Genomic DNA, 72,089 nt, shown 5'->3' on the forward strand with positions numbered 1-72,089 from the left:
CTTTGCATGAATCCCCAAGGTATGTCGACAGTAACAATTGAATGTGCTGGCCAAATTTATTTTGTGCAACTGAAAATCTAGTAGCAGATTTTGAAATCTTTTCTTGCTTGTTTTGACAAGGACGGACTCAGAGTGAAGGACACATTGATGCAAAGAAACAATATTAACAAGAAATGCCCCTTTTTGGGAAGGATAGAAAGAAGGGTTTTTTATCCTTTCTTTTTTTCTTTAATAACTAGCCTTAATGATCATGACATGCATTTTTGACTTAACGGTTGATCTATCAAACTAATCCAATATTCCCTTTTATCATTTTTATGACCTTTAAAGTTGGGCTTGTTTATGCCAATTCTTTGCATCAGCTTTACGAATCACTTTTGACTAGTAGTGCCTCGAAGGGTTTTCACTAGCAAGTCTATCTCATTTATTTATCTTTACTTACCGTCACCCTATAGTGCCCGTGAAGGTTTGCACTAGTAAGACTCTCTCATTTTTCTTTTGTTTTTCTTTTCTTTTTCCTTCTTCTGTGAGAAACTTGACATTGTTCTATGTCACGTGAAAACCGTTGCTCATTGCATGCTTCTTTTAGCATTCTTGAAAGCATATCGGGAGGTTTTTATTTGAAAGGTTTTTGGATAGGATTGGAAAGAAAGGATGCCATGAAAGCTCAAAGTAGACTCAAAATAAGGGGTTGTAGACTTACAACTCTTAGAATCGACTCTTTCAAAAGTGAAATAAAATTTTTGCCCTAGTTTCAGATACTAGGATTTTTTGAATTTTTTTTCTTTTTCGTCTGAATTCTTATTTGGTTGGACCAAACCGTGTAAGGCTTTTTACATATCCTTTTTTTAAAAAGAATCAGGTCGAACGTAGTTCAAATAGACCTAACTAATTTTTTTTTTCATCTTTCTTTCTTTTTCTTTTTTTTTCTTTTTTTTTTCAAAATAAGTTGCCCCAACTTTTATTTTCTGGGGGCATGGACTTTTGACTGTTCTTTTCTTTCACTTGAACTTTCTAAGAGTTGTCCTAGTTTGTACTCTTGGGGAATGAACTTTTCTTTTCACCTCTGTTTTTTACTCTTAACTCTAAACTTGATTCTAAAAAGAGGGTGGTTAAAAAAATAACACAGGCTCAAAAGGGGTAACAAAGGGTATAAAGCGTTTGGGTAGCAAAAAAAGGTCGTCCTAGCCTTGAGAATGTCAATCATGTTATCCCTTCACAAATACGACATTGATGGACATGTTGCTTTCTGGGTCTTTGCAGTGTAAAGCTGTATGAGCAATACTTTCCTCGTAGTGAATGACCCTTGTCAATTTGGGTGACTTTTTTGGAATTTTGTCTTGATGTAGGAAAATGCATTTTGCCAATAAACCGATCCATTTCAAGTTGACTGGGATACACCTTCTTTTGAAAAACACTTTCTGTCTCTTAGTGCTAAATAGACTTTTACGCGTCTGATCATCCTTAAGCATGATCTTCTCAATGATTCAAAAGGTAGAGATACTTAACTTCCATGAGCATAACTGCTTTGGTTCCATATAAACTTGGCTCGTGCTTATTTTTCAAATGTTTCAAGTCTCTATTCATCTTCAAAAGTGTCTCTTTCTCACTTATCCAATTCATGACTAAATCAGTTTTTTAAGATCTGGCCGAAAATTCCGCATGTATGTCATGTCACTAGAACTAGAGTGAAAAGAACTATGCATAAAATGGATACAAAATGACTGGCTGTTTTTTTTATTGAATAAAGGAAAGCAGGGTCTGATAACATAAAAAAATAAAGAAGAAAAGACGACAAAATAATCTACCATGACTAAAAGAGAAGTGACTTTCCAGCTACTAAGCGACATCTTAGCCACAAATTTGGACATCAGCACTGCTACAACATTCAACCATTTTATTCTTTCTAATTCAGCACTCAAATTTTGATTTTTTGATCGAAACATTCTCAATATTGGCTGTCGGATTTTAGGACTGACGATGTGGGAAATTTCAAAGCAACTAATTTACTAAAGGACTTAGAAGAATTCTCATGTCTCCCCCATCATCAAATCATCCTGAGCAGGCCATGTCCTATTGCTCAAATCTGGTAAAGTCAACCCCACATTTACCTCCATTTTTTATTTTTTACTATCAACTTGCCTACTTGCCTTTTCGTGACTTTGGGTCAACAATAGTGGTGCTTGTCCATTGGTTCAGAAGATTCTTTTATTTCCGAGGGTTCTTGGATTGTTTTTGTGACTCACCATTGCAAACCAACAAACCGACCACCTTTGACTAGCTTTTATTTCAAAACAACAAGCATGTTAGAATAAACACTCTCTTTCTTTCTTTCTTTTTCTCTTTTCTCTTTTTTTTGGTTTCTTTCCTTTCTCCTTTTTTTCTTTTCTTTTTTAAATCATTCAATCGAATCTAATGCGGGTTGCCTACATATCATGTGGGAACATGAATCAAATCTTGCGTAGTTTGGGAAGATCAAAAATAAAGTAAATAAATTAACTCTTTTTGTATTTGATTTTTTTAATTTCCGAAAGAAAGACTTATAAAGAAGAAAGAAAATATTTTTGAAATTTGATTTATTTTTTTAAAAAAAAAAAATCGAAAGAAGGACTTCTACATAAGAAAGAAACATATTTTTTGGCTTTTGGTTTTGTTTTGTTTTTTTTCGATTTTTGGGAGAAAGACTTCCAAAAAAGAAAAAAAAACATTTTTTTGAATTTTGGTTGATTTCTTATTTATTTATTTTTTAATGAAAGACTTCTATAAATGAAGAAAATATTTTTTATTTTAAATTTTTTTTATATTTGGAATTTTCTAAGGAAAGACTTCTAAAGAAGAAGATAAAAAAAGATTTTTGGATTTTTAAAAATTGGGGTCGAGACCGATGAGGTTTGCCTACATATCCCACATCCAGTGAGAATCAAACCTGCGTAGTTTGGTCGTTTTGACGGAATAGAGGAAACATGACTTTTTAAAAATATTGGCTTATTTTCTTTCTCTCTTTTTTTCAAAATTTTGATAGAGTTTTGAAATATTTTTAATACCAACCTCTCACTCTTATTTTTTTTAATTTTATTTTTCCTTTTTTTCTTTTAATTTTATTTCCTTATTTTAGAAGCCAGTCAACATGCAAGCGAAAACAAACAGATACACAAGTAGCACGCAAGATGCCTCAGGATGATCTTTTTATTCGAGTACACCTATACTAGACGGACCCAACCCCTGTGTTGAGTCTCGAAAGTCAAATGCACGTGATGCAAACAAACGTTCCTACTAGGGATCCGACATGAGGCTCTATTATTCTAGGTTTAAATCCTAGGGTGTGTTGTTCTAGACTTACCCGAGGGGACAACTCGAGCCGAGAGGGGGCAACATACTGGGAACCAAAAGGCCATCCAACTTTGTAACTGATCAGATCCTCGTTCTAAAATTAGGATATTACTCTAGCAGAAAAGAAGTCACGCCAGCGTGCGCTTCCCAAAAGATTTAGAAGACTCAGAGAGAAGAAGGGTTTCGTAACAGTTTTATATATAGTTCAAGCAATATCAAATCGGTAAAAAGCAGCATTTAGCACATTAGGCTCAAACATGGAAAAATATCAGATAATAAACAAAAGTCAAGTATAATAGTTATTCTGAGCTCGAATTTTGAACTCTGAACCAGAGATTCTGGGATTGATCTCCAGTAGAGTCGTCAGAGCTGTCACACCTCCTTTTCCCAAGGGGATAGGGTATTTTTTTCAATTAAAGTGACATTAATCGAAATGGGGTTATTTATTTATTTCAGAGTCGTCACTTAGAATGTTTATGGTGTCCCAAGTCACCGGTTTATTTTAAAATCCAAAATCGAGGAAATTTCACTTTGTTTTAAAGTCTGTGAAAATAAGAAGACAGGGTAAGGAATTCTGTTAATCCGGAAGAAGGTGTGAGATACTTCCGCATTCCGTGATTTTGGCACGAATGCTCAACTATTAATAATTGGCCTAATTATCTGATAATTATATATTTAAGACCTATAGCGAATTTTTTACTTTCTAACCGCTTTTAATAGAATGTTAATTGTTTTCACAATTTATGGAATTTATTTGAATAAGTCGCGATGTCGTGCACTTATTTTTTTTGTACATATTGTGAATCGCGTCATGTGAAACGCACCCGCAATCTAAAACATGTTGATTTTTATTATTATTCAAAGTTGTGATCAAGTCGTGTGGAACGCACACTCGAATTGGGAATCATGACTATGTCACGGGAACCGTACCTATAGTCACGATGATTTATTATTAATCGCGCCTAAAGCAAGCTACGATATTCATAATTTGCTTATTTTTAGTGTTTAACCCCTACGAACCAATCAGGTCACAAGATGCCAACTTCTGCTTTCTTTTAATTCATGAACTAGTGTCCAAATCCACACTAGAGCTCTTTAATACAAATTTCATCCCAAGCTTAACACTACTGCAATCCTATATATTTACCAAATCTAAGGACTATTATATGAATAAAATTTAAATATAGAAAAAAAATTAAAAAGGTGTTATTTACTTAGGTCGAGAGATGCCAAACTTTTAGACTTATGATGAAGCTTAATCCAAATATCCAATTGATTAACCCCGAGTCGACAAATAACAGAGATTATCCCAAAATCCCCACGCCAGTCAAGATTTTAAGGTCATAGCAAATAGATCATGAACAACAAAATCCCAAAATGGGAATAAAAGTCGTCAATTAAACAGCAAGATCTCAAAACAATATCAAGTAAAGCAAATAAGGGATTCATAAGTTAGAGAGATAAGAAAGAACCTCACCTCTTTGAATCTGAAAATATTTCAAGACCAGAAACCTTGGACGGCAACAACCTCGATGGAACCTCGTCATCGACCTCAAACGACTTCAACACTCCAATTTTGATACAAATCGGTAGAATTGCCTTACTGGCGAAACACTTGGAGGTGTAATACATCGGTTTTTTTTTAAATGCACTAATCAGTTGCTAAATTCTTCACATTTGGGAAACGACATAAGCTTTTTGGAAAATGACGGGTGGCTACTTATTCTTTTTGGGGATTCGGTGTGAAGTTGTCGTTTTTTTTTTTTTTTGAAAAAATGAGAGATTTATGGCGGTAGTCAAGAGAATCCTGGTCGTTTCTCCCTTTCTTCTTTGCATGTGTGTGTGTCTTTTTTAATTTGGGGGCAAGAACTTAGTTAAAACCTAAAGCGGGTTTTTTCATGGAGATAGTTGCCGTCCTATTTTTTATTTTATTTTGGTCTCTTAGGAGATTAAAAAGTAGGTTAGAGTTTGTTATAATTAGATTTAAATATGGGTGTAAGAATTGACATGAGCCTTTAGATTGGAGGGGAATAGATGGCTAAGATTAAATCTTTCATTTAAGTGGAGAATGGGCTAATGGATTGGGAAGAATGTGCCTTTATTTTGCTGGGCCACTAAAATTCGAAAATGAGCTCCCAATTGGCTCAAATTCAATTCTTTCTTATTGAAAAAAAATAAAAATAAAAATACTACCAAAATATACTAGTTAATCTTAGTTAATAAGAATAAACTATTTAAGTGAACTATATATGAAAATATTTTTGGTATTTTTTAAATTTTATAAATATTATAAAATACTAATAAGTGTGTGTGTGTGTGTATATAATAAGAAAAGAAACATTATAAAATTATTTTTGTCTTTTTAAACTTATGTTTTAAAATTAAAATTAAAAGTTGAAGATAGATACGCCCCTAAGACGTAAAACTACACATGGTTACCTATAAGTAAGGGTGGCAAATGGGCGAGTTGGGTTAAATTTGGGCGAGTCAAAATGGGTTAGGTCAATAAATGGGTTATTGCCCAACCCAGCCCAAAGTGTACTTGTAAAAATGGATTATCCGGCGGATAATATGGATATCCATATTATCCATGGCTTCTTAAATATGATCACTTATGAGAGAATTCCTTGTCTTCCATACTTGATGAACTCCAATTTGAGGCTTTACAAATATAAAAGTTAAATACATTGGTTATCCATTTAGTTAACCATTTTCTAAGTGGATAATATAGTTCTTTATCCATATTCGACCCGTTTTTAAATGATTCATTATCCAACCCATTTTTTATGAATAATATGGGTGGATAACTATTTTCTTTTAACCATTTTGCTACCTCTAATTCAAAGAATAGACTGATATCTCCTTATATAATCTTGGATAACTTTTACTCTACGAGTTAGTTTTTTAGATTGAATTAAATCTGATGTTCAATTTTTGTTAACAGGTAGAAAAGTCCTTAAAGTTCCAACGGATTTGATTTCTTAAAGTATCTGACCTTGCTTAGACATATATATAAGCGCAACTTTCCTTGGAAAATCTTTAACCCTCCATGTATCTATTTATTCAAATTAAGTGAAGTAGGGGACTGTGGACATATTAAGTGAAGCCTCCGGTTGAAGGTTGTATGATACATGCGTTAGAGATTGAAGTGATGTTTCAGTTGCTCTTAACAATAATGTAATTTTTGCTCTTAACAATAATGTAATTTCTGTTGGATATCCTGTGTTTATATTGAAGTCCGATTAACTCCAAATTCGAGTCAGAAAGTTCCATATTTGAGGGTAACATACTTCATAACAAATGTGATTCCATACTCATGGTCCGAACCTAACTTATGATTAAAGACGAAGGAATACTTATCACTCCACCAGAATCTTTATTGATGAAAAAATTGGAAACTCTTTGCTAAGCAATGACGCCTGCTTATTCTTGATCATCAGCAGATAAAAAATGAGTTTAGTACAAAATAATTCAATAGAGTTTTCGAGGACAATTGTAATTCAATGTAGGGGCGAATTTTTACTTTCATTATTGCATTAAGAAAGTAAAACAGATATATAGTTGACTAGTGCTCTTTCTTTCTTTCTTTATGCGTGTGTTTCTGTTTCCCCTTTTCTTTTTCTGATTATGAGATTAGGCAATAGTTTTGAGGTAGAGAATCACTAACCCTTCTTTCCCCAATCCTCTTTTTATCTATAATAACCGGCCATGTGAGATTTCTTTACATCATTGCAAACAAGAATCATAACATAAAATTCCAGAGCACTTCAACACGTGGCATGCCATCCAATATATATTTCTAGGATCCCTTCGTGAGCATAGAAAAGAAAGATTTTAGAGGACCTAAAAAAGATAAAATATTTTTTCCACTTTTCTTTGTCATAATATAATTTGATATTATCAAATATACTAATCTTGACTATTAAAAGAAAATATGTTCCTTATTGAGGTGTTTTTTTTAAAAAAAAAATCGAGAGCTCGACTCAAAATTTTCTGATTAAGGAGGAGAAATTTCATCCATTCTTATTACATTTCAAGATGCTAACACGTACGTTTAACTGTTACAATAAAAGGAAGTGACACAATTGGAGAATATATTTAACCCAAAGGATAAAATTTGCAAAAAGACAAAGGAACATTGATTAAAGTGGAATGAAAGTGGGCTAGGGAACATGATAAGAAAAAATTTGATTACTCCTAATCTCATAGGTTTTGGAAAAATTTTATAAAAAGTTTATCTTGGTGTGTCATACCAAACCATATATATACCTTTAAATCTTGCCATGGGGCTATGAATAGGAAAAACTTTTTGTGTTGACGGCCCTAACGTGGCTATTGAAGAAAACACGGCCGGCTTAGTGGTGGATTGCCTACTAGTTGCGCTATCATTCGTCTATTTCTCGATATTCGAATTCACCAATAGGAAGCTCATCATCACGCTGCTGATATGGCAAACCTTCTCTACGCGTCATTTCTCATATTTGCCTGTCACAAAGTTTCTCTACATGTCATACCAATTTGGTTCGTTGATTAGATCACCTTTTACAAAAAGGATATTTTTAAGGCGTTATTTGGTTTGAGGTATACGAATATTTAATTACGTGGATTACATAATATGGGACCAATAATAGGAAACGGTTTCGTTTGATACGATGGATAAACAAAAATAATTCTGGGATAAGTTATTTCAGAAATAAAAATAGTACCGGGATAACTTATACCTATCAAAGGATAAAATAGTAATCACAGGGTAAAGCAGTAATTTGACAGATTAATACTACATACCAAACAGTCAATAAGAAATAATAATAATAGGATAGTTAATCCCAACATAACTAATTCCAGTATATCGTATTTTCAAACTAAACAACCCCTAAAAGACAAACTCACAAATTGAGTATCGTTTGTAAGCACATAATTTTTAACCCGTGCAACTTTTAAATGTAGTATTTTAAAAATATTTACTTATTTTCATTTTAATAGGATTTCAGTCAACTTTTAATTTTAATTTTAAAACATAAGTTTAAAAACACAAAAATAGTTTTATAATGTTTATATTCTTATATATATATATATTAGTACTTTATAATATTTATAACATTTAAAACATACCAAAATATTTTCATTTTAATATATTATAGTATTTATAACATTTAAAAATACCAAAAATATTTTCATATATAGTTCACTTTAATAGTTTATTCTTTTTAATTAAGATTAACTGGTATATTTTGGTAGTATTTTTATTTTTATTTTTGTTGAATGAGAGAATTGAACTTTGGGCCTATTGGGAGCTCATTTTTGGATTTTATTGGCCCCACAAGACAAAGGTTCATTATTCCTAATCCATTAGCCCACTCTCCACTTAAGTGCAAGATTTAATCTTAGTAATCTATTCCCCTCCAATTTAATGGCTCATGTCAATTCTTACACCCATATTTAAACCCAATTATAACCAAACCCGAACCAACCTAAAATCTCCTAAGAGACCAAAATAAAAATAAAAAAGGACGGCAGCCATCTCCCTAGAAAACCACCCTTTAGATTTAACTATGTTCTTGCCCCCAAATTTAAAATGACACACGCATATACAAAGAAGAAAGGGAGAAACGGCCAGAATTTCCTTGACTGCCGCCACAAACCTCTCATTTTTCTAAAAAAAAAATGGCAGTTTCACACCTAATCCCAAAAAGGAAAACGAAGCCACCCCTCCCCCTCCCCCTCCCCAATTTTCCAAAAAGCTTTAGTCGTATCCCAAATGTGAAGAATTCAGCAACTGATTAGTGCATTTGGAAAAAAAGATGTATTACACCTCCAAGTTGTTTCGCCAGTAATGCAATTCTGCCGATTTGTATCAAAATTGGGGTGTTGAAGTTGTTTGAGGTCGCCGGCGAGGTTCCATCGAGGTTGTTGTCGTCCAAGGTTTCCGGTCTTGAAACATTTTCAGATTCAAAGAGCTGAGGTTCTTTCTTATCTCTCTGACTTATGAATCCCTTATTTGCTTTACTTGATATTGTTTTGAAATCTTGCTGTTTAATTGACGAATTTTATTTCCATTTTGAGATTTTGTTGTTCATGATCTATTTGCTATGACGTTAATTGACTGGCATGGAGTTTTTGGGATAATCTCTGTTAATAGTCGACTCGGGGTTAATCAATTAGATATTTGAATTAAGCTTCATCATAAGACTAAAAGTTTGACATCTCTCGACCTAAGTGAATAACTCCTTTATAAATTTTTTTTCTAGATTTAAATTTTATTCATATAATAGTCCTAGATTTGGTAAATATATGGGATTGCAATAGTGTTAAGCTTGGGATGAAATTTGTATTAAAGAGCTCTAGTGTGGATTTGAACACCAATTCATTAATTAAAAGAAGGCAGAAGTTGGCATCTTGTGACCTGATTGGTTCGTAGGGGTTAAACACTAAAAATAAGCAAATTATGAATATCGTAGCTTGCTTTAGGCGCGATTAATAATAAATCATCGTGACTATAGGTACGGTTCCCGTGACATAGTCATGATACCTAATCCCAATTCGAGTGCGCGTTTCACGCGATTCGACCACAACTTCGAATAATAATAAAAATCAACATGTTGTAGATCACAGGTGCATTTCACGTGACGCGATTCGTAATATGTACAAAAAAAATAAGTGTGCGACATCGCGACTTATTCAAATAAATTCCATAAATCGTAAAAGCAATTAACATTCTATTAAAAACGGTTAAAAAGTCAAAAATGCACAATATGTCTCAAATATATAATTAATCAGATAATTAAGCCAATTATTAATAGTTGAACGACCGTGCTAAAATTATGGAACTCAGGAGTGATTCACCCCTTCTCCGGGGTTAATGTAATTCCTTACCCAATTTTCTAGTTTTCGCAGACTTTAAAACAGAGTGAAATTTCCTCGATTTGGGATTTTAAAATAAACCGGTGACTTAGGACACCATAAATATTCCAAGTGGCGACTCTGAAATAAATAAATAATCACAATTCGATTAATGTCACTTTAATTAAAAAAACTCCCTATCCCTCGGGAAAAGGAGGTGTGACAGCTCTGGCGACTCTACTGGAGATCGAACCCAAAATGTCCGGTTCAAGATTCACAATTCGAGCCTAGAATAACTGTTATACGTGGCTTTTATTTATTATCTAATTTTTTTTATGTATTTGAGCCTAATGTGCTAAATGCCGCTTTTTACCGCTTTGATATTGTTTGAACCGTATATAAGTTGTTACGAAACCTTTCTTCTCTCTAAGTTTTCTAAATCTTCCGGGAAGTGCACGCTGGTGTGACTTCTTTTCTGTTAGTGTCAACACCCTAATTTAGAATGAGGATCGGATCAGTTACAAAGCCGGATGGCCTTTTGTTTACCGGTACGTCCCCCTCCCCCCCTCCCGGGCTCGAATTGTCCGCTCGGGTAAGCCAGCCAGGTCTAGAACAATACACTCAGGTTTTTAAACATAGAATGACATAACCTCATGCCGAATCCCTAGTAGGTACGTTTGTTTGCATCACGTGAATTTGATTTTGGGAACTCAATATAGGGGTTGGGTCTATCTAGGACAGGTGTACCCAATTTTAAAAAGACCATCCTGATGCATTTTACGTGTTACTTATGCATATATTTTCTTCGGCTTGTGTCACGACCCTAAACCCAAACCCAGTCATGATGATGCCTCTCGTGAAGATAAGGCTAGCCGACAGAAACTCCCAATTAAATTAACAGAAAATAATTCATAATTAAGTCATTAAAAATGATAATTCCCATAATAGAGTGAAATATATCAATTGCGGAAAACTAAACACAGCCCGACATCGGGGTGTCACTAGTCATGAGCATTTGTCAGAAGTCTACAAGTTTGAAAGAGTTTACACAATCTATTACATAACTAGGACAAGGGAAATAAAATAGGAGGGAGAATATCCTGCTGAGCAATCGACCCTCACTGGCGGGACCTGAAGCTCCGAAATATACACATAGGGTGCAGGGAGTAAAGTGAGTACTCCAACTCAGTGAGTAATAATAATAAATGTAGACTGAGCGATAAGAAATCACGTAAAAATACAACAACATGCTATAAGAAAGCAGAGTAAAACCAAATAAACGCAATAAAACAGTGAAATCTTATAAAACACCTTGGTTCAGAATAAACTTCTTTAAAATACCTTTTTCAACAGTTAAACAAGTAAATGAAAAGCAGCTAGAAAAGATAAACACATAAAATCCGCCCCTGGCACAACGTCAACAGAATCAGCCCCTCGGGCAATAATATGGATCAACACCAGTCCCTCGGGCTATATCTTATATCACAATGGGTACTCGCGCTCACTGGGGGTGTATAGACTCCGAGAGGGGCCCTTTACGGCCCAAGCGCAATATCAAGCCATCTCATGGCATAATCAATAGGCTCTCGGCCTCATGTCAAGCCACCTTGTGGCGTACAACTCAGGACCCCGGCCTTATAATCATAATCAGTACAACAATGTTGCGGCGTGCAGCCCGATCCCATAATAATCCTTACAACACAAGCCCTCGGCCTTACTCAATCAGAAATCTCTAAAAGCCACTCGGGCATAGTAAAATATGATGCTCAGCCCAAAATATCATTTAAAGTGTTAAAAATAGAGTAAGCATGGCTGAGTTATGAAAACAGTATAATATAACATGACTGAGTACAAATATAAAATCAAAACAGTGAAGAAATAGTAGTAAAAATCTCTTAAGGATCCAAATAGTTGGAACAAGGCCCGAATATGGCATTCAGCCCAAAATATGATGATAGCAAACAGTTTTAAATTAAATACACGGTAAAACAGTCATTCGGGATGGAGTAAGTCACAATCCCAACGGTGCACGAATCCACGCTCGTCATCTAGCGTGTGTGTCACCTCAATATAGCCTAACGATGTGAAATCCGGGGTTTCATACCCTCATGACAACATTTACAATCATTAATCACCTCTATCCTGTCCAAACTCTAGTCTGTGATGCCTTTACCTCTCGAATTGGCCTCCGGATGCTCCAAATCTAACCAAAATCAGTGCAAAACCATCAAAATATGCTAAGTGAACAAAGCCCACTCGAAAGAAATTAAATTACAACACAAATCCCGAAATTGGCCAAACCCGACCCCCGTGCCCACGTCTCGGATTCCTATAAAATTACATCAATAGACTCCTTATCACTCCCCGAGTTCATTCATATCAAAATTACTAAAATCCAACTACAAATGGTCCTTCAAATCCCTAATTTCAGGTCTCCAATTACAAGCCCCACTTCTTCAATATTAGGCTTAAATTCCATGATTAATTAGGTAGAAATCACATTAGGATTGAGTATTAAATCCATAAACCTTAACTCCAAGTGTTTCCCTTTGATTCCCTCTTCAATTCTTTTCAAAAAGCTCCAAAATCGCTCAAAAATGGTGAAAGTTAGACCTAAAATGGCGGACAATGGCTATTTAAACATTCTGCCCAGGCAGTCAAATCCTTCTTCGCGAACGCGATCAAAGCCTCGCGTTTGCGAAGCACAACCTGACGTTGACCACAAATTCCTCTTACGCGAATGCAACCACCCCCTCGTGAATGCAATGACTCCACAACTCAAACCATCGCGAACGCGTCTGCTCTCCCGCGAACGCGAAGCTTCCTGACTCTAACCCCTCATGAATGCGGGGCCTCCCTCGCGAATGCGAAGGCCAAACCTTCAGCCTCACACTCTAGCCCTTCGCGAACGCGAAGCACTGCTGTCTGCAACACTACAGCAGATGTTTCTGCAACTTTTCACAACTTGAAATGGTCCGTTTAACCATCTGAAACTCACCTAAGGCCCCCGGGACCTCAAACAGACATGCCAACATATCCCATAACATCATTCAAACTTGTTGCAACCTTCGGAATTCTCAAAACAATATCAAAACACCAAATTCGTATCGGATTCAAGCCTAAGAATTCCAAAATCTTCTAAATTCCACTTTCGATCAAAAAGTCTATCAAACCACGTCCAAATGACCTAAAATGTTGTACACACATCCCAAATGACATAACGGACCTACTGCAACTTCCAAAATTCCATTCTTACCCCTATATCAAAATCTCACCTATCAACCAGAAAACGCCAAAATTCCAATTTTGCCAATTCAAGCCTAAATCTACTCTGAACCTCTAAAACACATTCCGATCACGCTCCTAAGTCCCAAATCACCTCCTGAAGCTATCTGAACCATCGGAACTCACATCTGAGTACTTTAACACATAAGTCAACATCCAGTTGACTTTTCCAACTTAAGTTTCCTCAAAAGAGACTGTCTCAAACCTTACCAAAATTTCTCCGAACCCGAGCCAACCAACCCGGTAACCCAAAATACAGCTGAACAAGGCAATAAGAAGAATAAATGGGGGAAACAGAGTGATAACTCATGAAACAACCGGTCGGGTCGTTACATCCTCCCCTCTTAAACAAATGTTTTATCCTCGAACGAGTCAAGATACATACTTGAAGCCTCAAACAGGTGAGGATATCTGCTCCGGATCTCCCGCTCGGTCTCCCAGGTATCCTCCTCTACGGGCCAACCTCTCTACTGCACTTTTACTGAAGTTATATCATTTGACCTCAACTTTCGAACCTGACGCTCCAAAATAGCTACTGGCTCCACATCATAAGTCAAATCATCATCTAACTGAACCGTGCTGAAATCCAGCACATGAGATGGATCCCCAATATACTTCCGGAGCATAGAAACATAAAATACCGGATGCACGCTTGACAAGATGGATGGCAAAGCAAGCTCATAAGCCACATCCCCAATCCTCTGAAGCACCTCAAAAGGCCCAGTGAACCAAGGACTCAATTTACCCTTCTTCCTAAATCTCATAACACCCTTCATGGGTGAAACCTTCAACAGAACTTTTTCACCAACCATGTAGGACACATCCCGAACCTTCCTGTCAGCATAACTCTTTTATCTCGACTGCGTTGTACGAAGCCTCTCCTGAATTACCTTCACCTTTTCTAAATCATCTTGCACCAAGTCTGTCCCCAATAGCCTAGCCTCACCCGGCTCAAACCAACCAACTAGAGATCTACACCGCCTCCCAAACAAAGCCTCATATGGAGCCATCTGAATACTCGACTGGTAGTTATTGTTATAAGCAAACTCCGTGAGCGCTAAAAACTGATCCCATGACCCTCTGAAATCAATGACACAAGCATGCAACATGTCCTCCAATATATGAATAGTGCGCTCGGACTGCCTGTCCGTCTGAGGGTGAAAAGCTGTGCTCAACTCAACCTGCATACCCAACTCTCGCTGCACAGACCTCCATAACTGTGAAGTAAATTGAGTGCCCCTATCCGAAATGATAGAAACTGGGACACCATGCAAACAAATAATCTTCTAGATATAGATCTCTGCTAACCGCTCTGAAGAATAGGTAGTACACATAGGAATGAAGTGTGGGGACTTGGTCAATCGATCCACAATCACCCAAATAGCATCGAACTTCTTCAAAGTCCGTGGGAGCCCAACTACAAAGTCCATGGTGATCCTCTCCCACTTCCACTCTGGAATATCCATCTACTGAATCAAGCCAACCGGTCTCTGATGCTCATATTTCACCTACTGATAATTGAGACACCGAGCTACAAATCCCACAATGTCCTTCTTCATTCTTCTCCACCAATAATGTTGTCTCAGATCTTGATACATCTTCACGGCACCCGGATGAATGGAATACCGCGAGCTATGGGCCTCCTCCAGAATCAACTCCCGAAGCCCATCTACATTGGGCACACATATTCGGCCATGCATCATCAACACCCCATCATCACCAATAGTCACATCTCTAGCATCATCGTGCTGAACTTTGTCCTTAAGGACAAGTAAATGAGGATCATCATACTGGCGCTCTTTGATGTGATCATATAAGGAAGACCAAGAAATCAACGAGCCAATACCCGACTGGGCTCCAAAATATCTAACCTTACGAACCGATTGGCCAAGGCCTGAACATCAACTGCAAGGGGTCTCTCCCCAACTGGAATATATGCCAAACTCCCCATACTCACCGCCTTACGACTCAAGGAATCGGCCACCACATTGGCCTTCCCCGGATGGTACAATATAGTAATATCATAATCTTTTAGCAACTCCAACCATCTCTGCGCCTCAAATTGAGATCCTTCTGCTTGAATAAGTGCTGGAGACTATGATGATTAGTAAATACCTCACAAGACACACCATACAAATAATGCCTCCAAATCTTCAACGCGTGAACAATGGCAACCAACTCCAATCGTGAACAGGGTAGTTCTTCTGATGGGGCTTCAACTGGCGAGAAGCATAAGTAATAACTCTACCCTCCTACATCAACACACACCCAATACCAACTTTCGAAGCATCACAATACATGGTATATGAACCTAAAACTGATGGAAAAACTAACACCGGAGCTGTGGTCAAGACAGTCTTGAGCTTCTAAAAGCTCTCCTCACACTCATCCGACCACCTGAATAGAGCACCCTTTTGAGTTAACTTGTTCAAGGGCGATGCGATTGATAAGAATCCCTGAACAAACCGGCGGTAATAACCCGCCAAACCAAGAAAATTGTGAACCTCGATGGCTGAGGACGGTCTGGGCCAACTCTGAATTGCCTTTATCTTCTTCGGATCAACCTGAATACCCTCGTTGGACACCACGTGCCCTAAGAAAGCCAATGAACTGAGTCAAAACTCACACTTGGAGAACTTTTCTTAAAGCTTCTCCTCCCTCAATCTCTGCAACACAACTCTCAATGCTCCGCGTGCTCCTCCTGACTATGTGAATATACCAGAATATCATCAATGAAAACTATGACAAACAAGTCGAGATAAGGCCGAAACACATTGTTCATCAAATGCATGAACACTGCTGGGGCATTGGTTAACCTAAAAGATATCACCAAGAACTCATAATGACCATATCGGGTCCTGAAAGCTGTCTTAAGAATATCCGAGTCCCTGATCTTCAACTAGTGATAACCTGAATGGAGATCAATCTTGAAGAACACCCCCGCTCCCTGAAGCTGGTCGAATAAATCATCAACGCGAGGCAAAGGATACTTGTTCTTAACTGTTACTTTGTTCAACTGCCTATAATCAATGCACATCCTCATAATGTCATCCTTTTTCTTCACAAATAGAACTGGTGTACCCCAAGGTGACACACTAGGCTGAATGAACCCCTTATCAAGGAGTTCCTGAAGCTGCTCTTTTAACTCCTTCAACTCTACTGGTGCCATACGATACTGCAGAATAGAAATGGGCTGAGTGCTCGGCACCAAATCAATACCAAAATCAATATCCTTATCCGGCGGCATGCCCGATAGGTCTGCAGGAAACACATCGGGAAAATTCCTCACAACTGGAACAGAATCAATATTGGGAGTCTCTGCACCGACATCCCTCACAAAGGCTAGATACGAAAGACAACCCTTTCCAACCATACGCTGGGCCTTCAAGAATGAAATTACCCTACTAGGAACATAATCAGTCGAATCTCGCCACTCAATCTGTGGCACACCCGGCATAGCCAATGTCACTGTCTTAGCATGACAGTCCAAAATAGCACGACACGGATAGTCAATCCATGCCCAATGTAACATCAAAATCCATCACACATAACAACAAAAGATCCACTCGGGTCTCCAGACCCTCAATAGTCACCACACATGACCGGTACACATGGTCTACAACAATAGTATCGCCCACTAGAGTAGATAGATGAGCAGGTGAAACAAGAGACTCACGGGGCGTATCCAAATAACAAGCAAAGTATGATGACACATAAGAATAAGTGGAACTGGGATTAAATAATATAGAGTCGTCTCTGTGGCAGACTGAGACAATACCTATGATCACGGAGTCTGAAGCAACATCATTGGATCTAGCGGGAAGTGCATAGAAATGGGCCTGATCGCCACCTGATCGACCTCCCCCTCTAGGGCGACCCCTAGCTGACTGACCTCTACCCCTAGCTGGCTGGGTGGGTGGTGGTAAAGTAATTGGAGTTGAAGCTGATGGTTGACTCATCTGCTGAGACAAACTTGCAAGATGATAAGGATACTGCCTCCAGATATGACCCATCTCTCCACACTCATAGCAACTCACGGGCACTAGATACGGGGACTGAAGGGAACCCCTTGCACCGGAATGACTAGTAGATGCACCTGGCATAGAAGATCCCTGAACTGATGGAGCACGGGATGAGCTCTGAGCTGGAAGGGCACTAAGTGATGACTGGCCCTAATGAGAACTATGAGAACAATAACCCGATGATGCCCCACGATAACCTAGGTGAGCTAGCTGAGCATGCCTGAATGGACGACCTCTGTCGTGCTGAAAGTGACCTCTCGAAGGAGCACCACCATAACTACCAGATCCTCGAGGCCTTTTAGCCTCCTTCTCATATCGCTCCTGGCGATGAACTGACTCAATCTTACGAGCAATGTCTACAACCTCCTCAAAAGTAGCACCAGACACCCCCTTCCTGGTCATGAGAATAAGAAGCTGATATGTAAGGCCATCAACAAACCTCTTAATCCTCTCTCTATCTGTCAGAACCAACCAAATAGCATGACGAGCTAACTCTGAGAACCTCATCTCATACTGCATCACAGTTATCTCTCCCTGATGCAACCACTGGAACTGCTTGCGCACCACCTCTCTGCGAGACTGTGGCACATGCTTCTCCAAAAAGAGAATGGAAAACTGCTGTCATGTAAGGGGTGTTGCACCAACAGGCCTACGCCTCTCATAAGCCTCCTACCAAGTGAAAGCAGCTCCAGAAAACTGAAAAGTAGTGAGAGCGACCTCGCTGGTCTCCAGAATACCCATTGTGCGAAGAATCCTCTGACATTTGTCCAAGAAACCCTAGGCATCCTCACCCTCTACACCACTAAAAGTCGGAGGCTGAAGTCTACCAAACCTCTCCAACCTGTGTTGCTCATCCTCTAGCATGGTAGGAGCTACATAGTCCTGCGCAGCTGCAACCGACTAGGCTGGATGTGCCCCCGGTGTCTGAAGTCCCTGCACGACCTGCTCAGGTGTGCGAGCGGCGGGAGTCTGAGTGCCTCCCCCGGCCTGAGAAGTAGTTACGGCTGTAGTAACTGAGACCGCTTAAGCTAGGCCACTACATACTGATAGAATCTGAGCCAAGGCGTCCTGAAGACCCGGAATCATAATGGGCACAGCTGGTGCTACTGCAGTGTCCACAACTGGGACCTGATCCTGAACTAGGGCGGTTGGTGGATCTGCAGGTGCTGCCCTAGCTGTTGTGCGGGCCACACCCCTGCCCCTACCGCGACCACGACTGCGTCATCGGCCTCTAGTGGCCACAGCTGGTGGTCGTCTATCCTGACTGGTAGCGCATGTCTTCACCATCTATGAGAGAATAGGATAACAGAAGTTTAGTACTCGGATCAACAAATTCGCACGACAAGAATTTCAAGAATATGAAGTTTTTCCTAAAGGTTCTGCAGCCTCTCGAGGATAAATATAGACGTCTCTGTACCGATCTGCGAGACTCTACTAAACTTGCTCGTGACTTGTGAGACCTATGTAACCTAGGCTCTGATATCAACTTGTCACGACCCTAAACCCAAACCCGATCGTGATGGCGCCTCTCATGAAGACAAGGCCAGCCGACACAAACTCCCAATTAAATTAATAGAAAATAATTCATAACTAAGTCATTAATAATGATAATTCCCATAATAGAGTGAAATATATCAACTGCGGAAAACCAAACACAGCTCGACATCGGGGTGTAACAAATGATGAACATCTATCATAAGTCTACGAGTGTGAAAGAGTTTACATAATCTATTACATAACTAGGACAAGGGAAATAAACTAGGAGGGAGAAACACTGGGCTGCGAACGCCGAGCAGCTACCTAGTGGACTCTAAATAGCCTATTGAGTAATCAACCCTCACTGGCGGGACCTGAATCTCCTAAATCTGCACACAGGGTGCAAGGAGTAAAGTTAGTACTCCAACTCAATGAGTAATAACAATAAATGAAGACTGAGCAATAAGAAATCACGTAAAAATGCAACAACATGCTATAAGGAAGAAGAGTAAAACCAAATAAACGCAATAAAACAGTGAATTTTTATAAAACACCTTGGTTCAGAATAAGCTTCTTCAAAACACCTTTTTCAACAGTTAAACAAGTAAATGAAAAGCAGATAGAAAAGATAAACACATAAAATCCGTCCCTCGGGCACAACGTCAACAAAATCAGCCCCTAGGGCAATAACATGGAACAACACCAGCCCCTCGGGCTATATCTCATATCACAATGGGTACTCGCGCTCACTGGGGGTGTACAGACACCGGGAGGGCCCCCTTACGGCCTAAGCGCAATATCAAGTCATCTCGTGGCATAATCAACAGGCTCTCGGCCTCATATCAAGCCATTTGTGGCGTAAAACTCAGGACCTCAGCCTCATAATCATAATTAGTACAACACTACCGCGACGTGCAGCCCGATCCCATAATAATCCTCACAACACAGGCCCTTGGCGTTACTCAGTCAGAAATCTCTAAAAGCCACTCGGGCACAATAAAATATGATGCTCAGCCCAAAATATCATTTAAAGTGTTAAAAACAGAGTAAACGTGGCCGAGTTATGAAAATAGTATAATGTAACATGACTGAGTACAGATATAAAATCAAAATAGTGGGGAATAGCAGTAAAAATCCCCTAAGGGTCCAAATAGTTTGCACGAGGCCCCAATATGGCATTCATCCCAAAATATAATGATAGCAAATAGTTTTCAATCAAATGCGCGATAAAACAGTCATTCGTGATGGAGTAAGTCACAATCCCCAATGGTGCACGACTCCACGCTCGTCATCTAGCATGTGTTTCACCTCAGTATAGCACAACGATGTGAAATCCGGGGTTTCATACCCTCAGGACAACATTCACAATCATTACTCACCTCTATCCGGTCCAAACTCTAGTCCGCGATGCCTTTTCCTCTCGACTCAACCTCCGGATGCTCCAAATCTAACCAAAATCAGTGCAAAACCATTAAAATATGCTAAGTGAACAAAGCCCACTCGAAAAAAATCAAATTACAACACAAATCCCGGAATTGGCCAAACCCGACCCTCGGGCTAACGTCTCGGATTCCGATAAAAATTACATCAATAGACTCCTTATTACTCCCCGAGTTCATTCATATCAAAATCACCAAAATCCAACCACAAATGGTCCCTCAAATCACTAATTTTAGGTCTCCAATTACAAGCCCTAGTTCTTTAATATTAGGCTTAAATTGCATGATTAATTAGGTAGAAATCACATTAGGATTGAGTAATAAGTCCACAAACCTTACCTCCAAGTGTTTCCCTTTGATTCCCTCTTCAATTCTTCTCAAAAAGCTCCAAAATCGCTCAAAAATGGTGAAAGCTAGACCCAAAATCGCGGATAATGGCTATTTAAACATTCTGCCCAGGCATTCAAATCCTTCTTTGCGAACGCGGTCAAAGCCTCGCGTTCACGAAGCACAACCTGACGTTGACCACAAAGTCCTCTTACACGAATGCGACCACCCTCTCGCGAACACGATGACTCACAGCTCAAACCATCGCGAACGCGTCTGCTTTCCCGCGAACGCGAAGCTTCCTGACTCTAACCCCTCGCGAACGCGGGGCCTCCCTCACAAACATGAATGCCAAACCTTCAGCCTCACACTCTAGCCCTTCGCAAACACGAGGGCTCACTCACGAACGCGAAGCACTACTGTCTGCAACACTACAGCAGATTTTTCTGCAACTTTTCACAACTTGAAATGGTCCGTTTAACAACCCGAAACTCACCCGAGGCCCCCCGGGACCTAAACCAAACATGCCAACATATCCCATAACATCATTCAAACTTGTTGCAACCTTCGGAACGCTCAAAACAACATCAAAACATCAAATTCGCATCGGATTCAAGCCTAAGAATTCCAAAATCTTCTAAATTCCGCTTTCGATCAAAAAGTCTACCAAACCACGTTCGAATGACCTGAAATTTTGCACACACATCCCAAATGACATAACAGACCTACTGCAACTTTTGGAATTTCATTCCGACCCCTATATCAAAATCTGACCTATCAACCGGAAAACACCAAAATTCTAATTTCGCCAATTCAAGCCTAAATCTTTTCCGGACCTCCAAAACACATTCCGATCATGCCCCTAAGTCGTAAATCACCTCCCAAAGCTATCCGAACCATCAGAACTCAGATCCGAGCCCTTTAACACATAAGCCAACATCCAGTTGACTTTTTCAACTTAAGTTTCCTCAAAAGAGACTACGTATCTCAAACCTTACCAAAATCTCTTCGAACCCGAGCCAACCAACCCGGTAACTCAAAATACAACTGAACAAGGCAATAAGAAGTATAAATGGGGAAAACGGAGCGGTAACTCATGAAATGACCGACCGGGTCATTACAGCTTGCATGTTGATCAGCTTCTAGAATATGGAAAGAAAATCGCAAAAAATCAAGAGTGAGGTTGGAGAGAGAATCACCCGATTCTAAAAATTTCGTTATTCAAAATATCTCGAAACTCTGCCAAAATTTAAAAAATAAGGAAAAGTCTTTTTAAAATAATTCATCTTTTTATGTTACGTCAAAACTTACCGAACTACGAGGGTTTGATTCTCACAGGATGTGAGATACGTAGGCAACCCTCATCGGGTCCAGCCCCGCCTTTGCAAAAATAACCAAAAATATGAAAATGTCGTCATTTCGTCATAAATAAAGTTAAGTGATGCCATTTTTGTCCAAATAGCCGAAAATGTCCCGATGGGACGCCGGAATGTCGTTTTTGCAAGAACAGCCACCTATGATCCTTTTATCAATTTTGGTCACTTAGCAAAGACAACCCTAAAATCTTCCCTTCTGAAGTGTTAAAGGGTCGTATTTGCAACAGTAGTCATGATTTGTTTTCAGTTGGATTTTGCAAAAAATAATCTTTTCATGGCTAGTTTTTAAACAAAATTCACATGTTTTAAATTATATTTAAAAATGTGCAGAATGAGCACTGTTCAGAATTTACCGGTAAAGGCTATGGATCAGATTCCACTAGCGCTCCACATGTGGTGGGAGGACTTAGGAAAACAAGGACAAGACAGGGTTAACCAATATTTGGGGGCGCTCACTGGACTATTGAAAATTCAACCTAGAAGTGATCTGATAGAGGCATTAGTGTCTTTCTAGGACCCTGCTCACAATGTCTTGCACTTCTCAAATTTTGAGCTTACACCTACTTTGAAAGAAATCGTGTGTAATGCCGGGAGTACGGAGGGATTAAGACACAAGTACCTAGTATCTCCAAGGACTATTACTCCCCACGAATTTCTAGACTTACTGAAAATAAACAGACAAGTCAAGGCTGAAAGCCTAGCAAATGGAACTTCCATTTTTCACTTTCTACACAAGCAATACGGGCACTTAAGGGGATTTCAAAATCCAGAAATGGACTCTACAGTAAAGAAAACCGGTCAAAGTGGGAAACGCATAGATACATTGCCTCCATGGTGGCATTCTTAGGCCTTTTGGTGTTTCCATGGGAGGACGGGTGCATTGATTTGCATATAGCCAGAGCTGCCCACGTTTTGACTATTCAGGCTAAGAGTACCCTCGCACCCATGATCGTATCAGATATATTCCGAGCCCTCATATCCTATAAGGCTGGGTCAGGTTTTTCGAAAGGTGCAATCTGTTATTGCAAATGTGGATGATTGAGCACCTTTGTCACCGACCCTGATACATGAATTACAGTTCTACGGGGAAAAACTGAATCGAGGAGTTTGGTACATGAGTGACCGAATTTGAAATGCTAGAATGGGTCAAAGGTTGATCACCCGCCTTCGTTCCATAACCACAGATCAGATAGAATGGACATTGGGTTGGCTTCCTGTTGATAGATTGTTTATATGCCTACCACTAGTCCCTACTTCCTTCTAATGGGCCTCTGAAGCATCCAGCCCTATGCCTCATACCGGGTTTTGAGACAACTTGGAAGATGCCAGACAATTCATAGAGATGAAGATCTTAGTAATCACGTAGTTGAAATCTGCTCTGATGCCCAATTTCCTGAAGAGGTGGTTCGCCAAACTTGGAGCGAATGGCAGTATTTGGGAGCAAATACCTGAGTACGTGATTTGTCCAGGGGCGAGGTCTTACCTGATTATGTTGCTTGGTAAGGAAAGAGAGTCGCAACAACTAATGAATCTGAAAGGCCTACTAAAGGGCTCCATATCCAAAAATTTATCGATGCATCGCAAGAACAGTAGCCTTGGTTAGCTAAAGAGAACCAACACCGGACCACCATAAGCAAACTAGAGGATCAAATCAGGAACATCAAGTTTGATAGTGGTTTGTAGGCAGTCGTGGTTGAAGGAGAAAAGAAGAGGTTGGCTCGGGAAAATAAAGCCCTCTGAGCTCAGATACGCCAAATGAAAATAGTCGTTGAGACCTCGATAAGTAGCAAAAAAGATGAAAGACTCATAAGCAATCTGAGGCAAAAACTGTTGATTTTGGGGTTGATTTGACAAAGGCCGAGGGAGACTTGGCGAAGGCTCGAGCACAATTGGAAAAAGGTGCGGAAGAACGGACAAGGTTTGTTTAGCAGTTGAAGCAAAAGTACGATAGAGGAGTCACGATCTTAAAGGAAAAGCTGACTACCCTCGAAAATGAAATGGTTCCAAGAAACAAAAGACTTCAAAACTGAGAGAGAACACTGCTATGCTTTGATTTATCAATTAGAAGAGAGCGTACAGAAGTTGCAAGACCAAAATGGCACAGCCACGCAGGTACTGGAAGCCCGTGCACAAAAAATCGTACGCTTGCTTATGGAAAAGGGTGTCATTCGAGTGAGGATCAAAGAAATAGCTGATTATGTTGCAAAAAAGTTCCATGAATGTGAAGATATGACCAGATCCATGTTCTTTGCTTCTGTGATGACATTTGTCCACCAGGTCATGGCCGATTTAGAGCACCTCCAAGAAGAGATCGCACGCAGGTTCGCGGCGAGACCGACTGATGTCTCGCGGGCCGTCGGAGTAGCATTAGAGGCTCTTATGTATTCATTATTTTCGATTTTTTGAGTCTGTACTTTACTTTTTCTTTTCGAGTATGTTTTGTCCTTTCGAGTTTATTTGTGGTTTTGTTTCGATTCTGTATGTTTCTTTTTAGCCATCAGTGTTTCCGAGTCTTTGTAATAGGAAAACCCAAAAAGATGTCTTCAATTAATGAAATATTGAAAAACCCAAAAAATTTCTTTTCTTTCATTTCACGTTTATCTTCCTAAATTATGTAATGATCTGATTCATGTAGCGTTATGATACGTAGGCAATCCCCATAGGATTCGATCATATCTATAAAATTTCAAAAAAAACATTAAAAAAGAGAGGAAAATAAAAACTGAGTGAAAAGAAAGAAAGGAGTGAAAGAAAGAAAAAGAGAGTGCCGAAAATAAATAGTGATACAAACGAAATGAGAAAATCAAGAGTGATTAAATGGAGGCAAAAATGAGAAAAGAGCGGTATGAGTGAAAAAGAAAAGGTTAGTCTAGGCGGGGATGAAACACGCAACTGTTCAAACACATGGTAAAAGCGTTTAACTGTTTAGGTGCATTGTATCCTAAACGTGTGATTTCCTATCTGTTAAACTCTTGAAACTGACAAGGTTGTTGGGTGTGCTATGAATTTAGGCAGGTGGTTAGTTTGTTGGAATTCTAGCAAGTCATCTATATAACACCAGGTCAAAGCACAAGGCAATCATGGCTAGCAAAGAATCGGACACAAGTGTTGTTGACCTACCGAGAGAGATGGTAGAATCCGAATCTGGACTGAAAGAAGAGGTCCACAGGTTGAAGCATCAAATGGCAGAAATGTATCAAGCTTGGATCAGGGGGCATCCTCCACCTTCATTCCCCGCTAATTACACAGAAAATCCTACTTTCATCCCATCACTGTCACAAGCCCAGGATCCCACTACCGTTGATCTTTCCCCTCAGCATGTACCGAGTTTTACCCCTTACTACTACTACCCCGGCACCTCATCCCAAACTTTCCATGCTCCACCAACCAAAACAACCGTATACTCTACTCCAACATCTGCTCTTGTTTTTATAGCCCCTCAGTGAGCTACCCTACACTGATCTTCTAGTGAACATGCGTTCCAAGCTCCAGATATCCAATATTATGCTCCAAAACCAACTTTCAAAGTCAGAGATCCTTATTCCTACACCCCTCACTTTGAACCTCCTATTAAAACTAAGAAACCATCCAAGAACGTGGAGCAGGATGAGATATTCAGGAAAGTAAAAAGTTTAGAGCAATCGTTGAGAAACATGCAAGGGATAGGAAGCCAAGTAAGTGTGGCTTACAAGGACTTGTGTTTGTTCCCTGACGTCCAATTGCCCGATGGGTTTAAGATGCCCTAGTTTGACCTATACGATGGACATGGAGATCCCGTTGCCTATTTGAAAGGATTTTGCAGTAAGATGAGAGGTGCCGGTGGGAAGGACAAATTATTGATGGTATATTTCAGCCAAAGTCTGAATGGGGCAGCTCTAGAATAGTACACCCACCAGGACACCAATAGATGGTACACATGGGACGATTTGGCTCAGGCCTTTGCTCGGCACTTTCAGTACAACATAGACATTGTCCCCGATCCCCTATCCTTGACCAAGATAGAGAAAAAACCCAATGAAAGTTTTAGGGAATACAGGTTCAGATGAAGAGAACAAGCTGCACGAGTCAATCCTCCGATGGAAGACGATGAGATGGCCGAGTACTTTCTTCAAGCCCTAGAGCCTACTTACGTTGGCCATTTGATCTCGACCATAGCTAAGTCCTTCAACGATGTGGTAAAGATGGGAGGAATGGTGGAAAAGGGACTCAAGTCAAGAAAAATCATGAGCTACTCCGCCATAAAATCCAGCACACAGGCAATTCAAAGTGGCACGGGAAGCTTGTTAGGCAAAAAGAAGCAAGATGATGTCTCTATGGTTGTCTCTGGATCATGGTGTGGCCCGAGGGGTTTACCTCACCAGTACACTCAGCCTCAACCCAAACCCCAAGCCTACTCCCAAGCTCCATATAATCCATCCCAGCATTATTTCCCACAACAAGACCCTCAATACTCAGTCGGACCACCCCAATAGCATGTTCACCATGTACAGTCATATGCTCAACCCCCTCCTTACCCACAGTGGTGCACTCCAACTCCACAAAATCCTATCCACCCCCTCCTTTTGTGCTAGTTAAAGTAATCCAGTTAAGGCTCCAAATTCTACAGAAGCAACGCCCATGACAATTGAAAGGGTGATGGAGAATCTAAGCAAGCTCAATGCGAAGCCACCCATGTTGGTATTGAAAGGGCTTCCAAAGATGTTGGAGCAAGTTAGGAAAAGCCTAAAGTGGTCTTGCCAATTACCCCCGAACAAGCCTGTGGTAGTCGTGAAAGGGGCTCATACCACCCATGTTGTTATTAAGCCAGTGATGCAGTTGCCAATGGTTGACACAAAGGCCGTCCCGTGGAATTACAAACATGTGATAGTGACATATAAAGGGAAAGAAGTAGAGGAAGAAGTCAATGAAACCGGAGGACTGACTCGTTCTGGGAGATGTTTTACCCAGAGGAATTGAGAAAAGCCAAGCCATTCAAAGACGGCCACATCCCAGAAGAAGCTAAGGAATTTCTGGAAAATATGAAAGTGCAAGACTATTCAATTATGGAGCGGTTAAGGAAAATACTAGCTCAAATTTCTTTTTTGTCTTTTCTGATACATTCAGATGAACACCGCAGAGCCCTGATAAAGATTTTTAATGAGGTACATGTTCCTGATAAGATCACGATGAATCATTTGGAAAAAATTGTTAACAAGATCTTCGAAGTAAACAAGATCACTTTCTCAGATGATGAACTTCATATGGAGGGTACAGAATACAACTGAGCTCTTTATCTCATGGTGAAATGCGAGGATTCTATTGTCTCAAGGGTGCTGGTTGATAATGGCTCTAGTGCAAATATTTGCCTCATGTCCACTCTGCAAAAGTCGAAGATCGGCACTAATAGAATTCACATGAACAATGTATGTGTCCGAGGCTTTGATGGAGGAGGGAAAGATTCTGTTGGTGATATATGCTCGAATTGTCAATAGGGTCAGTTAAGTTCACTATGGAATTTCAAGTGTTAGATGTCGCTGTCTCCTAGAATCTATTGTTGGGCAGGCCCTGGATACATGCTGCTAATGCAGTCCCGTCTTCTCTACATCAAATAGTAAAGTTCAAATAGGGCAGGCAGGAAATAGTTGTGCACGGTGATGAGAACTTATCTGCTTACAACGACACAACTGTTCTGTTTATTGAAGTTGAAGATGATAAAGGGCTTTGGGTCTACCAAACTTTTGAAATGGTGTCTGTTGAGAAGATTCCTGAGGGAGAATGCATTCTAGGTCCGAAGCTACCCTCCGCGTCCGTCACAGTAGCAAATGAAATGTTGATGAATGGTTTTGTGGCGGGCAAAGGTCTGGGTTCATCTCTATAGGATATTGTGTATCCAGTGTTTCCACGTGAAAGTTTCGGTTTTGGGATTCACGGCCGCAAAGAAGGACGTGAAAAGGGCTAAGTGTTTGAAACGGAAAGTATGGTCACTCCTTAAGCCTGTTCCACATATCTCCAAGTCTTTTGTCAAGCCAAGGGCCGTAAAATGTTCAATATTATCAGTCCCGAAACATGTGGTCGACTTTGACGAAGAGCTGATCAAGAGGTTCTAGAGTCTGTTTGATGAGGTTAATATGGTGGAAATTGGGGAAGGTTCCAGTAACGCTGATGTGCAGCTCATTGGGCCGAATGTGAAGCTTAGCAATTAGAAAGCTACTCGTCTCCCCACCCGGAAGGAGTTTTGGTAGTTTGTTTTGTTTTCCTTTCTGTTATCTGGGTTATTCCAGGGTTGTAATCTAGATTTTTATTTTTCGCTTGTTTTGATGTACAAACCCTTCTATCTTTTTATTTTCAAAGAAATACAATTTTTCATTTTCCATTATTCTTGATAACGTTTCATTTTTGTTTTTCTTTTGTACAGTTCTTTTTATGTTGGTTTCAATGACATGATATGCATGAGGAATTTTCAGCCAAGTCTTAAAAGCCAATCGAATTCTGAAATGATAATCCAAGAAGTAGAGTGCGATGATGAAACAAAATATGATGAAGAAGCAGCATTTGAGGAAATCAATAAAGAACTAAAACACTTTAAAGAAAAACCTAAGCCTAATTTGAATGAAACTGAAGCAATCAATTTAGGAGATAAGGATAATGTCAGGGTAACCAAGATAAATGTGCACCTGGAACCGCAAATCAAAGAAGAAATAATCAAAATACTGTTTGAATACAAAGATATCTTTGCATTATCGTATGATATGCTAGGTTTGAGCACTGATTTGGTAGTTCATAGCCAACTGATCTTGCATTCCCTCCTGTCAAGCAAAAGTTAAGAAAGTTCAACACTGACATGAGTGTGAAGATCAAAGAAAAAATCACAAAGCAACTTGGGGCAAAAATCATTCGGGTCCCTCAATATGCCACTTGGTTAGCTAAAGTTGTGCCAGTACCAAAGAAGGATGGTAAGACTAGGGTATGTGTTGATTATCGTGATAACAAGGCAAGCCCAAAGGATAACTTTCCCTTGCCGAACATTCACATTTTGATCGATAATTGTGCTAAGCATGAGATCGGGTCTTTTGTGGATTGTTGCGCGGGCTATCACCAGATTCTGATGGATGAGGAAGATGCAGAAAAGACAGCTTTCATCACGGCATGAGGGACATATTGCTATCGGGTAATGCCATTTGGTTTAAAGAATGATGGGGCAACATACATTAGGGCGATAGCTACCATATTTCATGACATGATACAAAAGGAGATTGAGGTTTATGTAGATGATATGATCATAAAGTCAAAGAAGCAGACCAACCATGTTGGGGACTTGAGAAAATTTTTCCAAAGGCTCCGCAGGTACAACCTCAAGCTTAATCCAGCAAAATGTGCAATTGGTGTCCCATCCGGGAAACTGTTGGGATTCATAGTCAGTCGACGCGGTATTGAGTTGGATCCATCGAAGATCAAAGCCATCCTAGAATTACCATCGCTAAAGAATAAAATTGAGGTGATGAGCCTACTTGGACGTTTAAACTACATCAGCAGGCTTATTGCTCAACTCACGACAACTTGTGAGCCCATCTTTAAGTTGCTGTAGAAAAATGTTGTAGTTAAGTGGACTGATGAGTGTCAGGAAGCATTTGATAAGATGAAGAGGTACCTGCTGAACCCCCCTGTGTTGGTCCCGCCAGAACCTGGGAGACCTTTAATCCTCTATTTGACAGTCACGAATAATTCTTTTGGTTGTGTGTTGGGCCAACACGACATCACGGGCAAGAAGGAGCAAGCCATTTATTATCTCAGCAAGAAGTTCACTCCTTATGAGGTTAAGTATACTCTTCTTGAAAGGACCTGTTGCGCCCTGACTTAGGTGGCGCAAAAGTTGATGCATTATCTGTCATCCTACACTACTTACCTCATTTCTCGCATGGATCCTCTAAGGTATATATTTCAGAAGCCTATGCCCACAGGGAAGACTTGCAAGGTGGCAGATTTTACTCACTGAGTTTCACATCATCTATTTGACTCGGACCGCAATGAAAGCCCAAGCCTTGGCCGATCATTTGGCTGAGAATCCGGTGGATGAAGAATATGAGCCACTAAAGACTTATTTTCCTGATGAAGAAGTGATGTGTATTGACGAGGTGGAGCAGGATGAAAAGCTAGGTTGGAAACTTTTCTTTGATGGAGCCACTAACATGAAAGGTGTCGGAATAGGGGCTGTGCTCATTTCTGAAACAAGGCATAACTACCCTGTTACAGCTCAGCTTCGATTTTACTGCACCAACAACATGGCTGAGTACGAAGTGTGCATTATGGGTTTGAGGCTAGCTGTAGACATAGGAGTTCAGGAAATATTGGTTTTGGGAGATTCAGATTTGTTGGTTCACCAGATTCAGGGAGAATAGGAGACTCGAGATTTGAAGCTCATATCGTATCGACAATGTATGCATGATCTTTGTAAACAATTTATATCAGTAGAATTCAGGCATATTTCCAGGATCCATAATGAGGTTGCCGACGCATTGGCTACTCTGGTGTCGATATTACACCATCCAGATAAGACTTACGTTGACCCTTTACATATTCAAGTTCGTGATCAACATGCATTGTAATGTGGTTGAAGAAGAACTTGATGGTGAACCTTGGTTCCATGATATTAAGGAATACATCAAGTTGGGGGTATATCTGGTACATGCTACAGGCGATCAAAAAAGAACCATTCGACGTCTGGCTAGTGAATTTTTCTTGAGCGGGGGAATCTTGTGCAAGAGGACTCCAGATCTTGGACTACTGAGGTGCATAGATGCTAAACAAGCTTCGACTATCATGGCCAAAATGCATTCCGGAGTTTGCAGGCCGCATATAAGTGGGTATGTCTTGGCAAAAAAGATACATAGAGCAGGTTATTATTGGCTCACCATGGAACGAGATTGCATCAGCTTTGTTCGCAAATGTCATCAATGCCAGGTGCACGGTGATTTGATTCATTCTCCGCCATATGAGTTGCACACAATGTCTTCACCTTAGCCCTTTGTTGCTTGGGGCATGGATATCACTGGCCTAATTGAGCCAGCAGCATCGAATGGGCATAGGTTTATTCTGGTGGCCATTCATTACTTTACCAAGTGGGTCAAAGCTGTAACTTTCAAGTCCGTGACCAAGAAGGTAGTGGTATATTTTGTTTTTCAAATATCATTTGATGGTTCGGAATTCCTAAGGTAGTCATCACAGACAATGCTGCTAATCACAACAGTCATTTGTTGAAAGAGGTATGCCAACAGTTCAAAATTATGCATCGAAATTCCACTCTATATCGTCCCAAGGCAAATGGAGCTTTTGAGGCTACTAACAAGAACATAAAGACAATATTTCATAAGATGGTGCAAGCTTCTAGGCAATGGCATGAAAAGTTGCATTTTGCTTTACTGGGTTACCGCACTTCAGTAGGTGCAACTCCTTATTTGCTGGTATATGGAACTGAGGTAGTCATACCCGTGGAAGTTGAAATTCCATCCCTTCGGATTGTTGCGGAATCTGATATTAATGATGACGAATGGGTTAAAACCCGACTAGAGCGGTTGAGTTTGATTGATGAGAAAAGATTGGCAGCAGTATGTCATGGTCAATTGTATCATAAGAGAATGGCAAGAGTATACAACAAGAAGGTACGTCCCCGAAAATTTGAAGTGGGCCAGCTAGTATTGAGACACATCCTTCCACATCAGGCTGAAGCTAAAGGCAAGTTCGCCCCAAACTGGCAGGGCCGTTCATTGTGACAAGAGTGTTGCCCAATGGTGCTTTGAAAGGCAAATGTGTAGATATGGCTATCAATTCTGATGCAGTCAAGAGATATTATGTATGATTTCTTTGTTTGTATTCAATTGCGTTATTTGTATTTGGCATGTTTCAAAGATTGAAATGATGAAGGCATTTTATTCTGCTAGCCAAAATACTTTTATCCTTTGTTATCCCGTTTGAGCCTTATTTATTTTTTGTATCCCCTATTTTGAAATCAGAAGTAGAGTTAGAAATAGAAAAGAAAAGAAAAGAAAGAAAAAAAGAGAAAAGCAAAAAAAAAGAAAAGAGAAAAGAAAGAAGAAGAAGAAAAAGAAAAGCAAAAGAAAATAGTAACAAAAACAAAACAACATTTATTAGTTTGAACTACCTTCGACTTGATTCCTTTTAAGGATATGTAGGCAGCCTTACACGGTTCGGCCCCTCAAAATAAGAATCCAAATTCCTCAGATTCAAAGAAACTGGGACAGAAGTTTTGGTTTTGCAAAAGATATAATTCCAAAAGTTATAATTTTGAACCCTTTCATCTTAAGCTGTTTTGAGCATGCATGTTGCCCTTACTTTCTAACCCCTCCCAAAGCCTACACTACGGTCCAAAGAAAGACCTTCCGATCAATCTTTGAGGATGTCAAGTCAAGCGAGATAGAGGTATGATTCACATCATAAGTAACACTTTGTTCATGGGCACAAGGAAAGATGAAAAAAGGAGAGACTTTTATTGGTGAAAACCCTCACGGGCACTGTAAGGCGATGGAAAACTGAGAGAAAAGTTAAAATGAGAGAGTCTTATTAGTGAAAACCCTCACGAGCACTGTAAGGCGATGGAGAACTGAGAGAAAATTTAAAATGAGAGAGTCTTATAGGTGAAAACCCTCGCGGGCACCGTAAGGCGACAGTGAGCTTAGAGATGAACAAATGAGAGAGGTTTGCTAGTGAAAATCCTTCAGGGAACTACAAGCCGAATGATGTTTGTGACTTTACTGAGATATCGAATTATAGAAATCTCGGTTTTTAAAGTATGAAAACATGGCAAGAACTGAAATCTGATTAGTTGGATGGATTAGGCTGATCAATCCGAAATGCATGTCATGATAATTGGAGCCAGACGCTTCACTCAGATAAGTCTCTTTTCCATTCTTCTTCAAATAGTCATCTTTGTACAAAAATTTTCTTTTATTCCTAATTCTCGAAGTCACTTCGCTTCATTTTTTGGGGGTCTATTTTTCTAAGTTTTTGTCAAGATAGTATTTGTTAAACAAGCAAGAAAGGACTTCAAAGCCCATCACCAGCTTTTAAATTGCACCAAGCAAAATTCGGGCAAGCACATCACAAGTGACATGATCCAGAATAAGCAATGTGAGGGTAATTGAAGTTTAGGTGGTCAAGTGATTCGTAAATTTTTGAGGAAATACAAGGGTTCAACAATTGTCAGAATAAAAATTCCATACAGCAAGTTGAGTGTGAGGGATTCGGATTCAGAGGTTTTTGTGGTCGAGGTTCGATCAGAAGGTCAAACAATTCTTTCTTAGCCCGAAGAAGCTAATTGGAATAAAGCATGGTAGTAGCAGAAGCAGACACCTTCAGCAAGAATGCCACAAACTAACCACCACATTTTCAAACTGACTAGACTTTCTTTATTTGAAACAGGGGCAAGAAATTTGTTCACTTTGCAAGAATCCTCCATGAGGAAAGCATGTTCTAGGTAAGTTCAGTTTTAAGTTTTTAGGACCCTCCTGGATAATGGGATTTAGTTTTAAGTTTTCAAGACCCTCCTAGATAATGGGATTCAGTTTAAGTTTTTAGGACCCTCCTGGATAATGGGATTTAGTTTTAAGTTTTCAGGACCCTCCTGAGAAATGGGATTCAACTAACACTCACAGATGTTCCCGGTACCAAACTAAGATAGAAAAGTTTCTTTTGCTTAGTCTTTTTTGTTGTAATGGCAGGCGCCCACCTGGAGAATAAGGGAATTCATTTTAGTTTAAGTCATTGGTAGGTGCCCACCTGGAGAATTAGGGAATTTACTTCGAGTCCAAGTCATTAGCAGGCACCCACCTGGAGAACAAGGGACTTAATTTCAAGTTTTAAGTCAATAGCAGGTGCCCACCTGGAAAACGAGGGTATTTATTTCAAGAGTTTTAAGATTCAATTTTCGTAGCAGGCGCCCACCTGGAGAACGAGAATTCATTTTACGTTTCAAGTCAGTAGCATGTGCCCACCTAGAGAACAAGGAAAATTTTTACAGAGTTATTTCAAGTTTTAGGTCAGTAGCATGCGCCTACTTGGAGAAAGAGGGAATTCATTTCAGAGTTACCTCGAATTTCAAGTACCGGTATCAGGCGCCCACCTGGAGAACGAGGGAAGTCATTTCAGAATTCACTTCAAGTTTCAAGTCAGTAGCAGGAGCCCGCCTGAAGAATAGGATTAATTCAAGTTAGAAGTAAATGAAACTCTCATCAAGAATGAGAGTCGACAGTTCGAGATGACTAAAAGAATAAGTCTCAATCCAGAATAAAAGAAAAAAGTGAATCCAAAATGCGGAAGCAGATAAAAGATATGAACTGCTCAAGACATGGCTGAAGTCACGAGCATTGTATGTCTGGTATTGATCCAAAGAAGCCGTGGAAGAATGAATCAGCATCTGCAGCTAGCAAGCATCAAGGATCAAATCAAAAGTCTGCATGAAGAACCATTCAAGACTCAAGATCAAGCTTCAGAGGACTTATAGATAGGAATCTTATAACTCATAGCTGATAAGCTTGTTTAGTTCTTTTAGATTTTGATTTTGATGTAATAACAGGACCGCAGACCGGAACCTCGAAGGAACGGTACCTCACTCAACTCTCTCATCATCTTATCACACACCATCACTTCATTCAAATATGAACTGCACATGGCCTGATTCCTTTATAGCCAAGGATATGTAGGCAGCTCAGATACTAGGGCTCAGTCATAATCTTTTGTCCATCTTTGTTTCGTTTTGAATAAACGTTGGGTCATAAATCAATTATGTTGCTTATTGTTCTTTGCTCCGAAAACTCTTCGTGTTTAAAGCAAAAAGGGGCAGCTGTAAGCATGTAATTTTTGACCCGCGCAACTTTTAAAAGTAGTATTTTAAAAAAAAATTACTTATTTTCATTTTTATAGTATTTCAGTCAACTTTTAATTTTAATTTTAAAACATAAGTTTAAAAAGACAAAAATAATTTTATAATGTTTCTTTTCTTATTATATACACACACACACACACTTATTAGTATTTTATAATATTTATAAAATTTAAAAAATTTTATAACATTTAAAAAATACCAAAAATATTTTCATTATAATATATAATTCACTTTAATAGTTTATTCTTATTAACTAAATTAATTAGTATATTTTGGTAGTATTTTTATTTTTATTTTTTATTTTTGTTCAATGAGAAAGAATTGAATTTGGGCCAATTGGGAGCTCATTTTCAGATTTTAGTGGCCCAGCACCTAAATGCTCATTCTTCCAACCCAATAGCCCACTCTTCACGTAAATGCAAAATTTAATCTTAGCCATCTATTCCCCTCCAATTAGGGGTGTCAATGGATATTTAAAAACCGACTAAACCGATCAAACCGTACCGTACCGAACCGAAAGATTTCTTTTAATAAAACCATAAGTTTTTATGTAAATCTATAACCGTACCAATAATTAGGGTAGGTTTTTTATTTTATGAAAATAAACCGAAAAAATACCGAACTTTACCGAATAAATTTACAATGTGAATAATATATTTATATATTAAGTTTAAAAATAATAAAGCATTAAATTTTTCTTGGGCCTTTGAGTTGTGAAACAGTTACAAACCAACACGTAATTAAACTTAAAATCCTCCATACCTATTTTGATACTCCTATTGAAACTAAATTATTTCTAGCATGTTCACTAGCAAGACACAAGGTATTGTAGCGGGTATGAGTAGCAATCTATAATATATTGAACATGTTTCCTTCCGTATGATTTTGATTTATTTTCTTGAATATTTAATCTTCTATAGACTTTATTCTTGAATTCCAACTTACTTAATATTTTTTTACTCGTGTGATTTATATTTTTTTTATTTGCTTAGTTTCTTTTATGCTGATGTAGAATAGTTGATTGATCTATACTCTAGCCATCTTTCATATTTTCTTAATTCATTACCTTTTAAACTGTAAAAATATCTAGAGAATTTTGCCAAGTCCTAAAAAAGTATGTATGTTATTGCATTCTACTTCTACTAGTGACTTTTACATGACATTAAAAAATTACCGAAAATTTACCGAACCGTACCGATACCGAAAAGAAACTGACATGATTGGGATGGTTTCGAAAAGTCCAATTCTGGTTATACATAATAGAATAACCGAAAAATTGATATGGTATAAATTTTATAAAATAACCGACCGAACCGATCCATTGACACCCCTACCTCCAATCTAATGGCTCATGTCAATTCTTATACTCATATTTAAACCCAAATATAACCAAACCCTAACCTACCTTTGAATCTCCTCAGAGACCAAAAAAAAAGAGGACGGCAACCATCTCCGTGGAAAATTCCCCTTTAGATTTTAACTATGTTCTTGCCCCCAAATTAAAAAAGACACATGCATACACAAAGAAGAAAGGGAGAAACAACCAGAATTCCCTTGACTGCCGTCGCAAACCTCTCATTTTTCCAAAAAAAAATGGCAGCTTCACACCTAATCCCCAAAAGGAAAAAGCAACCCCCCCCCCCCCATTTTCCAAGAAGCTTCTGTCGTTTTCCAAATGTGAAGAATTTAGCAACTGATTAGTGTATTTGAAAAAAAAATGATGTATTACACCTCCAAGATGTTTCGCGAGTAAGGCAATTTTGCCAATTTGTATCAAAATTGGGTTGTTGAAGTCGTTTGAGGTCGCCTTCGAGGTTGTCACCGTCCAAGGTTTCTGGTGTTGAAACATTTTCAAATTCAAAGAGATGAGGTTCTTTCTTATCTCTCTGACTTATGAATCCCTTATTTGCTTTACTTGATATTGTTTTGAGATCTTGCTGTTTAATTGACGACTTTTATTCCCATTTTGAGATTTTGTTGTTCATGATCTATTTGCTACGACGGTAAAATCTTGACTGGCATGGGGTTTTTGGGATAATCTCTGTTAATTGTCTACTTGGAGTTAATCAATTGAATATTTGGATTAAGCTTCATCATAAGACTAAAAGTTTAGCATCTCTCGACCTAAGTGAATAACACCTTTTTAATTTTTTTTTCTTGATTTAAATTTTATTCATATAATAGTCCTTAGATTTGGTAAATATATGGAATTGCAGTAGTGTTAAGCTTGGAATGAAATCTGTATTAAAGAGCTCTAGTGTGAATTTGGACACCAATTCATGAATTAAAAGAATGCAGACGTTGGCATCTTGTGACATGATTGGTTCATAGGGGTTAAACATAAAAAATAAGCAAATTATGAACATCGTAGCTTACTTTAGGCGCGATTAATAATAAATCATCGTGACTATGGGTACGATTTCCGTGGCATAGTCATGATACCTAATCCCAATTCGAGTGCACACGACTCGACCACAACTTTGAATAATAATAAAAATCAACATGTTGTAGATCGCGAGTGCGTTTCATGTAACGCGATTCGCAATATGTACAAAATCAGGAAGTGTGTGATATCGCGACTTATTCAAATAAATTCCATAAATTGTAAAAGCAATTAACATTCTATTAAAAGCGGTTAGTAAGTCAAAAATGCACAATAGGTCTCAAATATATAATTAATCAGATAATTAGGCCAATTATTAATAGTTGAGCGATCGTGCTAAAACCACGGAATTCGGGAGCGCCTCACACCTTCTCCCGGGTTAACAGAATTCTTTACTCGGTTTTCTGATTTTCGCAGACTTTAAAACAGAGTGATATTTCCTCGATTTGGGATTTTAAAATAAACTGGTGACTTGGGACATCATAAATATTCCAAGTGGCGACTTTGAAATAAATAAATAATCTCATTTCGATTAATGTCACTTTAATTAGAAAAACTCCCTATCCCCTCGGAAAAAGGAGGTGCGACTATATATTTATATATATGTGTGTGCGCGCCCGCGCGCGCGTGTATTAATAAATAATATTAAAATATTAGATATAAATATAAAAAATAACATCACTTGTTGGTACAATGGTTTATTTATTTGTACTTACTTCTGTAAATTTGGACACCGCTTCTAAAAATTCCTACGTACCCCACTGCCTCTCGCATGTCCATGCGTCAACAACTAAAATTCATCGCCTAATAATTTTTGCATGATTATTCACATATAATTAGCTTTGTTTATAGTCTTTACATAACCAGATCATCGACCAAATATCTCTAACAATCTTCTTATGCATCGTAGGGTAGATAACCTCTATAATACTACAACGGAGTACATTTTAGTGGTATGAGTGATAATCTCTTATACAGCAGTAGACAATATATGTTTAATCTCGACTGTCTCCTTCCCTTTTTCTCTTCTTGGATCTGATCTCAATGTAATAAAAAATAATTTAAAAAAAACTCTGAGATAACCGTATTTCACCAGATGGAAAAAGAGAAATTGATCCAATTTGTAATGAAATTAATTAACCGCTAAAGTTTGTCTATCAAGTCAATATGTAAGAAAAATGGGCTTACATTATTAAATATTCGAAAAAATTGCACGGGGTGCTCTATTTGGTCGCCCCCATTTAATCTATATCCATTTTTTTTTAAATTTTAACTTATACTCACTTTTTAAATAACTTCAGCCCCCTTTCTCCTCCTCCTCCTCCTCCTCCTCCTCCTCCTCCTTCTTCTTCTTCTTCTTCTTCTTCTTCTTTCTTATGCTGTTGTTGGTGCTACTATGGAACTTCAGTTCATGGGATGATTGCCATAAATATGGGCTATAAAATTGAAAAGTAGGGAGCTCAATTATTCTTATGTGAAATTTTTCCTATTTTATCTACTTTGGATTGGATTGTGCATAGATAAATTTATTAGATGATAACAGTGGGACCGTGTATTTATATTTTTGCAAGCCGGTTCATTTTACGTCCTTTCTTCACGCAAATCGTCTACTACCTTGAACTGCACATACTGTGAAGCCAATGGTTTGGAATATGCTTCCTTCATTAGTTAAGTTTCTGGAATTCGCTGTTGTTTGCAGCCTATATTATTAATTAATAGCTAAGGCAAAACAAAAACTTCAGTTGTAGAGCTGAAGTTCGTCAGTTACAAAACAAAAACTTAAGCTCTAGAGCTGAGGTTCGCCAGTTAAAAAAACAAAAACTTCAACTCTAGAGCTGAAGTTCGCGAGTTACAAAACAAAAACTTCAACACACTTGGTTCAGCACACTTGCTACTTCAGGTTCATCTACTAGAATGCTGAAGTTTTGCGTGATTGTCTTTGCTACTTCAGCCCTGTATGCTGAAGTTATGCGAAAAAGCGGGTACACTTGCAATTTTTTTGCAAAGGGAGCACAAGTTAAAACGTGATACAAAAAGCGGGTATAGAAGCAAATGCCCCTAAATATTCTATTTATATTTAAATATTCGGGTTTGATAATAGTTCATAAACATGAGCCCAATTATAAGTGTGATAATTGATTATTGGGCCGCATATTTTATATGCTTGGTGGGTCTAGTACGGCGGTGAGTGTATGCTCAAGGGGCAAGTGCACAGATAGACATTCTCATGGATGTTATTTAGAGATTAGCCAGTACTTATTTTGTCCTGAATTTTTAAATTAAAAATTTTAACTTTAGGATAATTTAGAATATTTGTTTCCTGAAAATTTGAACTGAAAAACTAAAATTTAATACGCACAGGATAATTCCTAAATAGCAGCCCTTTAGAATGATTACCTGGTATCATTTTTACTATGCTTAACCTAATGAGGCCCGTAATAGGAGGACATTTCATTAATTATAGCTAGATCCCTTCTCTAGCCCTTATATAAACATATATTTAGAGTTATTTCATAATATCTGTTGTGTGTGGTAGTTGTCTCATGGATGCCGCCATATTGGAGAAAGGTTAATAGAGAGGAAGACCCCAGTCCTTGGTCAATCTGCGATATAGCTCAAACAGGTACACATATGTTCTTGCTAATTTTGATTTATTTTGTGTCTTAATTTCATGTTTGATATTGGGTTAACAATATTCCTCCACCCCAACCCCCATATTTTCTTTGACAGCATAGAAAATTCTTAGGTGATGTTTAATAGAGAAAATAAATTTCATACAAAATTCAACATTGTTTTATACAATGTTAGGTTTGATGTTTTTTCTACATAAATTTAGCATATATAATTCATTATAATATTTAGTTGCAAATTTTGTTCCGTATAACTAATACCCACATATGGAATCTTCGTATTATATATTACAATTTAATGCATGGTAAAATATTGAATAAAATTCAAAAACTAGTAATACATGAATTAGGATAACTAAATCAAAAAAACAACCCTTCATATAATAAACATTATTTTATTTTGTTAAACAAATAAAAATATTTTTTAAGTATACATTATAATAATAATTTTTTATACAAGAAACCAAATATCCAATAACAAATAGCCCCTACATTACAGTTTGTTTGTGTATTATAATCCTTCTGAATTATAATTTCTATATTACCAATTCCTACGTAACTTATTTCTGAACCAAATCACACACACTTACGTGTTATAAAGTTTGTTCTCATGTAATTAAACATATTTGAAATCCTTTTCGTTCTTTTGGCCCTAAATAGCTTCCTTTTAATAGCTTTATGATTTATTTATTAATGGTCGGCTCTCCTCTTCTAGAAAGCGTAAAATGCACTAAGGATTAGGTTTATTCTACTTATAAATATTAGTAAATGATATGACTAGGTTATTCTACTAGCTACTTCTCTCCCATCTCACAGTACTCGATACAGATCTTACTAGTCCCATGCATAATCTGAGGGAATTGAGTGCAATCTTATTTTAGATTATAACATTCTAATACTACTTATTTATGTTCATTAATAAATGTAAGCTGGATTTTAATGGAGACATTGATGGGTCTCTTTTAGGTTATCATGCTTTTTCTGTCTACTACAAATCACTTTGGTGTTTTTCTGATCACTTAAGTGGTCCCAATAAGCAAATTGTTTGTGAAATAGCTCAAAAAATGGTTTTTAACCTTACGTTATTTTGTTGGTGAAAGATTTAACATCAACTTTTGGTATGAATAATCTATTATGAACTTTTGGAATGAAATTTTCGAGCCCTTTCACATGCAGTGCAAAAATAAAACGTTGAAACTTATATTATACTAGATATCGAAACTATGGAACATCTTGACTAGAACTAGCATGCAATACATGTTTTACCTCGTGCTATGTTTTTTTGGTTTCTTACTTGTTGTCCCCTAACCGCTTTAAAGTAGGACTTATTTGGATTTTGCATAAAAAAGTTTATTTTGAGAATAAAACGTTTTCTGTCCGTTTCCAACGTATTCATGGGCTGAACAAAACTTTACCTTGAGAATGGCTCTTCCACTGTCCTTGCCCTGAAGATTCACATTCTCAAATTCCCTAATCGTGGTAGTAAGGATAATAGGAATAAAAGGCTAGAATATAACATCAGAGTGCTACTGTGCTAGAGTAAGTGAATATATATATATATATATATATATTTCCACTTGTTTTTTCAAATTTATCTACATTTCTCAAAGAATTGATCAATTAGAGTAAATATTAACCCTCCACCAAATCTAACCGTGCTAGCTTTATTCAAAATTCAAATGATGAAATATTCCTTCACGGATCTTCGATCCATTTCATGGCCTACAATGCAAAGACAAGATAATCCCCTAAAATCAAACAATGCAAGAACCCATATATCTGAATCTAACCCTGCTACTGTCCCGAATTCACAAAAGCAAAAAATGACTGAGAATTCTTATTGCAAAAATCTCATTTTGACTCTCTGACCTGTTAAAGTATCCAAAGACCAGAAAGGAGATAGAGAGAATTTATTCCAAGTCATCCATTAAAAAGTAGAGTAGAGTAGAGATCAGCATAAAACCAATGTGTCATAAACAATTCACTAAAACAGAAAGAGGATTGGTTTATCATCATAGTACAGAATTACTGGCTTTTTGGGCAAATCTACAAACACAAACAAAAGAATGATTCTCTGTTTGTCCATTTGCTGGGAACTAAGGCATCAATACTATATGCGTTTTCAGCAAAGAATATTTCTTTCTTTGGAGCACATGATTATAAGAGGTCCCAAACACAAATATATCATTTCCCCTTTCATATACAAAAGGCACTCATTTTCTTGGAAATTTTCTACATATATCACGTGGACCCTTTAGATGCCATCCATTGTTGTGCAGCGTCCCTTTCTTCAATCTGAATATAGGTACGCAATGTTTGCCTTTCAACAACAAACGGGTATTCAAGAAAATGCCACTAATAATCAAAGGTATCTAAGTGAATACTAATAGATACTTTACATTGACAAAGTAGATAGAAATTTATCCCACATTCACATAAGGTCAGTGGAAGGATCGCACCCCAAAGGGTGTGATGTAGGCAGCTACCCGAATACAGACATCACGGGCTGATTTCACGACTCAAACCTATAGAAACAACTTTAGCGTTGCTCGAATGCGCTCCTGGATAGAAATTTATAGGGCAAAAATAAAAACAAGTAGGGGTGTACAAATGAAACTGACAAACCGCACCAACCCCCTAATCCGAGTCAAACCGAGAAAAAAAACCCGACTTTGGTTTGATTTGGTTTGGTGTTGGAAGAAAAAACTCGATCATAATTGGTTTGGTTTGGTTTTAACTAAAAAAAGTCAAACCGAAACCAAACCAACTTGACATTGTATATATAGAAGTTTTAAATACGTTTAATACATAAAGATATTTATTGCAGTGTAATTTACAAATATTTCTTAAACTTTTTCATGGTTTTATCTTTTAACGTACTATTTCAAGCTTGGACTTATAATTTTTGGATGCTCAAATAAGTTTTGTAGTCCATAAATGATAGTAACTCAAATAAATCCTAAATCATAATCAAATCAATACTAATAGACATTCAATTCAATAGTATTATGAATGAAAATAGTGTTGGTTATCTATTTTTTAGTTTTCCCATGGTTTACATAAAATGCATAACTTATGTTTCTTTTAGTGTTTAGTCATGTAAATATAGTACTTATTAGTCGTACTTATTTTAGCAACTTAGTAATTTTAAATTATGTTTGTTTTCATTATGTCTTATTAATAATACTTATTTTATGCGATTTTATTATCTTTCTTGTTGAATATTTTAGTACAATGGCATGACTCATATGATATTTATGTTATTTTATTGAAAAACACCTTGTATAATTCTGTTTTACTAGGATCAAAGAAATATTTGGAGCACAAATTCTATGTTTTGTGCTATGAAGACTTTATGAAAGAAGACCCGAAAAAAACCGAAAACCCGAAAAATCCGAGATTAAAAACCTCGATTTTTATTGGCTTGGTTTGATAATTGAAAAATTCGAACTAACCCGGCCTATGTATACTCCTAAAAACAAGTGAACATCCCTTTTCTAACCATTTACTTTTCTCTATAAATGGAAAACTTATCCTTAATAACAACAGTTGAAAAAAGGGGGGTTTAAGAGACATAACTTGTCTTTAATGGAAAAGGTAAAACTGTGGAAGGAACTGTGAGAAAAAGGTGCAAAGATTTGGGGAAATCTTTCTTTTCTGATGACTTTTTCTTCTTCAACTTGGCAACATGTGATGGCTGGCTTCTCTATACTCTTATATAAACTAAATAAAGACCCCAAACAAAAGGGAACTCAAAAGAAAATCCCTTAAATTCTCCCACCTAAAGTAGACAGTCTTCATACGGATTCTTACCACTCAATATAGGTTGACTCTCCCACTCATATAATCTTAAATCTTCTCCTTTATATTTCCTCTTCAACTCTTCACTCTTTGCTCTTCTATCTTCTACTTACTTTGATAGAAAGAACATAGCAAAAAATATCATTTTTTTTTATTTCCTTTATCAAAGAGATGACGTGCCAAAGCTTTGTTTTCACCAGAAAAAAGAACGTTCTGTTCCTAAGAAGCTTCACAATTTTAGTGCTAAGCTGGGTAATTATCAAACCAGAATTTTGTTTTTCCAGTGTCCTATCCTCATTGAAAGCCCTTCATTTACAAGGCCATATTACTTTCGAAAACAATGAGTTTGCAGCCCGAGATTTCGGCAACCAAATTCATGTCCACCCTTTAGCAGTAGTCCATCCCAAATCCGTTGCTGATATTTCAGAAATAATTAAACATGTCTGGCAATTGGGTCCGGGTTCTGAATTAACCGTAGCCGCGCGAGGCCACGGTCATTCGCTTCAGGGCCAGGCGCAAGCGCGACGTGGAGTTATAATCAACATGGAGTCACTACAGGGTCAGGAAATGCAGGTCTACAGGGGTCAATTCCCTTATGTAGATGTCTCAGCTGGTGAATTGTGGATTAATATATTGCATGAAACTTTGAAATATGGATTAGCACCAAAATCTTGGACTGACTACCTCCATCTTACTGTTGGAGGTACACTGTCTAATGCTGGCATCAGTGGACAGGCATTTCGACACGGCCCTCAGATCAGTAATGTCCACCAGCTGGAGGTTGTTACAGGTTTGAAAATTTTCCCATAGTCTGACGAGAATAAGCAAGTATGAAAATTTATTTTTTAGGAAAAAAAGAAAAATACCGAAGATATGGCAGTGATTTGGTAAAAGGCGGTATGATGGAATATGAGAAAACGGTCATAAGGCAACTTACACAAGTTATTACCTCTTTTTGTCTGATATGATATGTTAGTTAAGGAAGACCAAACTTAAGAAGCTGCAAACATTTCTCATAGTACAAGTTGGAGCCTGACTTTATTTACACCAAATATGCAAAGACCACTCATTTTCAATTAACAAACATCACATAATTTGAAAAAAGAAATTCAGCACGTGTCTTATTGACTAACGTACATGAACTGAACTCATTGCAGGAAAAGGAGAAGTCTTAATTTGTTCAAAGGAACAGAATGCTGACCTATTCCATGCTGTTTTGGGAGGACTTGGACAGTTTGGCATAATAACTAGAGCAAGAATCTCTCTGGAACGAGCCCCAAGGATGGTAAAAAATTCACTTAATAAAGTTCAAGAATATCCGATTTAAGCCATCGGAATATTACTAGACATGTGATTTTCTTTAATTAACAGGTGAAATGGATAAGAGTGTTGTACTCTGATTTCTCCACATTTGCCAGAGACCAAGAGCATTTGATATCTGCAGCTAAAACATTTGATTACATAGAAGGGCTGGTGATAAAGAACAAAACAGGTCTAATGAATAACTGGAGAGCATCTTTTGACCCTCAAGATCCTGTTCAAGCCAGCCACTTTGTATCAGATGGAAGAACACTCTATTGCCTTGAACTAACCAAAAATTTATACCCCGAAAAATCCGATACAGTAAACCAGGTAAGGCAATGTACATAACTTAAAAATCTTGGAAAAAATCCAAAAAAGGTCAATTCGATGAAACAATTCTAATGTAACTGCTTGTTGTTTCATGCAGATGCAGGAAATTGAAGATTTATTATCCCAACTAAGTTATATTCCATCAACGTTATTTATGTCAGAAGTTCCATACATAGAATTTTTGGACAGAGTTCATGCTTCAGAGCTAAAACTTCGATCGAAAGGACTTTGGGATCTCCCACACCCATGGCTCAATCTTCTAGTTCCTAAAAGCAAAATACAACACTTCGCTAAGGAAGTTTTTGGCAACATCCTTAAAGATACTAACAATGGCCCTGTTCTTGTCTACCCCATTCATAAATCAAAGTAATTTTCATTTATATTACGTTTCGCATATACAAAAATCTAGTACTTAATTTTTCCAATCAATTGACATGTTACTTTGGTCTTATTTTTCAGGTTGGATAACAGAACCTCATTTGTTTCTCCAAATGAAGATATTATCTACCTGGTGGCCTTTTTATCCCATGCAAATCCTTCATCCAGTGGAACTGACAGTTTAGAACATGTCTTAACTCAGAACAAAAGAATATTAGATTTCTGTGATGTGGCACACCTAGGAGTCAAGCAATATTTGCCTCATTACACAACACAAGAACAGTGGAGGACCCACTTTGGTCCAAAATGGGAAGTATTTGTACAGAGAAAATCTGCTTATGACCCTTTAGCTATGCTAGCACCTGGTCAGAGAATTTTCCAAAAGGCAGTATCAGTTTCATAACAACTGATAGCAGCGGATAGATAAAGAGTCAGAGATGGGTAAATATGCAGCAGAATGAATAGAAAATGAAAACTTGGTTGTAGCCAATGTAAATGTGAATAGCTTATTAACTTCACATATTTCTTATGCCTTCTCTGCACATGTAAGTTTAAGAGAAGGCTAGCTCCAGTAGCTCTTTAAGATATAGATTATTAGGCAACAGAAGTTAATGTATCAAGATGCAAAGGAAAAATATTGACTCGATGTATGAATTCTTTAATTAATATTCATGATGTTGTATTTCCTGTCCTGATGTCCAAGTGCTCTGAAACTATAAGAATTTAATTTCTGCAGCACAGTGAAGGGGACAACTCAATAGCCGCGGAATATTCTAGCCAAATTAAAGAAGATTAACATCAAACATTCATTAGCACTATTCAATCTATGACCTGCATCACACTGCTTAACCCTGTGACAGCATGGGCGAAGCCACATTGTCCTAAGGGTGGTCAATTGACTACCCTTCGTAAAAAAATTACATAGTGTATATATGTAAAATATTAGGCTTTATAAGTATATAACATATATTGAATACCTTTTGTCGGCAAAAATTTTTCTCTTCTTTCAAGTTTGAACACCTATATGACAGTCATTTCAATAGATTTCAAAGGAACTTTAACCTGCATGAATTCATTATAGAGCAATTACCTGAGAAGCACAAACACAAGATGATACAAAGATGCTTATCATATGTTAAAAATTAATAAGATGAGAGAGTTATTTGATTGAAATTGTCCGAATTATCACATCTACATTGTTGAGCAATAGCATCACGCGCATAATCCCTTGAACAGCTTAACAGCATTTGTTTTCTTTTGATCTTTAGTTAATTTTTTGGCTGATGTCAAGTGGAAGATGCCACTTCATGTGAATGTAAGATATGATTTGAAATTCAAGATGCACTTTGTGTGACATTAAAGTCGAAAACTAAATGCTTCAGCCCGTGTTCTTTATAGGTATAACACCGATGAAATGAATCTGGCTATATCCAACAACAACAGTACTGGACAATGGAGAAAACATTGTAGCCTTTTCTATAACAAAGGGCCAATATTGAGAAACATTTGCTTTTACTAAAAATCGAGGTCTATGAAAAAAATGACGCTATCAATGTAGATGAACACAGTTGAAAAATGGCGCTACTAGTGTAGATGATGAATTTTTATAGTATCATATAGTTGAAATCTTTGAGCAACCAAACATAACAAGAATGGAAGCAATGACATATCACTCATTAGAAATTGAAACATAGATAGATGAAGCACATATTATCAGTATAGTAGGAAATCTTGTTAATGATTTTGCTTTTGATACTGTGATGTTATGTGAGAGATTCGCCACTGTATCTTAACAAAATTTGTGAATAGAAGTAATGCATTTCGAGACCGTAGTTAGTGTATAAGCACAAGAAAGCAAGAGAAGAAAATCACTATGCTGATATCACAAATCTCTGATATTATTGTCCAAAAAGAGCCATAAACTTTCTGTAACATGATTACCTTTTTAAGTCATTTCTTCATAGTTTGTCACTTCTGGTTCCTGTCCCAAGATTCTCCTACACAGTCAACCTAACACATACTACAGCCTAGGAAAAGAAATGGCTGACCCTGCAGCTATGGCTAATTTTCAAGAGTGCGTACCAACTTAAGTGTCTTTACTATTTAGACATTTACTTCCAACAGTTCCATAATGCAAGCTTCTGTTTACTAACAGTAATACTCCAAATGTTCAACAAAAAAAGGAATGGTCACAATGCTATGTTCCTCAAGTGAAAGCATAAAGACTTACTTTTGTTCTCAAAACCACCAAGGCGTCAAATGGTTCTTCACAAAATAAGTCTGAATCCTGTGAAAAAAGGTCAAAACTTCGCTATAACATAAGAACAGCAAAAATGCTCAGAGACAAAGTAAGGATTTGGTTTATGACAACAATAGCAATGCCTTCAATCCCATGAAAGTTGGGATAGGCTATATTAATCATCACTATCAATTTTGCTCCATTTAAACAAGTTGGGGTCAGTCATATGAATTCTCACTGACCAGGATTTTAATGTGTTTATAGAACTTAAGTAGCTAGCACAATTGTTAGAGTCAAAGGAAAACATACATCACTTGGACTTAATTCTATATTGTTATACACTTTCCACAGATTGCACTAAAATTAATAATCAGAAGTGCAAAACATAGGTGACTATCCCCATATGCAATGATAAGCAGCTAGAAGTTGCATTCCTCTGAAATATTCCATTCACTGATACTTCTTAGATGCCAGTAACATCAGATATTCGTAAATTGGGCGCCACTGAAAACTCTGACATCTTGTCAGAACCACAATCCTTAGATTTTTTTTTTTTTTGAGGGCAGTGTTGACTAGTATATAGAAACTGAATCTTGTAAGAAAAATCACTAATTCTTTGCAAAAAGAAAGAAGTTGTTATGAAAAAGAACAACTTAAAGGAGACATGGGCAATGAGCCTCTACCTGTAAAGAAATATATAATTTTTGACAAGCCATATATTTTTTCTAGGCCATGTCTTCCAAATTCATATTTGTACATGTTTTTTTTTTCTTTCATATGCATCTGCATATTCTGTCAAACAAAAAAATATCTTGTATAATTCGAATTGTACCTTTATTTTCATATTCTTTCTCATGTTTTCAAGCATTTAAATAAGCAAATTGAAGAAGTGAAACTCTCTCATGGATTAGTTTATTTTGAAATCAATCATCAAGTTTATCTACTCTCAGAATCAGGTTTAGTCTTTCTAACTTTCTTTCTTTTTTTAAAAAAAAAACAGAATTTAAACATGCCAACAACAAAATATGAATAACTTTTTCATACAACCTCAAAAAGGTATTGCTAATAAATTTCTTTCAAACAATAGATAAAGTTTAATAAAAAGGTATAGGAAAGTGTTTTTAAAATGAACAAGTCTCCGATCTTATTGAGTTAGGTGGTAATGAAATCAAAGAAAAAGAAGAATTCTATGTCAAAAAGTTAAAAAAAAATTACAAATAAATAAATAGAAATATTGCTTTAGGCTTCTTAAGGCCTCTTAATTTAGGCTTCTTAAGGCCTCTTAATAAAGTTCGCTTTAGGCCACAAACATCATTGAGCCGCCCCTGAGCTCAGTGTCTGTCAAATCACAAGATACGATCTTTCCATATCAATGTGTGGCTTGAAAGGTAGCCATTGAAATGCATGTGAGGGATTTCGAAAAGGAGAACAACTTTAAATTGTTGAACACAGAACTGAGACTAGAGCCGACGAACAAAAGCTGCCCCATGAACCTAGTAATTGGAATGTGAACGGCATTTTGAGAGACAAACTATACAGATGTTGTGGGGTCCATTCCATAAATTTAGGAAGACTTTTTCTTCCTTTGTTGGTTTTTTCAAAGTTGGCAGCAACTTTCCCTTCTGCATTGTCAAAAAGGGTAGGCTGCAGAAGAAAAATGTCAAGTGTAGTAGGCGAGGCTCTGCCTATAAAAGGAGAGCTTCGGTTCTCATTTCTACACAACCAAAAACCTCAGACAATACATCTGAGTGAGAGAGAGAGCAAGGTATTCCATAGACTATAAGAAAATAGTTTGTGAAGAAAAATAGAGTGTGAGAGATATTATAGTGAGGTGGGAAAAGCAAAAGAGTATTTTTTTTCTTTTGAGAGTGTAGTGGTCTTAGGAGTATTTGTACTCGTTACTACACAATGTAAAATTCCTTGCTATAGTAATATCAGTCGCTCTTCTTGGCCGTAGTTTTTCCCTTATTCAGAAGGGTTTCCACATAAAATCTTGGTGTCATTTTTGCTGCATTTTTATTCTTGCTGATTTAACCATAACTTAGTGGTCTGCGTTTATCACTAATACCGTGAATATTATTTTTACGGGGTTTATTCCTAACAAGTGGTATCAAAGTCAAGGTTTTGTCTGAGTATACTCTGTGGTTGCAGTACAGTCTGAACTTCCACATCAGAAAAGAATTACTCCTAATAAATAGTATTTGTATTTGTGATAAACGGTGAAAGTCAACACTAGTAGAATGGTTACTTTAAATGGCACAAATTATGTCATTTGGAAGGGCAAAATGGAAGATTTGCTCTATGTCAAGAATTTTCATCAACCTGCCTTCACCATTATAAAACCTGATAATAAATCAGATGAAGAGTGGAATTTGTTACATAGGCATGTTTGCGGCTTTATTAGACAGTGGGTTGACGATAATGTTTTGAACCATATTTCTGGGGAGACACATGCTCGGACCCTATGGGAGCACCTTGAAAGTTTGTATGCTCGAAAAATTGGAAACAACAAGATGTTTCTGATAAAGGAGATGTTGGATTTAAAATACCATGATGGTTCCGCGATGACAGATCATCTGAATAATTTTCAGGGGATCATGAACCAGTTATCTGCTATGGGCATTAAATTTGATGAAGAAATTTAAGGCCTATTTCTACTTGGTTCTCTACTAGATTCTTGGGAAATTCTCAGAACTTCATTATCAAATTCTGCTCCAAATGGTGTGATCTCTATGGATCTTGCCAAGAGCAACCTTTTAAATGAAGAGATGAGAAGAAAATCTCAGGGTTCCTCCTCATCAGATGTCTTGGTGACTGACTCTAGGGGGAGAAGCAAGAATCAGGGTTCTCAAAATAGAGAACATAATAGAAGCAAATCCAGAAAGCATACTTAAAGATATTGAGTGCTATCATTGCGGGAAGAAAGGGCACACAAAGAAGTTCTGCCGAATTTTGAAAAAGGAGAATAGAGACAAGGAAGAATAGAAAGAAGATGGCAATCGTGTGGCCACCGTCACTACAGAAGATCTTGTTACTGTCCTTGCTGCTGATCTGATAAATATTGCTTGTGATGAGTTAAGCTGGGTTGTGGACAGTGGTGCCGCATCTCATGTGACATCAAGGAAGGAATTTTTCTCATCCTATACTCAGGGTGATTTTGGAACTTTGAGTATGGGTAATGAGATTGTATCTAGGGTGGCCGGTGTTGGAACGATTTGTTTGGAAACTAGTATTGGAACTAAACTAGTTTTGAACAAGGTAAAGCATGCACCTGATGTTTGTTTGCACTTGATCTCTATTGATGTTTTGGATGATGAGGGATATGTCAGTACCAATGGTGCTGGAAAGTGGAAGCTCATTAAGGGTTCCATGATTGTGGCTCATGGGGAAAAGTGTCGTGGTCTATACTGGACTACGGCCTCTACCTGTGTTGATATGGTGAATGTTGTTGAGAGCAATAACTCTTCAACGTTATGGTATAAGAGGCTTAGTCACATTAGCGAGAAAGGAGTAAATGTTCTAGCCAAAAAGAAATTGTTGTCAAATTTTGAAAGTGCAAAATTAGAAAAATGTGAGCACTGCTTGGCTGGAAAACAAAAAAGAGTTTCTTTCCAATCTCATCCTCCTTCAAGAAAGACAGAGTTGCTTGAGTAGGTGCATTCAGATTTATGTGGTCCAATGAAGACAAGGACTTTGGTTGGTGCACTTTATTTTGCTACCTTTATTGATGACTGCTCGAGGAAACTTTGGGTCTACATCTTGAAGACTAAAGACCAAGTGTTGGGTGTCTTTAAGCAGTTTCAGGCTTCAGTTGAAAGAGAAACTGGAAAGAAGCTGAAGTGTATTCGTACTGATAACGGTGGTGAATAGTGTGGACCGTTTGATGAATACTGCAAGCAACAGGGTATCAGACACCAGAAGACTCCTCCTAAGACTCCTCAGCTTAATGGTTTAGCAGAAAGGATGAACAGGACCTTGATTGAAAGAGTTAGATGTTTGCTTTCTGAAGCAAAGTTGCTGAATTCCTTTTGGGGTGAGGCTTTGTTGACCGCCGCACATGTTATTAATCTATCCCCTGCGGTTGCTTTACAAAGTGATGTTCCAAACAGAGTTTGGTATGGCAAGGATGTTTCCTATGACCACTTGAAATTGTTTGGTTGCAAAGCTTTTGTACATGTACCTAAAGATGAGAGGTCAAAATTAACTACCAAGACAAGGCAGTGCATCTTCATTGGTTATGGCCTTGATAAATTTGGTTACAGGTTATATGATCCAATTGAGAAGAAGGTCGTGAGAAGCCATGATGTTATCTTCGTGGTGGATCAAATCATTGAAGATATTAACAAAGCGGAGAAGCTAAAATCTCCAAGTTCTGAAGGTTTAGTTAATCTTGATCAAATACCTCATACAAATGCGGATAACGCTGGTGGGCTCAATGATGATGGTGATGCTCAGAACCATATTCCAGATCAGCATATTGATGGTGATGGTGATAACAATGCTAATGTTGATGAGGTAGATGCTCATACTCATGAAGCTGTTGACGAGTTAGATATTCCACTCAGGAGGTCTTCTAGACCTCGTACTCCTTCCTCCCGTTATTCACCCAATGAGTATGTATTACTCACTGATGGGGGAGAACCTGAATGTTATGCGGAGGCCATAGAAGATGAGCACAAGGATCAATGGATTGAAGTCATGCAAGATGAGATGAAATCTCTGCATGAGAACCATACTTATGAGTTGGTGAAATTGCCTAAGGGCATGAGAGCTTTGAAGAACAAGTGGGTGTTCAAAGTTAAAGCTGAAGAACATAGTTTGAAGCCCAGATACAAAGCTAGATTGGTTGTCAAGGGATTTGGTCAAAGGAAAGGTATTGACTTTGACGAAATACATTCTCCTGTCGTGAAAATGTCCTCCATTCGGATAGTTCTTGGTTTGACTGCCAGTCTTGATTTGGAGATTGAGCAGATGGATGTGAAGACTGTTTTTCTTCATGGTGACTTAGAAGAGGAGATTTATATGGAACAACCTGAAGGCTTCAAGGCAAAAGGTAAAGAAAATCTTGTATGCAAACTTAATAAGAGTCTATATGGATTTAAACAAGCTCACAGACAGTGGTACAAGAAGTTCGAGTCTGTTATGGGGGAGCAAGGCTACAAAAAGACTTCTTCAGATCACTGTGTGTTTGTACAAAGATTTTCTGATGATGATTTTATCATCCTCTTGCTATATGTGGATGATATATTGATTGTGAGCAGGAATGCTTCCAAGATTGATGAATTGAAGAAACGGTTGAATAAGTCTTTTGCAATGAAAGACTTGGGTCATGCTAAGCAGATTTTGGGCATGAGAATTACTCGTTCGAGAAACAAAAGAAAGCTTTACTTGTCATAGAAGAATTACATAGAACGTGTACTGGAGCGCTTCAATATGAAAAGTGCTAAGTTGGTTCACACACCCTTTCCTGGTCATCTGAAGTTGAGTAAGAAGATGTGTCCTATAACAACGGAGGAAAAAGAGAGAATGGCCAAGATTCCTTACTCCTCTGCTGTCGGAAGTTCGATGTATGTAATGGTATGCACTCGACCAGATATTGCTCATGCAGTCGGTGTTGTTAGCAGATTTCTCAAAAATCCAGGAAAAGGGCATTGGGAAGCTGTAAAGTGGATGCCCAGGTATCTAAGAGGAAGCTCACATGAATACTTAAGTTTTGGAGGATCAAATCCAATTCTGAACGGCTATACAGATTACGATATGGCAGGTGACCTTGATAACAGAAAATCCACTACTGGATATTTGTTTACTTTTTTTTATGCGGGGAGCTATATCATGGCAATCGAAGTTGCAGAAGTGTGTCGCACTATCTACAACTGAACCGGAGTATATTGCGGCTACTGAAGCTGGCAAAGAGATGATATGGCTCAAGAGATTTCTTCAAGGACTTGGATTGCAACAGATGGAGTATGTTGTTCATTGCGACAATCAGAGTGCAATAGACCTGAGCAAAAACTCCATGTACCATACGAGAACAAAACATATCGATGTCAGATATCATTGGATTCGTGATCAAGTGGAGAATGAATCACTTCAAGTCAAAAAGATTCACACGAGTGAAAATCATGCAAATATGTTGACCAAGGTGTGAGCACGTGATTTTTGCCTCACATGAATTATTCTAAAAGAATTCTCAAAATTAGGTCTTTTTCTTTAATTATGCATTATTCTAGGAATTACTGTGCAATTTTCCTGATTGTTTGTATATATTTGTGTACATGTTTAATTTTATTAACGCATTGAAAATAAAAAAATATAGTATCTGCATTTAGGATTTGATTTTTACATTTTTTCGGATTAATTAAATGATTAGGTGTTTTACAAAAAATGAAAGTTCAAAAATAATAACATATTTTTGTATTTTTAATCAAATTGTGTGATTTTCTTTTAATTTAGTATGTAATTATTCGTGATAATTATCATTTAGAGTTAATTAGTATTTTAAAATTAATTTGGGTTTTTATAATTTAATTTAGGATTTTAATTTTAATTTTTGAAAAAAGGGAAGAAGAAAAGGAAAAGAATTAAGTAAAAGAAAATGAAGTCAGAAATGGGCCAAATTTAGTTTAATTCAAGAAGCCTAAACGATTACCCAAAACCAAAGCCCAACCGGTCCAGCCCCTACCAGAACCAAACGACGTCGTTTGGACACGCTTTGATCAGGACTGTTGATCTCCTTTGATCAAACGGTCCCAAGCCTTCCCACAACCCGACCCATTCCCATACCCGGACCGCCCGATAGAACTCCAAATGACCCCATTTTTCCTTTCCTAACTGACCTGGGCCGTCGATCTCCTCTAATCCAACGGCCCCGGTTAATTCTTCATTTTAATATGCCAAACACCCCCCACTCGTCTCTTCAGAGACCAAAACACATACCACCACACACCACTGCCTTCCGCCCGCCGGAAATCGCCCACGGCGGCGGATAGTGGCCAAACAACCCCAGAAATACACCTCAGAACCCCATCGACCTCCCTATTCCAAATATCCAAACACCTCTCTTCGAATCATAGCCAAGCGCCTCGAATCTTCAATCGAAGTTCAGCCAAAAAACCCTAGCTTACCCAATCAATCCCAAAAAATCACATCCCCTGAACCACCATGCTTCCCTCGTCCCAAATCCCATGATAGTTTTCCTCGAATCACCGTAGAGCCTTTCGAATTTTAGATCGAAAAGTTGAACCTTGAGTCCCCAAAAACACTGCTTAGTAAAGATTTCAAGATTTTTAGGTTGAAATTGGCTGTAATCGTGTGTTTTCAATTGAAAAAAAACATACGATTAGAGCCCGTCTCAACCAAAAGAGTAGGAAGATCTTTTGAGCGGAATAAAGGGTTCGATTCTGGTAAGTGTTTCGGTGTTTTTCAATGTTTTTTTTATGTATCTTCCTCCTCATCCCTTTCCCACAGGCTGAAATTCACGGTCTTATCATTTTCTTGTCTTTTTATTATATGAAGTTTCAGTCTGTTTGTGTCTTAATTTGCTGAGAACAACAAATGTGAACATTGCATGTCAAATTACTGCTTAGTTAAACACGATAATTTGTTTGCAATTTCTGTTTGAATTTTGGTTTACATGATTCTATAAATGTGTGTATGTTTGACTCAGGTTCAGTTCATTTTCAAAATCTTTACATCTCTTTTGGATCTATTTTGAAACCTTAACATGTAAATAGTCCTCATAAGGGTAATGTGGTTAGTTGGAGTTAATTAAGAAACAAAGGGATTGGTAGTGGACATGATAGTTTGTCAACACCTTTAGAGGTGGGAATTCAGAGAAGAACATAGGGCAGCTTTAAAAAATTGAAGATGGTAGTAAGGCTGACACCCTTTTAAAAAAGTCTTTAGAGGTGGGGAAATCAAAAACAACATGGGCTAATAATAAAAGTTTAAAAGGGCGCACATGGGAGGGAATAAACAGGCGGAAAAGTGAAAAAAATTTGAATAAAAAGGGTTTAACATTGGGCTTTAAAGGGAACAGGCCTAAGAGAAGAGTGGGGAGGAGCTGAGGAGATTAGGAAGAAAACTTTCTGAGAGAGATACCAACCTAAGAGAAGGGAGACAAACCTAAGAGAGGGAGATATAGAGACTGAATTCATATACATAGAGATATTCTGCATTTTTATTCACTGCCTCCCTGATTTTGAGTCAATTTTATCAAAAGTTGATTGAATCTGGTTTGTTGTTCGATCAAAACTGATTTCTGGGCTGCTGTATATTATTTCCTGAGTTTGAAATTGGTTTGCTGGTCACCTGTTGTTGCTGAATTCTACTTCACTGCTGTTACTACTGATACCTCACTTTTCTGCTTCCTTCTTTTATTTCCAGGTACACGACCCTGTAACTCCTTTAGTTATGAAGTGAATTTGAGGAATGAAAAATGAAAAATGAAGAATTTGAGCATAGAAAATATTCCATTTTGTTCTTCTCTGATCTGTTTGTTTATTTAATGTGATTATTTTGTCCAATTCAGTTCGGTTAAGCATGTTGTAGTTGCTAATAGAGAGTATATGATGTTAGTATTTATATGGTGAACCTTCAGTTCATCTTGTTGGCTTCATACAAGTTTAAATGATTTATGTTCATTAATAGAGATCCAATAAGTTAGATCCATCATTAACTGATCCATTAGCATCATGTATTAAAGTCTGAATCATCATTAGATCCTAGACCTAGAAGAGGGAAGTACAAAAGAGAAGATGATTTTTTTTATGAAGATCTGAAGTCCATTGGGTTACTGAAATTTTGAAGCTCAAACGCTCCTCCTAAGTTTCTATAGATGTGGTTGATTTCAAATTGTTGATTTCGATCTCAATGCATGTTGAAGCCTTGCTCCTTCATTTGGTACTTCTGGAAATTTAAAGGATCTCCAAGTTGTTAGAAGTGTTTTTGTTTGGGCTCACTGATGTTCTCAGTTTGTTGTTGATGAGATTTGTTTGCTGGGTTTGTGCTCCTTTTCTTCTGCCTTTATGTGGCATTTTAGAGTTGATTCCTGCATAATAAGGTATGTCAGATTTTATTTAGTTGTCTACCAAATTCATAAATATAAATCTCATTTGTTCGTGTTATATTAATGTTCAATTCGTGCATTCACTGTATTTAATCACTGGATTGGTCTACATCTGTTATGTCTGCCGACATCTAGCTTTGACTATTTGTTTTGAACTGAAAATTTGAGTTTGAAATCAATCGTTGTGCTCAAATACCATGCCATAGGTTCAGTTTGTTTGTATGTCCACTAATTAGCTATGTGTTTTGGTTTATTAGCATGTGCAGAATCTTCAACTTGCTTTAATTTCAAACTTTGGGAGATTTAAAAATTGGTTCACTGTCTAAGCTAATTTCGATTCAATAGTTTAATGATGTTCATCTGCTTGAATTCATGAAATTATTACTAGTGCATGAAATTTGCATTGGACTCTCATAGAATAGAGCCACCAGAAAATAAGGATTCATCTGGCTATATATACGGTAGGCTCATTTGAGCTAAAGTGGCAATTCTCTTTGTTTAAATCATCTGATTCATGGTGTGTTGAACTGTTGAATTAATATGCAAGTATGAGTGATTTATTGCTCTCTGTTTCATCAATAACAGATGCTACTATGTTTTGAATCAATCTTTCCCCAAGTTCATATTTTGATTAATAGTTGTTCTTGTCAAGATTTGGAGGTTCTTATGACTTTACGTTGGGTGTGAGCTTAATCACGAAATGGAAAAGTTAAATGAGCCATTGTATGATTTGGTAGAGATCACGTTGGATTTTAGCATGACCTTTCATTTTATTCCATTAACTTTCTTCATTAAGAATTAAGTCTAGATAAAATAGAATGAATAGTTAGGACTTATCTGCTTGTAGCATTATAAAACTATACTCGGTATAATTGATACATCAGGCAGTCCCTAATAATCAATCTTACTTTTCCATAAATTCTACCCCTGTAACCTTCGAGCACTACAATAATCTCAAACTTAGCAGATAATTAAACAACTTCGAACACCGTAGTTTGCTTTAGGCATGATTATTAATAAATCATCGTGGCTATAGGTACGGTTCTTGTGGCATAGTCATGATACATAATTCCCAAATTCGGGTGTGCATTTCATGTGGCGCGATCCAAAGACATGTTTTAAACGATGTTCAATCCTCTTTAAAAAATTGAATAAAAGCGGTTAAAAGTTAAAATTTGCACATAGGTTCATAATTGTTTAAAATCAGATAATTAAGCTGAATATAATAGTTGAGCGACCGTGCTAAAACCACGGAACTCGGGAATGCCTAACACCTTCTCCCGGGTTAACAGAATTCCTTACCTGAATTTCTGATTCGCGGACTGTAATACAGAGTCAATCTTTTCCTCGATTTGGGATTTAAATTAGTGACTTGGGACACCATAAACTATCTCAAGTGGCGACTCTGAATTTTAAATAAAATAATCTCGTTTCGATTGTCACTTAAATTGGTCAAAACTCCCTTATACTTTTCTAGAGAGGGGTAAAAAGAAGGTGTGACACAAGGTAGTACCAAGAGACAAGTTCGAGCTTTGCAAAGAACTTGTCGGCATGTGCTCAATCTAGAATCTCCGGTGTTATCCCCTTAAGGTGAATCGGAATGGAGGGGGAGATTTGTGGAGTCCATCCCATAAATTTAGGAAGACTTTTCTTCCTTTGTTGGTTTTTTCAAAGTTAGCAGCAACTTTTCCTTCTGCATTGTCAAAAAGGGTAGGCTACAGAAGAAAAATGTCAAGTGCAGTAGGCGAGGCTCTGCCTATAAAAGGAGAGCTTCGTCTCTTATTTCTACACAACCAAAAACCTCAGACAATACATCTGAGTGAGAGAGAGCAAGGTATTTCATATACTATAAGAAAATAGTTTGTGAAGAAAAATAGAGTGTGAGAGATATTATAGTAAGGTGGAAAAAACAAAAGAGTATTTTTTTTTTCTTTTGAGGGTGTAGTGGTCTTAGGAGTATTTGTACTCGTTACTACAAAGTGTAAAATTCCTTGCTATAGTGATATCAGTCGCTCTTCTTGGCCGTGGTTTTTCCCTTATTCACAAGGTTTTTCACGTAAAATCTTGGTGTCATTTTTGCTGTATTTTATTCTTGTTGATTTAACCATAACTTAGTGGTCCGCGTTTATTACTAATACCGTGAATATTATTTTTACGGGGTTTATTCATAACAGATGGATACTGTCAAATATTCCAATTATGACTAGCCAGTCCAAATCAGGGTCGGGGCTTAAAAAAATTACACTGTGCAAATATATCTGTATATATATGAATTTTTTGATCTCTAGTATTTAGTGCAGCGGAAAAGATGATTTAAAAACTGTTTTTAGTCATAAGTACAAATTCCTTATGTGACATTCTTCATTCTTGCCTTTTTTCTGACTCTGTCATTCGTCCAAATCCTGTTGTTTTTTGCACAATATATCAATTGATGAGAAATAGTAGGAATAGATATACTAAATAATACCTCAAGTGTATTTTTATGCCCAACTAGAAATTTAAAAAATAACTTAAAGTACCTCGTTATATTATTTTCTCCAAAATAAGCATTTCATAAAAGATTAAGCCCCAGGTGCATAATAATAGACCATTGTTATAATTGCTTAAAAGAGACTGACTTAATACTACTCCATTTTATATGCTTAGAACCTTTACTAGTAGAAAAATGAAACGTTGGGGTTTAGAGATGATTAATAGTTTCTTGTTCTACATCTATATAGGCTCTTTAATTGTGCTTATTAACTAAAAAAACACTAAGCATCCTCTCAAACATCTGACATTGGTTAGAACTCCTTTCTTATCAGTACTTTAGAGAATGTGACAGCATCCAAAAATGTCCCTTTATTAAATGGAGAAAGAAATGTAACAGAATCAGTATATTCTTTTTTGCTTTGCACAAGTCATGAATATACAATTCAGTAATGCACTCCTTCTGTAGTAAGCAAAGATGTACATATCCATGCAAAGGGCAATTAGATCTATCAGTTACTGGACCTCTTCAATGGCCCATGTCACAACATGGCTCCCTCTGATCAAACAAATATGTAAAATAGCAGTCACTGATCACTTTCAGCCCTTTTTAAAAAAAATAGTCATTGACCATTGTCATAGTGGAACGGGTGAAACTCCATTACCCTTTCCACACCAACGAGAAAACAATCTACAAATCACAATATTATTCAACTGATACAACCCAAAGAGAAGGACACCCAAAAGTTAGCTAGATCATAACATCAACATTTGACTATTCTAAACTAATAGCAATAACTTCCTCGAATATCTCGAGAAGCTTTATTGATTTCGAGTCAAAAGTATCAATGAATTTAGGGAGAAATTCAAAAATAGCCAGATTTACAACTGGTCGTTCAAAAATAGCTCAGTTTCAAAAGTAATCGAAATTTAGCCACTTTTCATGTAAAGATAAATCTGAGCGAAAACACTATTCAAAACCCGGAAAAAATGCCAGTATATTATACTGGAGTTCCAGCATAAGTATGCTTGAACTCCAACATATTATACTGGAGTTCCAGGATAAGTATGCTGGAACTCCAGCATAATATGATGGAGTTCTAGCATAAGTACACTAGAACTCCAGCATAATATATTGGAGTTCCAGAAAGTATAATTGTCCAGTATATTATACTGGAGTCAGCAAAGTATACCGGTCCAGCATAATATGCTGGAGTTTATACACAGGTGCACCGAACTCCAGTATATTATGCTGGACCGGTCTCTATTGCAGCAAAATAGTGGTTATTTTTCAGTGACTTCGTAAACGCTGCCTATTTTTGAATGATCAGTCCGAAAACTGGCTATACCGTGCTATTTTTACATGAAATGGTCGACTGAGTTTCGTGGGCTTGACCCACTTTTTGTGGAGGGCCAACATGCTTTCCATATCTGGCCTGACCATTGAAAATAAAGCCCAAACAATTCCAGTCCATTACCAAATGGCACTATTAACAAATGAAATTTTTACATTCCCATGCCATATAAGAAACTATATTACCCTCAATGTTTAAGGTTTGATTTAATTACATTTAGTATACCTAATTATCAATTCTATACCATAAGGTATTTTAAATGTACATTAATTGTACCTTATATCACTCCTAAATTAAAGGTACTGTATATTCCTCCATATCCCCACCCCCCACGTTTCTCTCTCCTAAACCCACGACCCCGCCTACGTATCACGACACACACATACGATTCTAGCCATTTTTACCTCTGCTAAAACCAGAAAAACAAAGCTTCAAACCCATTGCTGAAGCTTCTTATACAAACCCAGTCAAAATTGAAGTCAAATATTCAATTTCGTTCATATACACATTTACCTTGAGCTTCAAAATTTTTCAATAAAAAAGAACAAAGCTTCAAAATACAGCCCTAAAAAAGATGTAAAATCTTATGTACCTTCTTTCGATTTGGGTGTATTATCACCATATTCACCCCCAAAGCAAGGGAAATCTGCACATGCAATTGTAGCTATGAAGCATAGTATTTTTCCTCGTCAAATCAGGGCTAAAACTAGAACTAAAAAATAACATAATTTCGATGTTGGAGAATCTTCGAGGCCAATCAAACAAGCGGATAGGAAACGAAAAGGGATAGCTATCAATGATGATTTTGTAGAAGATGTGCCTATCAATAAACCTGAAAAGAAAGCTAAGGTGGCTCCCAGTTCAAAAACTCCCAAAAAAAAAAGAAAAATTCAAAAAAATCTCATGGTATTAAAACTCCTCAAAATGTTCGAAAACACTCACTGGTGAAGGTAAGAATTTTTTAATTTCTTCCCTACTTATTTCACCTAATTTTAGTTGGTAAAAATCTACAACTCTGTGGGTTTTTTGATTTATAGATTTTTGTAGAAATATTGTATATAAATTACATATGTATCTATGTTTTTAAGCACTGGAATAATGTAAGACTATTTGTCTTAATTTTGTAGTTTAATTGTTGATTTGTTGATCTATTTTAACATTGTTGTTATATTGTATAATTTTAAAGTTATTTTGTAGAAACATACAAGTGTATTAGTGCTTTTTAATTACTGTATTAATGTTAGATTACATTTGTTGAATTTTGCAGAATGGACATTTTTTTGCATCCCATAATGTTGATTATGGGATGCTTAGATTCCAGACATTATGTGACCCTAGCATTCCTAGCCAAATTAAAACGCTTTTATCTCCAAATGGTCTGAAGCTGTTCAAGAATACATGCTTTGGTTATTTACTGTCATTTCCCAATTTATGCATGCAAAATCAAGCTATTCATCTTCTTATGAAGTATGAATTGAAATCATCTGATGTTCCTATTTTTCAGTTGAGTTAAAAGGTGAGAGGTTAAATTTTGGATTGAGAGAGTTTGCAATAATAACTGGTCTTAGATGTCATACTGAGGTGACAAGCTTTGGTTACACTCCTAGTTATGTCAGTAAGTTAATGAGCAGTTACTTTCCAAACAAAGTAAAAGTAGAGAAGACATACCTAAAACAGATAGTAACAACCAAAAGTTGGGTCAATGATGAGGATGCAGTCAAGTTATGTATTCTATATCTCATAGAATACTTCATTTGTCCTTCAGAGAGAGACCATATTGGGTTGGTAGATCATTTTAGGTTTTATTTGGTTGAATCTGGTCAGTACGAGTCATTTCCATGGGGTGTTCAGTCTTACAGACACCTGATTGAATCTGTTAGGGACAAGCTAAATCCTTTCGTTCATTCTTATCTCATTCATTCCCACTAGCCATGCAAGTATGGTTGTATGAGTGTTCCTCCTCCGTCAATATTTATATAGCTACAAAGATTTCTAATTCAATCCCTTGCATACTAAACTAGTCAGCTACTAAGGGAGATTTGGCTAGCTGCAATTGAAGACAAAATGATCAAGCCTGAATGGATGAAGGTAAATGGTCTTTATTCATTATAATACAATGTATCTACAAAATATCTACATTTTATATACATATTATGCCTCAAACAAGCTAATTTATTTTTTTCATCATTCAATTCACCAACATAAATGAATCACCTGAAGAGCTTTCAGTGATGTCTTTACCAGATAAAGTTGAGTACACAATTGAAGAGGTGGAATATGTTTCTGAGAATCCAAAAGTTGATGCTCCTCCATTGGAACCCAAAGAATCAATTGGAAAAGAGGAAAATGAGTCTATTCTTCGTAAAATAAAAAAGTTAAAAAGAGGTGTTGAGAAGGTAACATGTAGTCCTAATAAAGCATTTTGATTTTTATATAATAGTGTATCTGTATTTTAATACATATTTCTAAAGGTAACTATGTATTTTTTTTTATTATGTAGGTCAAGGAAAAGCTTGAAAAACTTAGGAAAGATGTATTTGAAGAACTAGGTAGCCTTCGAGACCTAATAAAGGAATCAGTCAAGACTGTAATCCAAATGATCAAGTTGATGCAAAGGTAACATTTGAATCTTAATCATATTAACAAAACTATTTATGTCACCTCTAAAATATATATCCTAACTAATATAAAACTTACAGTTTGCTGGGAGTTCAACCAAAAATACTGACCAACCAAAAGACAAGAACAATCAGCAATTTCAGTTCAATAGCGATGAAACAGTGCAGGTTAGCCCCAGCAAAACAGGTATCTACAATATATCTACAATATATCTACAATTATATACATAGCATCTACAAAATATCTACAACATAACTACAATTTGTCTACATTATATATACACAATATATACAATTAATTCCAGCTTATTTACATAGCAATACAGATTTATGTACATATTATGACACACCTTCATATCTTCATAAATTGTCAAGCCAATACTATCCAATATTATTTAATATTTTTAATGAAAAAAACAGAACATGTTGAATGTGCGCATGGTGAAGAAAATCACCCAGCACGTGTTGATTTATATACACATTTTGAAGGGGCTGTTGATGAAGAGAATGCAGGTTTGAAATTGTTTTCAGAGATATTTTCTTTTTGCTTCAATATTTTTACCATTCTATTAAGTTATATATACATGGTGTTTCAGAGAGGGAAGATCTGCATGCACAATCTCCAATTCACGAAGTGACACTAGCAGCTCAAACAGAACAGCAGTACCCGGAAGATGACAATGTAGGTGAAGAGGCAGAGTTTGTGAATGTAGGTGATTCAGAAGAATCTGGAGGTGAGAAGAAGGAGGTTACGCTTGATGATTTCGAGCTGCCTGATAACTTCTCCCAGTTGGTTAAGTTCGGTGCGCCTATACAAGATGAAACAATACCCGTGCATCAAGGTAGAACAAAGCAGCCGGGGAAGCATGCCCGATCACCATTTCTCCCTTTATACTCTTCTGGTAGCAATATCTCGTTTGGACCTCTAATATTCCACCTCAAGCACCTGTTTACTAGTGTTATTGGTCAAAATGTAGACCCTGAGTTGTTGGATCAATTCCACAAGTAATTATACAACGGTACCGACACACTGTCACACCTCCTTTTTCTGTACCCGCGTGGGTACAAGGGAGTTTTTTCCAATTAAAGGACAATCGAAACGGGATTTGTTTGTTTGTTTCAGAGTCGCCACTTGGGAGATTTAGGGTGTCCCAAGTCACCAATTTTAATCCCGAATCGAGGAAAAGAATGACTCCATATTACAGTCTGCGTACCAGAAATCTGGATAAGGAATTCTGTTAACCCGGGAGAAGGTGTTAGGCATTCCCGAGTTCCGTGGTTCTAGCACGGTCGCTCAACTGTTATATTCGGCTTGATTATCTGATTTTATACAAATATGAACTTATGTGCAAATTTTAACTTTTTACCGCTTTCATAATTATTATTATTATTAAGAATGTGAACATCGCTTAAAACATGTCTTTGGACTGCGTCACATGAAATGCACCCACAATCCGGAATATATTTTATTTGACGTTTTGGGATTTGGATTTGGGTCGCATGAAATGCACACCCAAGTTTAAAAAGTAGATTATTAAACACGCACCTAAAGAGACTATCGTGTTATTATTTTGGGAAGGCCGTGAAATTCGCTAAACGGCCCTCCTGAAATCTAAGTATTTAAAACAAGTATTTACTTAGGGCCCCGCAATTTGTATTTTTATTCGGCAAGGCTCATCTCATTCTTATTTTTTTCAAGGAATTTGCAACGTCGTGGACATGCATCTCGAACCACGTTACAATCAATGTACCCGCGATTTAGAGACACATTTCAACTCCGTTGAGATTTGGATTTAGGTCACATAAATGTGCACCCGAGTTAGGGAGAATAAATTATTAAAGGCGCGCCTAAAGCAACTAGCGTATTATTATTTTGGGTAGGGCCGTGAAATTTGCTAAACGGCCCGTCCCGGAATCTAAGTATTTAATACATATATTTTGTGAGGGCTCCGCAATCTGTACATTTTTTATTCGGCGAAGCTTGTCTCATTTTTTACTTTTATTTTAAAAGGATGCCATTTTTATGCCTTTAACAATATTAAACCTTACGGCCTCTTTACAACTAAAATCTCATAACTTGTTAGAGATTTAATAAAAGGAGTTTAGCGAATGAGTGTTTCGGGAGCAGCAACAGCATGTACTAATAGTAATTTGTCTAAATGCGCTAAGTAAAGGAGGGGACGAACCAATTAACGTCAAACTGTGTCATAGAACACGTAATACAACTTAATCAAATGACATCAAATAAGCAAGAATAACATAACCTAAAAAATGAACCAAAATGCATACAGTGAAACATCGGCAGAACAATTACCATACCAATTTCTATATTGCATTTTTGAACATTCAACGTAACGTTTCCTTATCTAATAATTGAGGTTTACTAACCTGAACAAACAGAAACGGATAGAGCCATGGACCAGCCCTCAACATCGACCTCAACGAACAACCTCGACGCACCGGACCTCGACGAACAAAAACGACCTCAAAGGAAACTGAAAGCTCGGCCCAAAAGTGTCAACGACTTGAGATTGTTGGTTGCTGCTGTATATTTTTTGATGCAGCAACTGGTACATGAATATGAAGCAGAGGGGTCGTTTGGATGTGGGGAAGGATCAGATATGGAAGGAGCTGGTGGCGCGACGGACGGTGACGACGCAGCAGTAACGGCTGCTGCTCGTCAGGGGGCTCCGGAGGTCGTTTGGCTTGAGGACGGAGCAGCTATGAAGGGTGGTTCAGTGACGACGCAGCTACTGGTTTGCAAGGATTACGAGGGGTTGTTTGGGCAGTTGAAGAAGAAGACGATAGTATCTTTCTCTTCAGGTGGTTTTAGGCGATGGGGAAGGTGACGAGCCTGTTTGGACAGAAGGATGGTCGACTGCTGCAGCGGGGGTTGCTGCAGCTCAACAAAACGAGGGGTCGTGGGTTATGGAGGATCGCCGGACTGGTTTTTGGTTACGGCGAAGGAGAAGAAGTGGTCGTGGGGCTGGTTGGTTCGGCAGGTGGTCGACGGAGGGAGCTGGTGGTTTGTTGATGGTTCAGGCGTTGGGAGGGGAAGCTGGTCGGAGATGGTGGTGGTGAGCCGGAGAGGGAGCAGGGACTGTTAGGGTTTTTGTTTGTTCTTCTTTAGGAAGAAGAACATGAACAGTGCTTTCCCAAAAAATTTCCCAGTCCCCCTTTCCTGTGTTTGCCCGTGCATTTGTAGCACTTGCCAAGGAAAATGAGCCCCACACGTGGTGGGGTTCAAGACTTGTGTCCCCCACGCGTGGTGGGGTTCCCCGTATGTCGTGTTCCGTCCGTGTTCCCCATGCGTGTCCCCCATGTGTGGTGGACTCGGATTATTATGGGCTAGGTCCGAAATTAGGCCTAAAACCGGGTAGTTTGAACCCGAATATTATTCTTTTGTCCGGATCCGAGAATAAGAACACGACGTTGCTTAACTAATCCTATGTAAGCAAAATAACTCCCAAAAATAAGACTAATATTTAAAACAAAACTATATCTTTTTTAATATTTTTTTCAAGATTAAAATAGCTACAAAATATTAATAAAACTATTTTTTGTAATTTTCGTTTTTATATAAAGATATAATATAAAGTAATATTTTTTGTATTTTTTCAAAATTATAATGATTACAAAACATTAATAGAATTATATTTTTTGTAATTTTCGAATTTATATAAAGTACCAAAATAAAGTACAATTTTTGTATTTTTTCAAGTTTATGAGAAATACATAAACTAAAATTTATATATATATATTTTTGTAATTTTTCTTTTGCGACGAAAATAAAGTAAAAATAGTTAAAAATAACTAATTAGACCCAATTTCACATATTCACGCTAAAAATGTGAAAATTCTCGGGGAGGGTCAAAAATCACGTGTCTACAGCTGCCCCTCTTTTACTGGAAACACGAAGAGTTTTCCGACAAAGAACGACTAGACATGTTTTTGACCCGACCATTATTTGGAGGGACTACACTGAGGAAAGGAAGGGGATGTGACCGAGCCCTGGTATCTGAGCTGCCTACATATCCTTGGTTATACAGGAATCAGGCCACGTGTAGTTCAGAGCTGAGAGAAATGGTAGAGTGTACCGAGGTGAAGAGCCGATCGAGGTGTCGTTCCGTTGAGGTTCCGATTCGTGGTCCTGTCATTACAACAAAAATGAAAACTAAATAAAACTAACTAAGCCTATCAGCTACTAGTTACAAGGATTCCTATCTTTAAGTCTTCTGAAACTTGGTCTTGAGTCTTGAATGGTGCTTCATACAGACTTTGGATTTGAACCTTGATACTTGCTAGTTGTAGGTGCTAGTTCTTGAGCAGACCACATTTGTTCTCCACTTCCGTATTTTTCTCTTTTTTTTTCTTTTCTTGTTCTCTTTTTTTTTTGTGTCCAGCTTTTGTTGACCATCTCAGACAGTTGACTCGCATTCTTGAGGCGAGTTTCTGCTATTTATAACTTGGTTGAATGCTGGGGATTTTAGCTGTAGCCTTCTGCTTCCCGGTGCTGGGGATTTTTATTGTTTCCTGCGAGGGATTCCTGTTGTAACCTTCTACCTTCCGGTGGGGTTACTGATTTCAAAAATCTGCAGTATAAGACTAAAAAGTATTCCTCTTGTTATACAGTTGGGCGCCTGAAACATGAAATGTAAAGACTGAAAAGTATTCCTCTCGTTATACAGGTGGGCGCCTGGTTCAACACTTGTAATGAAAAGACTGAAATGTATGCCTCTCGTTATACAGGTGGGCGCCTGATTTCTTCTTTCCTTTGTCCTTGTTCTCCAGGTGGACGCCTGATTGCCTTCTTTCTTTGTCCTTGTTCTCCAGGTGGACGCCTGATTGCTTCCTTTCTTTGTCCTTGTTTTCCAGGTGGACGCCTGATTGCTTCTTTCCTTTGTCCTTGTTTTCCAGGTGGACGCCTGATTGTTTCTTTTCTTTGTCCTTGTTCTCCAGGTGGACGCCTGATTGCTTCCTTTCTTTGTCCTTGTTTTCCAGGTGGACGCCTGATTGCTTCTTTCCTTTGTCCTTGTTTTTCAGGTGGACGTCTGATTGCTTCTTTCCTTTGTCCTTGTTCTCCAGGTGGACGCCTGATTTCTTCTTTTCTTTGTCCTTGTTTTCCAGGTGGAAGCCTGATTTCTTCTTTTCTTTGTCCTTGTTTTCCAGGTGGACGCCTGATTTCTTCTTTTCTTTGTCCTTGTTCTCCAGGTGGACGCCGGATTTCTTCCTTTCTTTGTCCTTGTTCTCCAGGTGGATGCCTGATTGCTTCCTTTCTTTGTCCTTGTTCTCCAGGTGGACGCCTGATTTCTTCTTTTCTTTGTCCTTGTTTTCCAGGTGGACGCCTGATTGCTTCCTTTCTTTGTCCTTGTTCTCCAGGTGGACGCCTGATTACTTCCTTTCTTTGTCCTTGTTCTCCAGGTGGACGCCTGATTACTTCTTTTCTTTGTCCTTGTTCTCCAGGTGGACGCCTGATTGCTTCCTTTCTTTGTCCTTGTTCTCCAGGTGGACGCCTGATTTCTTCTTTTCTTTGTCCTTGTTCTCCAGGTGGACGCCTGATTTCTTCTTTTCTTTGTCCTTGTTCTCCAGGTGGACGCCTGATTGCTTCTTTTCTTTGTCCTTGTTCTCCAGGTGGACGCCTGATTTCTTCTTTTCTTTGTCCTTGTTCTCCAGGTGGACGCCTGATTTCTTCTTTTCTTTGTCCTTGTTTTCCAGGTGGACGCCTGATTTCTTCTTTTCTTTGTCCTTGTTTTCCAGGTGGACGCCTGATTTCTTCCTTTCTTTGTCCTTGTTCTCCAGGTGGACGCCTGATTTCTTCCTTTCTTTGTCCTTGTTCTCCAGGTGGACGCCTGATTTCTTCCTTTCTTTGTCCTTGTTCTCCAGGTGGACGCCTGATTGCTTCCTTTCTTTGTCCTTGTTCTCCAGGTGGACGCCTGATTTCTTCTTTTCTTGGTCCTTGTTTTCCAGGTGGACGCCTGATTGCTTCCTTTCTTTGTCCTTGTTCTCCAGGTGGACGCCTGATTGCTTCTTTTCTTTGTCCTTGTTCTCCAGGTGGACGCCTGATTTCTTCTTTTCTTTGTCCTTGTTCTCCAGGTGGACGCCTGATTGCTTCCTTTCTTTGTCCTTGTTCTCCAGGTGGACGCCTGATTTCTTCTTTTCTTTGTCCTTGTTCTCCAGGTGGACGCCTGATTTCTTCTTTTCTTTGTCCTTGTTCTCCAGGTGGACGCCTGATTGCTTCTTTTCTTTGTCCTTGTTCTCCAGGTGGACGCCTGATTTCTTCTTTTCTTTGTCCTTGTTTTCCAGGTGGACGCCTGATTTCTTCTTTTCTTTGTCCTTGTTTTCCAGGTGGACGCCTGATTTCTTCCTTTCTTTGTCCTTGTTCTCCAGGTGGACGCCTGATTACTTCCTTTCTTTGTCCTCGTTCTCCAGGTGGACGCCTGATTTCTTCTTTTCTTTGTCCTTGTTTTCCAGGTGGACGCCTGATTGCTTCCTTTCTTTGTCCTTGTTCTCCAGGTGGACGCCTGATTTCTTCTTTTCTTTGTCCTTGTTCTCCAGGTGGACGCCTGATTTCTTCCTTTCTTTGTCCTTGTTCTCCAGGTGGACGCCTGATTTCTTCTTTTCTTTGTCCTTGTTTTCCAGGTCTTCCTTTCTTTGTCCTTGTTCTCCAGGTGGACGCCTGATTTCTTCTTTTCTTTGTCCTTGTTCTCCAGGTGGACGCCTGATTTCTTCCTTTCTTTGTCCTTGTTCTCCAGGTGGACGCCTGATTTCTTTTTTTCTTTGTCCTTGTTTTCCAGGTGGATGCCTGATTGCTTCCTTTCTTTGTCCTTGTTCTCCAGGTGGACGCCTGATTTCTTCCTTTCTTTGTCCTTGTTTTCCAGGTGGACGCCTGATTGCTTCCTTTCTTTGTCCTTGTTTTCCAGGTGGACGCCTAATTGATTCCTTTCTTCAACATATAACAACCTCCGTTCTACAGGCGGGTCCCTGACAACCAAAACAAACAAAACAAAGGAAACTTCCTAACCCAGTTTGCACTGGGGAGATCTGTGAGTCGTTAGCAAAATCGTAACCCACTGATATTATTGATGCAATGAAGAGGAAATTTCCTCTAGGAAGTGCGTCTCCGAGGGGTGAAAAACTTCGGTGGCTAAAACTAGGAAATGCGTCTCCTATGAATAAAATCTCAATTTAGGAAGTGCGTCTCCTAAAAAACTCGAAAGACCTTAATTAGGAAGTGCGTCTCCTACAGGTAAAACTTCAATAAACTAGACTAGGAAGTGTGTCTCCTATGGTCGAACTTAAAAAGAATCAAACTAGGAGGTGCATCTCCTAAGGGTGAAATCTCAATTCCGGAAGTGCATCTCCTGAAATAAAATATAATCTGAACGATCTAAACTTAGGAAGTGCGTCTCCTATTGGTAGAACTAAACTTAGGAAGTGCATCTCCTATGGGGTAAAACTAAACTTAGGAGGAAATGAATCTCCTATGGGTAAAGACGTGGGATGTATTCCCTTGTTATACAGGTGGGCGCCTAAAATATGAAATGAACAGACAAAAAAGTATTCCTCTCGTTATACAGGTGGGCGCCTGTCATGCAATTTAAAGACTGAAAAGTATTCCCCTCGTTATACAGGTGGGTACCTAGAACATGAATGTATTCCCGCATTTTACTGGTGGGCGACCTAGAACAGAATGTATTCCCGCATTTTACTGGTGGGCGACCTAGAACAGAATGTATTCCCGCATTTTACTGGTGGGCGACCTAGAACAGAAAATATTTCCGCATTTTACTGGTGGGCGACCTAGAACAGAAAATATTCCCGCATTTTACTGGTGGGCGACCTAGAATAGAAAGTATTCTCGCATTTTACTGGTGGGCGACCTAGAACAGAAAATATTCCCGCATTTTACTGGTGGGCGACCTAGAACATGAATGTATTCCCGCATTTTACTGGTGGGCGACCTAGAACAGAATGTATTCCCGCATTTTACTGGTGGGCGACCTAGAACATGAATGTATTCCCGCATTTTACTGGTGGGCGACCTAGAACAGAATGTATTCCCGCATTTTACTGGTGGGCGACCTAGAACAGAATGTATTCCCGCATTTTACTGGTGGGCGACCTAGAACAGAAAATATTCCCGCATTTTACTGGTGGGCGACCTAGAACAAAAATGAAAAGACAGAAATGTATTTCTATGGGTAAAAGTAAACTTAGGAGGAAATGCGTCTCCTATGGGTAAACCTAAACTTAGGAGGAAATGCATCTCCTATGGGTAAAACTAAACTTAGGAAGTGCGTCTCCTATTAATGAAATCTTTAACTTAGGAAGTGCGTCTCCTATGCGTGAAATCTTAATTCAAGAAGTGCGTCTCCTCTGGGTAAAATAAACTCAGGAAATGCGTCTCCTATGGGTAAAACTTAGGAAGTGTGTCTCCTATTGGCAAAACTTGACCTAGGAAGTGCGTCTCCTATTGGTAAAGGCGTGGAATGTATTCCCTTGTTATACAGGTGGGCGCCTAAAATATGAAATGGACAGACAAAAAAGT

General features: G+C 37.9%; 1 protein-coding gene across 1 annotated transcript; it reads left to right on the plus strand.

Moving 5' to 3' along the window:
• The first annotated feature begins 8,930 nt into the window (after positions 1-8,930).
• Positions 8,931-46,480, plus strand: LOC107816221 (cytokinin dehydrogenase 6). The gene is made up of 7 exons (XM_016641920.2): positions 8,931-9,292; positions 39,889-39,975; positions 43,285-44,573; positions 44,941-45,068; positions 45,155-45,415; positions 45,513-45,781; positions 45,875-46,480. Exons 3-7 carry the CDS (start codon positions 43,955-43,957, stop codon positions 46,194-46,196), a joined length of 1,599 nt encoding a protein of 532 aa, XP_016497406.2. The 5' UTR covers positions 8,931-9,292; positions 39,889-39,975; positions 43,285-43,954; the 3' UTR covers positions 46,197-46,480.
• Positions 46,481-72,089: the final 25,609 nt, after the last annotated feature.

This window comes from Nicotiana tabacum, chromosome 22, assembly GCF_000715075.1.
Source record: "Nicotiana tabacum cultivar K326 chromosome 22, ASM71507v2, whole genome shotgun sequence".
Lineage (NCBI taxonomy): Eukaryota > Viridiplantae > Streptophyta > Magnoliopsida > Solanales > Solanaceae > Nicotiana > Nicotiana tabacum.

What these genes read in the sequence shown, in the direction of transcription:
- LOC107816221 (XM_016641920.2), top strand. Translation starts at nt 43,955, where the DNA reads ATGACGTGCCAAAGCTTTGTTTTCACCAGAAAAAAGAACGTTCTGTTC. An exon ending in TGGAACGAGCCCCAAGGATG is followed by an intron (nt 45,069 to 45,154) that starts GTAAAAAATTCA and finishes TTTAATTAACAG; the next exon opens with GTGAAATGGATAAGAGTGTT. An exon ending in TACCCCATTCATAAATCAAA is followed by an intron (nt 45,782 to 45,874) that starts GTAATTTTCATT and finishes CTTATTTTTCAG; the next exon opens with GTTGGATAACAGAACCTCAT.